The 72089-nt window shown below is 41.1% G+C and overlaps 1 protein-coding gene across 4 annotated transcripts; it reads right to left on the bottom strand.

Moving 5' to 3' along the window:
- Positions 1 to 17238: 17238 nt before the first annotated feature.
- Positions 17239 to 55866, bottom strand: LOC131248608 (uncharacterized). Of its 4 annotated transcripts, none has more exons than XR_009172309.1 (16): positions 55379 to 55866; positions 55248 to 55298; positions 54922 to 55158; positions 52967 to 53065; positions 52799 to 52854; positions 52434 to 52545; positions 45994 to 46173; positions 45491 to 45769; positions 28232 to 28447; positions 27879 to 28082; positions 27650 to 27775; positions 27184 to 27567; positions 26917 to 27015; positions 26280 to 26837; positions 26144 to 26176; positions 17239 to 17638 (listed from the first exon to the last, which is right to left on the bottom strand). XR_009172309.1 is itself a non-coding variant. In XM_058248958.1 (16 exons), coding segments are annotated over exons 1-16 (2736 nt in total). In that variant the 5' UTR covers positions 55505 to 55864; the 3' UTR covers positions 17239 to 17637. The 4 variants fall into 4 exon arrangements, 3 of the variants coding, with proteins under 3 accessions (XP_058104941.1, XP_058104944.1, XP_058104943.1); XM_058248958.1 differs by having other exon boundaries at positions 26305 to 26837; positions 55379 to 55864; XM_058248961.1 differs by having other exon boundaries at positions 26305 to 26837; positions 54922 to 55152; positions 55379 to 55864.
- Positions 55867 to 72089: the final 16223 nt, after the last annotated feature.

Below are 72089 nucleotides of genomic sequence, written 5' to 3'. Positions count from 1 at the left end.
ACTCTCGATAGCATCGATTGACCACTCAATGATACGAAGTCAAACTGTCAAACACTTTTGAAACTTTTTGCCAACTGGTCGGGAAAATCGAACACAAATCGATGTCATCGACACTGGGTTCCATTCCTCGACATGTAAAAATGTGAGAGCACTTGCCTTTGAAACATATCAAGTATATGTTATGATCGAGCATCACTCAATATCATCGGAATTTGAATGTCGATGATATCGATGACAGTGTCGATTCATCAATAATTCTAAGGAATTTTCCTATAAGCTTGCTGGACAGTTTATGTCCTCTTTTGATGACATCGACCTAGCCTTGATATGATCGATATTTGAATATCAATTTTTTCGAGTGATCCTCGATCCAAGAAAGATTTACCTGAAAACTTGCTGGATAGATTTGTGTCCCAATCTGATGTCATCGAAGGTCTACCGATATCATCGAGATTTGAATTTCAAGGATATCAAGGAGCCCTTCGATATATCGAGAATTACATGATTTACCTTAATAATATTTTGAACACACATGACCAGATGTCAATTTTATCGAGTCAACTCGATGGACTCGAGATTCAAAATTTGATGATATCGAACAGTCCATCGATTCATCGATAATTCAGTCCAGAGTTCTTTGTGGTTGTTGGACATCTGAAGTCCTCAATTCGATAATATGGAGTGATCCTCAAGGACATCGATAATAGGGTTTGATTTCATCGAGCCATGTATCGATAAATCGACAAAGGTAGAAAACTTAAAGATTTTCCAGATTTTACAAATTAGTTTTCTCACCTAAAACCCTAGGATATTTTATTCAATTTTAAGGGTTTTATATACCTGGTGTTTTGGGACATGGGATGTGAGGCTAAGGTTTACCTTTGGTGAGTTCAGGCACACATCCTGTTGAGGCAGACGCTTGAACGATCTTCCTACGGGGCTCATTTGTCTTGCTGGCTCAATGCTCACGCTAATTGACAAACCATGGCACTTTCATTTTTAGCCTGACTTTGGCATTGGAGGGTCCCCTATTTGAGTCAAGGTCTCCTTTGCTTGTTGGTTTGTGCAGGACCAGGGTTCGCTCCGAGCACTCAAGGCTCAACAGAGGGTGATCCAGATTTTACATCAGCATTTTTGGCGCCATCTGAGAGAAACAAACAAAAAGGCCAGAAAACTTTACTAGAAATGGCAAAGGGAAAGAAGAAAGCACTCCCAGTGGTGAGTACGGAACCCGAGCCGAACAGGCAACCGCGCTCGTCCTCCCTACTCCATGCTGAGTCAGATCCAATAGGGCCGTCTCAAAGTCCCAGAGCTAAGGAGGCAAGTATAAGGCCATACAGAACGAGATCCAGGTATTGAGGGATGAAATCAGTACTTCGAGACAACAACGGGGGTAGCAGCTGCCCCTGAGCCGGGAAGAGGTCATCCCAGTTACTTCAAAAGAAGCGGTGCATGTGAGCTCGCTGGCTGGAGCGTCTCAAAACTTGTTGCTAGAGCTAACCCCAAATGAAATGCGACAACTCGGGCCCCAACTTACGTGTCGGTGACCTCGGTGCTAGCTCCGACTGACCTTCGCTATGAATTAGAAAGGAGAAGAAGGGGTAAGACGCTTGAGGTCGAAGCTCCTTGAGAGACTGTTGCCGAGAACCAGGACCCATGGGAAGCCCAGCTCGAGGAACTCAGGATTCAGATTAAGACTCTATGGCGGAACCAGTAGACTCTGACTTCGACTGCAGTGCAAGCAATGATGGAAGAGACTAAACATCCATTCACTACTGATATCATGAGCGAGGTGATGCCTCTAAGGGTCAGGATGCCTCCCGTCATTCAATTCTCGAGGTCCGGGGACCCCACAGAGCACGTGGAGTCCTACCAATCGTGTATGCAGATTCAATCAGCCTCTGAAGTGATGATGTGTCGAGCCTTCTCAATAACTCTGACTGGGGCCACAAGGAATTGGTACCGACAGCTGAAGCCAAGGTCGATTAGCACCTTTGCCGAGCTCAGCAGATCATTCTTGACTCAGTTTAACGTCGACAAGAAGAGTCGGAAGCCATCGACCCATTTGCTTACCCTCAAGCACGGGAGTAGAGAATCACTGAAGGACTTCATCTATCACTTTAACAAGGAAACTCTGCAGGTGGACACTATGACAATAAGATGGCATTGTCTGCCATGATTAGCAGACTCAAGGAAGGAAAGTTCCTCTTTTCCAGAGGGAAGAATCCACCGACCACCTTGGCTGAACTCATCAGTCAAGCTCAAAAGTACACAAACGCCGAGGAATTTTTCAGTTCGTGTAAGAATATCCAATCCGTAGAGCACTCATCTAAAGGGAAGAGGCAGAGGGATGAAGAGCCACAGCCATCAAATAAAAGGTTGGATGACAGAGCCTCCCAAGACCGAAGGCTGAACAGGAAGCCCAAGAGCAAGTTCAGCTCATACACTCCTCTCAACACGTCTCCGAAGCAGATCCTAGTGGATATCAGAGACTAGAGGCTACTGCATTGGCCGAGTTGCATGAAGACAGATGCCGACCAGCGAGATAAGCACAAGTATTATCGCTTTCATCGCGATCATGGGCACAATACCAGCGACTGTGTTGATCTAAAGGAAGAAATCGAGACCCTCATTCGAAAGGGTCACTTGTGTCAATACCTGAAGGAAGAGAAGTCAGCTCGGAAGGATGATCAGCTGAGTAGAACTACAGAAGAGGCTACGGAGATTAAGATAATCTATGGTGGTCCATTCGGAGGTGGCGACTCAAATAGAGCTTGTAAAGCTTATTCCCGGAGTTCCGACCCTGTGCGCTACATCCACTTAGCCAAAAGGCCGAGGAAAGAGCTCCGAGTAAGCCCTTGCAGCCTTATGTTTATAGAGGATGACGCACGAGGCATTCAACATCCCCACAACGATGCCTTGGTGGTTGCGATGACAATAGCCAATCGTAAGGTCTACCGTATCCTGGTCGACACTGGAAGCTCGACTGATATACTTTACTCCGAAGCGTTCGATAAGATGGGGATAGACAGGTCACGGCTTCGACCCGTCAAGACTCCACTGCATGGATTTTCTAGAGATAAGGTTATCTTCGAGGGCACTATTTCCCTCACAGTTACAGCGGGAGAAGGGCAGAATCAAGTGACTCTGCTAGTGGACTTCCTGGTGGTGATTGTACCATTAGTGCATAATGTTATCTTGGGGCAACCATCCCTTAATGCAATGAGGGCAGTCATCTCTGTGTATCATCTGATCATGAAGTTCCCTACCAAGGGAGGGTTCGGATACGTCCGAGGAGACCAGCACGAGGTGCGCAAGTGCTACTCGATAGCAATGAGAAAGGGCTCAGTAAAGCAGGCTCTCACCGTAAACGTGCTTGACCCCAGGGATCCTGAAGAGGACTCCCTCACCGAAGAACTAGTGATCGTCCATCTCGAGGAAGTAGACCCGAGCAGAACAATTCAGCTCGGGTCGTCGCTGAATTTCTATCAGCAATCCCAGATGCTGACCTTTCTTCAACAACACGAGGACATCTTTGCATGGACGCACCAAGACATGCCGGGTATCTCTCCAGAGATCATGATCTATAAGTTGAACGTGGACCCAAAGCACAAGCTAGTAAAACAAAAGAGGAGAGCAATCAAGCCTGAGAGGTATGCAGCCATAGGCGACAAGGTGTCGAAGCTCCTCAGCGTCGGTTTCATTAAAGAGATCCACTACCCGGACTGGATCGCTAATGTGGTCCTTGTGAAGAAAGCTAATGGAAAGTGACGAGTTTGTGTAGACTACTCGGATCTGAACAAAGCTTGCCCCAAGGACAGCTTCCCTTTGCCTCAGATTGAACAACTGGTCGACAGCACAGCTGGGCACGAGCTGCTCACCTTCCAAACCCATACTCCGGGTACAATCAAATCGCGATGTACCCCCCCCCCCCCCCCGACAAGCAGAAGATGACCTTCGTCATGGACAAAGGACTCTACTGTAACCGGGTCATGCCCTTTGTCCTGAAGAATGCGGGGGCTACATACCAGAGACTGGTGAACCAGATGTTTGCTCGGCAGATCATCGGACCATGGAGGTCTACATGGATGACATGCTCATCAAGAGTGTCAAAGCATCAGACCACATTGGAGACCTCGAAGAAACTTTCTCGATACTGCGAGAGTACCGTATGAAGCTGAACCCATGTAAATGTTATCTTATCTAGCTCCTAGGTTTGTCAATTTTTGTAGTGCCAAAATATCTTGGAATCTGTATCTTATTTAGTGGTTATTGTAAGATCAACTTCATGTCATCCTTGCCAATCTTGTTTACGTTCAAGTACAAGATCAAGAAGTTCAAGTACAACATCAAGAAGTTCACTTTTAAGAACAAGAAGTTCAAGTACAAGATCAAGAGGTTCAAGAACAAGAAGTTCAAATACTATATCAAGTCTTCAAGCTTCAACTACTTCAAGAGAATGATATGTGATGAATCAATCTCATAAGTATGGTTTGTTTGACCCTAGATTGACCTTAGGATAGGTCATACAATTTGCACTTATATCATAAGTCATTTGATAATTTTATAGGTCATTTTTTGACCAGTCCTAGTCATGGTTCGACTAGTCGAGTACACACTCGACCAGTCCAAGAATTCCCTCGACCAGTCTAAGGTTTGTTGTAAATTTTTAGAATTTTCTATTGGACCCTCGACCAGTCCTGGAGACTGCTCGACCAGTCGAGTAGGCTCGACTCAAAGTCCAGTAGCATTTCTGGGTCTGACTCGACCAGTCGAGTAGCGATTTTATCTTATCGCGCCAAAAATTTTGAAATGTTGTTGGTCCTTCAACCAGTCGAGTTGACCACTAGGCCAGTCCAGTGAACAGTATTTTTGCCTATAAGTTGAGGATAATTTTCAAAGTTTTTTCAATTCATTCAAAGCTATTTAAGTCACAACTCTGAGAAACTTGTCTCCACATTATAGAAGATAATTGGTTAGTATTTAAGATTCTTTTAATAGTTTTTTTGCATTTGATTTTGTGATCTCTATTCAATTTTATTTCTTTTGAAAAGGGAATATTGATTTTACCCTTTTTGAGATCAAAATTAAATCAAGCTAGCCCAGGTTAATTTAATCTAAAAATCATTTAGACCTAAGAACCCTTTCATATGTTAGATTGGACATTGAACATCTACATCGAATTGGTTCTACCGGGCTTCATCAAAAGAAGAATCTTTAGATAAATACATTTCAATTTTCTGTATTTGGTTTGTAAGATTGCCAGAAAATCTTTCATTTTTGGTTTTGACTGAGATAACCAGAAAATCTTAGTGAGTGGGGTTTTTAATTGTGGTAGCCCTTTGAAAACACAATTGTGAAGGTTTTGGGTGAACCTTGGAAAACCTATTTCATAGTGAAAGTCAATACCCGTGGGTGAGGATATTATGAGTGGAGTAGTTGTGTGGCTGTTTTCTAACAATTGGTGTACACACAAGCGAACCACTATAATTACTGGAGTTGTGGTGAATGTTTATTATTGTGCATTTGTGGTGAATGATTGTAATTTATTTTCTGCACATGTGGTGAATGTTGTAATAGCAGTAGATATTTATTTATATTTTATTCTTTATTCATCTGTATTGGTTTGGGACTTTGATACACAGATCGTTCTAGAAATCAGGTTGTCCTACCATAAGCCATTGGTTTTTGGTGTAAGGTTGTCCTTAGAACAACATCTGTATCAACCTCTCAATACTTGTGCATTTGAGGTCACTATTTATTTCTGTTATTTGGGATTGATATGTGCTATCTTGTTTTAGTTCTTTCTTAATTCCGCATTTAAATTTTTATTTTGCATAGTCCTATTGACCCCACTCTAGGACTCTTAGCTCGGCCTTTTCAACCCAACCAAATGGGCCTTTGGTGTGAGCTCAAGGAAGTTCCTCGGATTCCAAGTCAACCAGAGGGGTATTGAGGCAAACCTTGACAAGATCAAGGCTCTGCTCAACATAAGCTCCCCTCAGATGATGAAAGAAATCCAGTGTCTCACCAGATGAGTTGCAGCGCTCGAACGGTTCATATCTAGGGCCACTGACAAATGCCTCCCCTTCTTCTAGCAGTTGAAGGGTCATAAGAAAGCGAAATGGACCTTAGACTGTGAGCTGAATTTTTAGTAGTTGAAGCAGTACCTAGGGTCACCACCTTTGTTGTCCAAGTCTGAGGAGGGCGAGCCTCTGTTTCTCTACTTCGCTGTTTCCGCCTCGTCTGTTAACTCGGCACTCATTCAAGAGGTGGATGGTAAGCGGTGCCCTATTTACTACACTAGTAAGGCTCTGGTCCCAGCGAGACCACGTACCCGAGCATGGAGAAACTATATCTGAGCCTAGTCGTCTCTGCTCAGAGGTTGCTCCCATACTTCTAAGCACATTCCATTATCGTTATCACGGATTAACCCCTCCGACAAGTACTCCAAAGGATAGAGGTATTCGGGCGTCTAACAAAGTGGGCGAAAGAACTCAGAGAGTTCAACATACAGTATCGACCGAGGACTGCGAACAAGGGTCAAGCCGTGGCCTACTTCATAACTGAATTTACCACTCCGAGTGGCGAGGTTGAGGACACAAGTTTGGAAACCCCCCAGTGATTCCTCCAACTCTTCCTCTTCTTAAGGGCGTGGAGTCAGAAGGGGGAGATAGTAGATGGACCCTTTTTCGTGGATGAGTCATCCACCTCGTAATGAGCCGGGGTAGGGATCGTCCTGGTCGCACCAGACTCAACCACCACCAGTACACAATTAGTCTCGGCTTCAAGACCTCCAACAACGAAGCTGAGTATGAGGCTCTGCTGGCTGGACTCAAACTAGCCGCTAGTTTGGGAGTTCAGCTCCTCAATGTATGGTGCGACTCTCAGCTCGTCGTGAACCACATATCGACAGAGTATGAGGCCAAGGAGGCTAGGATGATAACTTATTTGGCTGAGGCCCAGAAGCTGACTGGGAAGTTCAAAGATTGCATCATCAACTAGATCCCAAGGGCCGAAAACTATTGGGCTGACGCCCTCGCGAAATTGGCCTCAACTGCTAAGGGGAAAATCTCAAGGATTGTCCCCGTTGAGCTTTTGGATAACCCTAGCATCTACCGAGCCAATCAATCTGATCAAGAGATGATCAATCCAGTACAGACTACTCCGAGCTGGATGGATCCAATCATCAAGTACCTCACCACCAGCGAAGTCCCTCAAGATAAATTAAAGGCTCCGGCGTCTGAGGGTCAGAGCAGTGCAGTACGTAATTCTGGACGACACATTGTACAAGAAAGGGTACTCCCAACCATACCTTAGATGTCTCCGACCCGACGAAGCATATTATGTGATCTGAGAGATCCACGAAGGAATTTGTAGAAATCATTCCGGGAGTCGTGCCTTGGCTCGGAAGATACTTCGTTAAGGGTACTTCTGACCGATGATCCGAGAAGATTTTAAGAACTTTGTCCAGAGATGCGACAAGTGTCAAAGATTTGCTACCGTGTTGAGGCAGCCTGCTGAGGAGCTGACCCCTATGAGTGGGCCGTGGCCATTTGCTCAGTGAGGGATCGACATCATCGGACCTCTGCCTCCTAGAAAAGGGCAGACTAAGTTCGCGATTGTGGCAGTCGATTACTTCACCAAGTGGGCTGAGGCCGAGCCGGTGGCGAAGATTACCGAGCAGAAGGTGACAGATTTTGTCTAAAAGAACATCATCTGCGAGTTCGAAATCCCTCGCACCATCGTGTCCGACAATGGGCGACAGTTCATAATGATAGGTTCTGAGGCATGTAACGGGGGCTCGGCATTACCAAGCATACTCATCACCTCATCATTCGCAGTCCAATGGGCAAGTGGAAGCTGTGAACAAGGTTATTAAGCATCATCTCAAGATAAAGTTGGAGAAGGCTAAGGGCAACTGGGTTGATGAGCTCCCGTTCGTTCTCTGGGCCTATAGGACCATAGCTCAGTCATCCATAGGGGAAACCCCCTTTTCATTATCCTACGGCTCGGAAGCCATCATCCCAGTCGAGATAGGACTCCCCACTACGCAAGTAAGGAGCTATCAAGACGAGTATAACGCCGACCAGATCGTAACAAGCCTAGACCTACTTGAAGAATTGTAAACACCGTTAAGCTCCGAGTTGCAGCTCGGCACCAACAAGTGGCTCGATCCTACAACTCCAGGGTCAAGACGAGGTGATTTCAACGAGGTGATCTAGTCCTTCGTTGTTTCTTCCAGAACACTGCGAGGTCTAGAGTAGGAACCCTTGGACCGAACTAGGAGAGACCCTACCAAGTGGTCAACTTAGCAAAACCTGGGTCCTACTGTTTAGAAGTCCTGGAGGGACGTCTGTTGCCTCACCCATGGAATGCTGAGCATTTGAAAATCTACTATCCCTGAGGGGAAAAACTATGTACAGCTCGGATCTATTTGCCATTTTAGCTCTTAATAAAAGCATCAACCTCTTCTTCTACTTGGTTTACTATGTGATTACTTCGCTATCCGACTACGCTACAAAGGGTCATCTCTCATGTGTAGAGATGAACTCCTTCGACAAATCGATCCCTTAAAGAAGGGGTCGGCTTGTCATTTGACAATGGTCTACTAAACGGGCAATCATACTGTAAGGGGTCATTTCTCAAGTGCAGAAATGGAACCCTTCGATGAACCGACCCCTTTAAGAAGAGGTCGGCTCATCATTCAACTGATTCTACTACGAACAACTTAAAGAGCAAACACTTGCACATTCAAAAGATTCATTAAATTGGATGTGTTTGAGTACAAAACTTGTCATTACAAAAAGAGGGGGAATGAGAAGGATCATCTCGAAGTCAGGTCGACTAAGGGCTCGACTTCGGGAGCTTTCTAGGCCTTAGCTGTTGCTGGTGGGTCCACCTCCACCTCTAGAGAATCCTTGGTATCCTCCATCGTCAAGACATCGAAGTCCAGCTCGGGATAAACACCTCGGACTTCGCCTAAGTACGCTTTGTAGCCGGTGTTGTAGGCAAAGTTGTAAATCTTCTCCATTTTGTCATTTCGCTCCTTGGAGGATTTGAATTCCTCCACAGCCGCTGCGGCTTGGGAAGCAACTAGGGCTTCCAGCTCAGAGCGTTGTTTGGTGAGACTTTTGGCAGCCTCACGCTTGACAGCCTCAAGCTCGGTAGCCAACCGAGCATTGTCCACCCTCGAGTCATTCAGGTCGAACTCAACCAAATCAGCGCGAGCCTGTAGCTCGTTAATCTTCCCTTGGAGCCCCAGTTCCCTCAGGTGGCCCTCTCCCAGCTGAACCTTCAATCTCTTGACCTCATCGACCGAGGCCTTTAGGCTCTCCTCCAGTTCGGCCCTCTCTCTCTCCAGTCGAGTCATCGTTCTTAGCCTCTCTCGAATATAGACGAGCATCGGTAGCACCTGAAAAATCAAAAGTCCAGAAGGTTAGATCGACAATCAAAAATTGGCAAGTAAAAGACAAGTGAGCGAGGATGAGAAGTTTACCGTGTAACAGCACGATGCGAAGTCATTGACCACCGACTCAGGGAGCCGAGTCATGGTGAGAGCAATAGACGCCCCTATTGCATGCTTAGCCGCCCAATCGTTTAACAACGACATGTGGTAGCCAGGCACGAAAAGCTCTTATCCCTCGGAAGGGATCGACTTAGCAGTGTGCCTAATGCCACTAGCCACCGAGGCTTGATCATCGACCTCAGGCGCAGTGGAACCGATCAACGTGTCAACCCCATGAGCTAAAATTGCATCCACCTCCACAACGGTGAACACAAGGTTGGGGTTCTTGGCATCAACAACCAAGTCGTGAGAGAAATCTACTGTGGCTGTCTCTCACAGCCTCCCATCGAATCCCAAGAGGCGGCGACAAGTTAGCCTCGGAGGCTGGGGCCGGTGCTGGTGCTGGTGCTTGTGTTTCAGCCACCGCGGCCACGATGGGCTCGGGTGCTGGAATCTTCTTCTTCCGGGTCGTTATCTTGACCAAGGACTTCGGCGTCAATGACAGAATGACGTTGTACGAGGGGCGCACTGCTCCCCCCTCTTCCTCTTCAATCCCGCTACCTCAGCCCTCAGCCATTCCTAATCAACAAGAAGGGTTAGCCTCATCAACTAAGGAAATTCGAGCGCAGAATGTGAAGAAGAAGGCTTACCCAAGGCGATGGGGAGGGGTCTAAATCTGTAAAAACTGGACGAAATGAGGTTGTATGGACTTATGAGGAAATGTCAGGTGCAATCCTCCTTGCTAAGCAGCCGAGCCCTAACTATCTGAGCTTGGAGGGAGGAGGGCAGTTCTGGAGAGCACCTCAGATAATTTACAAGTAATAACAAATATTAGAATAAAAAAATGATCAGAGAGAAAAGAAGTAAGGTCAAATCTACACAAGTCTACCTGGGTTGGCAAACTTGGTAAGCACTCTGACCCGAAGGTGTCCAAGCTTGGACGCTGGAGCCTCCCACTCTCCTGAAGCCCAGAACCATTTTCCTTTCCAATCTTTATTAGAAGTAGGGAACTTGACGATGAGGCCCGGAGTATACTGGGCTCTGGCCGAGACGTAGTACCAACACGGCTCAGCCCTGTCGTGCTTCGCCTGGTACATGGCCAGGAACTCATCCGTTAACAGCTTCTGTCTCTTCAACTTTCGCCAGATGAGGAAGGATGACACCAGGATACGTCAGGCATTCGAGACAAGCTGACCCAGAGCTAGCTTCAACTGCGCCATCAACGCACGCACAAAGGGGTAGAGCGAAAACTGGAGTCCGCACTGGAGAGAACATATGAAGATTGTTACTTTCCCATCGGAAGGGTCTCTAGGTGCATCAAGGGCAGAGGAGGCCCTGATGTGCATAGAGTCTGGGATCTGGAACTCCGTACGGAGGCTAGCCATCTGGGCCTCAACCAGAACTAATCCTCCCGGCACTTCAACTCCAGGTCGGCCTTCCTAAGGCCCGGCCAGCGCCCTCTCAGCGGGATCTCAGGGTATCTTCCTCGATCCCTTGGCTCGGTTCTTCGACTTTACGCCAGTACTCTTCTTGGGAGGGGGATAAAGCGAGATAGCCTCGAAGGTACTCTCCGAGCCCCGGCGCCCGGGGTCTGTGCTCGTGGACTCTGACCCATTCTGGACCTCGTGGACTTCGTCCGAATTGCTCGACATTGTGAAGAAAAAAAAGTGAAATGGTGAAGGACTCACAGTGTTATGGGCAATTTACTCCAAAGAAAATTCTCCTTTCCGGCAAGCTTCTCCGGGCGGAATCCCCTTTTTCGACTAGTAAAGTCCCTTTCCCGACAAGAAAAATCTTTTTCGACAGCAAGAGGTCTCGAGCAAAAGATTACAAGAATCATGAGGGCAAGAGAGTTCGAATGCAGAGCGAAAATGAAAAGAACCTCAGGATTTTTATAGCCCGAGCCCGCCGCTTCCAATCATGACAGGCAATTGTCTCCGAAGCCGAAGCGGCTCGGATCTGCGCCTAGTTGTGCACGTGGTAAGTCATGAGACGCACAACTAAACGTCACTCCAACCCGTACGTTGCCAGCATTCAATCCCCCTTTGCATCTCTCCGACCCATGTGCTGTCAATATTCAATGCGCCAATGTCTTTTCACATTTCAAGGTCCACGTGGCATCCCCTGATTCATCCAATCGAAACGTCCCAACTTCCTTGGCCGCGCATGCGATACCCATCATGGCAACGCTTCGCTGTCCCATCATTACGAGGAGGCGGTTTGCCTCCCCAGGTTTTAGTTCTCTCTTTTAAGCCTTGGTTCGCTTCTCTACATTACTCTCTGAGTCCGAGCTCGGACTTAAAGAGTATGGGGCTTCTGTTATGGGTAAATCCAAACCGAGCTGCATTAAGGTTAACTCTAGCATCAATGAGCAAGGCCTCGGACTGATTAGCATCTGAAGTGAGGTGAACGTCCGACCCAGTAGCTCACGTAGAACTACAACGCCGACCCGAGACTCGGAATGAGTCATTGCACATCTTACGAGCCGGATCTCGGAGCAACAACAACACATCCAACCTAATTATGTCGACTCAAAATGCAGGAAAGCATCACTTACCCATCCAGTGTTCCTCCGAGCCGAGCCAATAATCCGCTTATCCATGGGCTCAAGTCGACAAGTAAGATTCAAACCATGAGTTGGCTCGAATGGGAACGTGGTCAGCAATAGCATTAACTTAAACTCCAGTAGCGCACAACTAAGTGAAGCTCATAGCACGATCACCGGGTAACTGTCGACAACTGCGTGCACGTAACCCTCGCGTAGTGGCGATGAACGTGCTGAGATTATCGAACACATTCAGTGCGACCCTCAGGTATAAATACAGATCATTTCTACTTATACAAGTACGCAATATCTCGCACCCTCACTCTACACTACTTAGACCTAGTTTTCCTAGCCTGACTTTGGTATCAGAGGGTCCCCTGTTTGAGTCAGGGTCTCCTTTGCTTGTTGCTTTGTACAGGACCAGGGTTCGCTCCGAGCACTCAAGGCTTGGCAAAGGGTGATCCAGATTTTTGCATCAACAATAATAATAATATTTTGGATTTGGAAAGGTACTTACATCGATGCGATTCAATCCACGTAAATCGAAGATCCATCTAATAATGCTCTAATACCACTGAAAGTCGACTCAGATGGGTGGGCCCATAGGATCCGATGGTCTACACGATTTTGGGACCGTTGCAAAAGCCGAAGATAATGGTTGTGTCCACATAACCCACTACGGGAGTAGAGAGGATCTTATCATCTCTCTGATTCTATGATTAAAATGGCTTCAAGATTACGATAATGACTTGAATAATCCATAAGGTGGGTTAGATGGACAAACTGGGTGTAAAACTTTCATCTTTCTTTTTCCTATAAAATCTCACGATTATTTAGGATATTTGAGATGCATTGAATGAGGAACATCCTTCCCTTTTATAAGGGATGAGTAGGGAGAGTTGAGGAGAGTTTGGATGATGGATATGCATCGAACAAGGGATGCCATTCCCTTTTATAAGGGATGGGCTGAGATTTCCTTGGAGACTAAATGAGATAGGAGTTATCCCATCTCATCTAATCTCTCCCTCTTCTCACTCTTCTTTTGAAATTAAATTTTAAAATTGAATTTCAAATACTTGAAAGAAAACAAAAGGAACGAAGAAATGAAGAACCACGTGTGGGACCCACTCACTAATGGTTGTCCACAAGTGAGTGTCACGAGCCCATATCCTATACATACCATTCCCAAAGACTAAGAAATTAAGCTGCAGCTATGTTCCTCAAAGCCAACGAGAGTACCTGAATACTGTTTGAAGAATACACCCAACACAAATAGTAACTATAATAATTGCTAATTAAAAAAATTATAGTGAGCAAATGATACTAACCAAATTAGTTACCTTTGAAATTCGAGCCATTCAAATTTTTTGCTATTTTAATCATTCTTTTTATTAGATTCAATGGAATGGTGGTTCTATCGGTGTCATCTAGAACATGTCAACACAACCATGAAAGTTCATAACTATAGTTAGCAAAATTCCATTTTAAACTCCACAGTTTTCTTAAATTACATGTACATTTGATCAACCATTTAAAACTCCCTTTGTTAGAAAAATAGGGAAAATGGGGAAATTGAATTAAACACGCCCTTTTCCAATAAAACATGTTTTTATTTACAAAAAACTTTTGGGGACAATTCAAGAAATAGAGATTGTTGGACGCCACCTATTGATAAAATTCTGTAGATGGTGAATTTTTTTAAAATCAAAATGGATTAATTTATGTGAGTATTACTTGAAAAGGAAGACTGAGAGAGGCAAGGAACACCATTATACTTTCTACATACATTTTTTTTTCTTCATATTTATATAAATTTTAATTATTATAATTAAAATTTTCTATTTTAATCTTATATACATTTGTGTTTGTGTTTGTGTTATATATAAACAAATTTAAAATATAAAACATTAGTTATAATAATTAAAATTTTTATAAATATGAAAAAATATATATATAGAAAGTAGAATGGCTTTCCTTGCCTTTCTTATGTTCTTCCCTTCCAAGCAAACCTCACACACACACACTCCCACCCACACCCACACATGCATAGCCGTTTTCTTCACTTTATGTATTTCTGAATCCACACCATACCATACCTGAAAATTTCAATCACTGAATTTTTGGCTTTTCCAAATTTTTTTACCATAATTGAACAAAAAAACGAAAGAATTAAACACGAAGATTTTCCGTACCATTTGTTTGCCGTATGCCATCTTGCTAACTAATGTTCTAACAATATAAAAAACAGTGGTCACTCTTCCACCATAAACATGCCATAGACCACCGAAGCCAACGGCCCAATTGTGCGAGCATAACCCAAAAATTGCACCCATCAAATGATGTCCATCATCAACTTAAGCCCTGGGAATATGAAGGGCTCAACTATTTTATTTCTAACCCCCAATTTCATAACCATCAATTGAATGGTCAGGATTGGTTGAGGAATAATAATCAAGAAAAGCTCCAACCACAACATGCCGAGAATTTTGATGGACTGAACAGGAGTACAAGAGCCACATATGACGAGCCTGAGACCCCATTTTCAGATGCTGGTAAACCAGAATAGGGTGTCTGGAAGAAAAACATACGCCACCTGCGCCATTAAAGGAGAAAGCTTAAGTTGCATAAAATTAACTTGATTTGTGGGCATTTAGCAGCAGTTAAGAGTAGAACAGGCGCTCATTAAGTTTGCACGTGTCAACATTACGAATTGGATGGTTTACTTTAATTTATGCCATTTGTAAAGTCTTGAGCCGCACATCAAATATCAGCGCTGCCACGCTACCCAGCAACTCCAGTCCAAAACCCCCGTATCTGAGAGTGCGAAAGGTGTGATTCTGGTCCATTTCCGCACAATCAGGGGTTCAAGCCAACAAATTAATTTCCATACATTATAAACTAACTTTCAAAATGTGTATCAACCAAACAAAGCCCGAAACATGCCTCTCCAGCAAACGAAGTAGAGGTGTACACGAGTCCAACCAAGCGAGCCAGCTCATCCACTAGCTGACCTCAACTCGAACTCGGTTCGGTCCGGTCCTCGAGCCTGACTGGCCAGCTCAGCTCGGTTTGGTTAACAATTCAAGCGAGTTCGCCAGCGCAGCATTTTCACAAACACATGAACTGCACCTTCAAATTCTCACTATATGTAAAACACCACCAACAGCTTTACCGGTATTTCATCAAACACTTTGTAGGCAATATCAAAATCAAGAAAAAATGGTAATTGTTTGATGAAATATACATTTACACATTTATTGCCACCTGCCGACAGTTCCTTGAGTCATTTCATCAAACGCTTGGTGAGCAACATCAATATCAAAGTAACCAAGTCACTGAACTGGTTCAATTCAAATCGAGTTAAGCTCGGGCAAGCCCAAACTCGGATCAAATTTTTTTTTAAGCTCAAAAAATCAGCTCAACTCAGCACGAACTCAATTTCGAATTGAGTCGAATCAAGCTTTTTCGACTTGAGTCAAGCAAGCTAACCGAGCTAACTCGGTTCTCGTACAGCCCTAAAAAGCAGTGTTGAGCGCAGATTCAGGCATCATCCAAACAGGCTATATACATGGTTCCTATCCCCCAACACAGGGAATTTGGGTTAGGCCGACCTAGGGGAATGCAAAACAAAGCAAGATTGCAACATGAGCCGGTGGTAATTTAACATCATAAGTAAAGAAGGCAAGCCGTTTGCACTTTCATTTATTATTATTTTTATTATTTAAAGGATCTATCTGGATCCATTGAAATATAAATTAAAGACATCATTTCCATGAAAATTGTATTCGTGGTTTGCTTACGTAAATTTCTTGGAATTATGATTTTCATTTCCATTCTATTACCTAAAAAAAAAATTTGCCCCCTTTTTTTGTTTCCTTGCCCAAACTTGTAAAACCTAATTTTTAAGAACTTGAGGGGGAAAAAAGGAAGGAAATGGCCCAAAAAAAAGTTCCTCACATAACAGTCACATGTGGCACCGCCCATCTTCTAAGTTCCCCACATGTGTAACCATATGCAACCCATGCGCGGCATATGCAACCATCCATTGCAACACTCAAGTCTTCAAACACGCTACATATGCCACAATACAATCGTCTTACAGATGTGCCACAAATGCAATGTGTGCCACCTACCACCTTCAACTGTCCCACATACAAACATCTGTTCACATGCCCCAATCTTAAAGCACCATCGATGTGCGATTGTGCCACATGCACACCCACCCATTTTCATGTGACATTATGCCACCTCATCTTCAAGCACCCCATGCAAACATATGACGTGCTACATGTGCTGCTACCCCATCTTCACGCTCTCAACATGAGCCACAACTGTCAACATGCCACCATCCATCTTCAAGCAGCCCACAAGTACATGTTCTAACATGTCAATTGTGATAATGTCACAAGTGCCACAAATCCACTTTCAACACACATGCGTCACCTTCCATCTTCAAGTAAAATTTTCACACACACACACACACACACACACACACACACACACATATATATATATATAACTTGATTTTTCAAACAACAAATTTGAAAATCAAGAAAAAAAGAATTCAAGAAAATCTTGTTGAAAAGCAATAAAAGGAAATGGCTAATGATTTCTCACTATTTTCTAGAAATGGTGTTTGCCCAAAAACACCATTTCCTTCAAATTTATTTCCAAGCATCCAAATAGGCCCCAAGTGTCCAGGAAAATATTTTGCCTTTGCATTTCTAAGTGTTTGGGAAGCAATCCTACAAAGGGAAAATTCCCTCCAAAATATTACAACAGGGGCAAACCTTTTTCCCCCCATATTTGACTTTCCAAAGGCCATACTCCCTTGTTGGGTTGACAAGGGAACAAGTGCAAACACCTAGTCAACATAAACTGAATGCTTCCCCAATTTACCCACAATCCAAAAAAGATGTCCAGCAAGACGCATTAGCTGAGACTCCCGAGGGCTTGTTTGGGTGCCACTTAAAAATGAGTTCATCTCATTTTAATTAATCATAATTATGTATTAGAGATGATGATTGTGATAATCAAGTTCATTTTAATTCTTACCAAAAGGAAGCAACCTCTAATAAAAATGAGATGAACCCAATTTTTGGGCGTCCACCGAAAATAGAAAACAGGTTGCATAGAGGGCTGTTCTACTTCAGTGTGTGCGCGCGTGTGTATCATACATCAAATCATAGAAGCCTAGCCTGAATATTTGACTTAATCTTGCAGTTACTGGAATTCCGTCAATTCCAGATGAAGATTTAAGGTTACGAGTGGGCCTTGGGTCTTCTGACCCATCAACGGAGGAGGCTACACACATGAATGAATGCAAATATTGCATGGTTTTCACCCTTTTCTTCCAGCCGTCCAAACTGCAGTATTGAGTTCACAGAAAAGCAAACAAAGACTAGTCTCTTCCAAACAAAATGGGAAGCACAAGCTTAAGATTCAATCAAAATAAAATTAAAAAAATTCAATGACGGCGTCATGGGAGATGCCAACCTTTGAACACCTAACAGCACCTTGTATTCTCCCAAAGCGACAACCAATTCATTGCCAATCAAAAACAGGCTTCGTCTCCAATGCAATTTCTGACCTTCAAAAACCAATTTAGAATCAATATTTTCTTCTGCACAGGTCACTCTTGTAAAAAATAGAACAAACTGTATACCAAATGAAAAGAAAACTCTGACAGAACACTTGATAATCTATCTGGAATACATCCTAAGCAAAGTAAGGTGAGGAGTGTTGAAGTAAGAATGGATGCCATGTCAGTTGTACCTATTGCAGAAACATCACTGAATCTTTCTTAGAAAGTAATAGGAGAGAATAATGGGTACTTAAACAATAATTCTCACACTGAAAGAAGCCAGGCCAGCAGTAATAGTATATTTCAGGGAACTTTTTGGCGTATGCTGGGTGTTTGGCACTCATACCAGCTGACTTCAGTTCTCCTAAGGGGTGTACACGAACCGAGTTAGCTCGGTTAGCTTGCTCAACTCGACTTGAAAAAGCTTGATTCGACTCGGTTCAAAGCTGTGTTCGGGCCGATTTTTTGCGCTCGAAAAAAATTTCAAACTGAGTTTGAGCTTGCCCAAGCTCGACTCGACTCGGATCGAACTAGTTCGGTGACTCGGTTACTCTGTTATTGATGTTGCTCACCAAGTGTTCGATGAAATGGCTCAACGAAGTGTCGGCTAGTAGCAAGGGAGGCATGTATATGAAACAAATACTATTTTTCCTTAATTTTGATGTTGCCTGTAAGGTGTTTGATGAAATACTTGTAAACAGCTACTGCTGTTTTACATGCACTGAGAAATTGAAAGTGCACTGCACGTGTTTGTGAAAATGCCGCAGAAGCACAATTTTGGCTCGAACTAGCCCGAGCTGCTGATCGAACCAAGCCAAGCTGGCCAGTCAGGCTCGAGGACCGAGCTGAGCCGAGTTCGAGCTGGGGTCAGCTAGTGGCCAAGCTGAGGCCATCTCGACTCAGTTCGACTCAGTGTACAACCCTAGTTCTCCTTGATATCAAACCGTAATGTCATGCATTCAACAAGAAAGAAGTATGCTAGAACTCCCCACAATACATGCACTGTGAAATTGTACAACTGATCATGCAATGAGGTGCACGATAGAGACGCAAAGAGTTAAATTTAAAAAATGAGTAGAAATACTGAGGGGGTGTTTGTGTGCTAGAATTGTTCCCCCACCCCCATAAAGCAAACGAGATCCTTGCCTGCCGAAAGTCTTTTATCTGACGAGCATTTTTTACCCTACCAGCAAACAGGCACCTCAGTGACCTAAAGGTTATCTACCATCTGTCAGGTGGGTCCTACCACTGGGATTTCCTGATCTGACAATCATGCTACTCAAATCTTTAGTGCTCCACAACTTGTGTTGTATCTGGACAGTGGGCTATTCTTTTCAGGGAAAAAACAGTAAATGTCAGCATTGTGAACTTTTAGTTTAGTGAAATAATTTTTTTGCTATTCTTTTCAGGGAAAAAACAGTAAATGTTAGCATTGTGAACTTTTAGTTTAGTGAAATTTTATTTTATTTTTTTAAAGAGTTTTGTTGTGCACTTTTAGTTTCAAGGGGAAAAAAAAGTTTGTCGAAAGAAACAAAACTTCTATTCAAGGTCTTTTTACTATCACCATAAGAGAGGTATTTACGGACGCCTTGATGAGCTTTATACTATCACCGTAAGAGAGGTAACTTCTACTCGAAAATGTTAAGTCTTTCCTCAAATCTTTAAATCATAGGATCTCATAAGTCATAACAACATGGAAGTCCCAATCCAAGGAAAGAGGATACTAGTAAAAGATCACACAAAGATCTGCTTCTCTTGTCTTGTTCTAGGGAGGGAAGGAATGAATAGATTTTTTTTTCCTTCCTATTTTACCCCATCGAAGAAAGAACAAAATCAATAAATGAAATAGTGAATTTATCGGAATATTAGATCTTTAAAAAAAAAAATACCAGGACCAATCTTTATCACAATTTTCTATCTCCCAAGAAGATTAGATCATCACTCCTTGGGTTGTCTCCAATGTGAAAAAGACAAATAGGTTGAAGGGAGCTTTTCAACCCTACACCCTAATTACATGTCAAACCTTCTGTTAGACAACTGCAATTGCCTTCTAAACAGGTATAGCTCCTGCTTTATGCTCCCCATCCCTAGGCCTCCATCCCTCACATTCATTTTCTCATTTCTTTGCTACAGATGCAGGAATCTTGAACAAATACTACACAGCTGGATTTAGGGATGCACTAATGAGTTTTACATGATTCCTGACAAGGTATTCAATAATGGTAATGGACAGCTGCTCAACTGGTAACTGTAAAATAAAGATAAAAATAATAAATTCAGGAAAAAGAAATTCTAACAAAATATTGAAAATTTTGCAAAAAATGAGAGAATTCCAAATATTCTTTTCTAAATTTGAAAATGTTTATGATGGTGTATTGAGCCATTTTTTTATAAGAATGTTATCTTGGGGTACCTAACGATTTTATTAACCTAAGAAGCTTAGACTAACTTCAAATTCCTATATTTAATTTTCTAAATATCTAATATCAAAATTTCTTGTTATCAATGATACTGGTCGATCGATATCGACAGATATCATTGATACATTCCAGGAACCACAGGGGAACTTCCAACATTTCCTCATGTTTCTCCAATATTTCCCTTAGTCAGTGATACTTTTCCAGGTATCAACGATAATATAGGCGATATCAATACATGTTTCCACATCCCCAGCCAGTGAGACATGTAATGATATTGATATTACAAACACTGGCCCATTTTTTAACTAGGGTCGATATGGCCCGGTATCACATATCATATTGAGCTGATATGGACACAATATGCATTTATAGGCAGGTACCATACAAATATTTCAATTCTTGTGTCAAATCTTGTACTAGATAATTGCACAGGCCTTTTACATAGTTATTGCTCTCGCATTGAATCCCACTTCAGACTCATGCTCCTGCTTATTGGTTGTTTATTCTTGCTGATATTCGAAACATGCTTCCCGACTCCCTCACCCACATCTATTGCAGCTCTGCTTCATGCTTCGTGAAACTATATGCTAGACTACCTCCACGACTACTATTGGGAAGGCCCAAATAGACTAAAAGTAGCCTTCTAAATCCAACGCTCCAATTTTCATTCCAAACCTTCAGCTGAAATCACTTCCATTTTTATGCCCCCAAACAACTCTTATCCAGTCTCCATTAATTACAACTCTAGTCCTAGGCTGCTTTAGATGACTTCATTATTAACTACATCCTTCCTCATCTTCCCACATCACTCTAACATCCTCATCTCTGCAACATCCAATGTCTGCCCATCTTGCATTGTAATCACCCAACTCTCAACCCCTTACGGCATAGTTGGTGAGATAATTATCCTGATTTCCCATAAGTTTCATAGGCACATGGCAATGGAACAACTATAAAGGCAAGTCTCCAACCCCATCCACCCAACTCCAATTCTTTTCTGCATTAATCTCCCATCCTTTCTAAAGGATTGAGAGAATGTAACAAAATGGAACACCTTGAGGGCTCTATCGATTCAACTAAAGCCTCACCCATTCAAACCTTCAATTTAGTATTTACCACCTATCTAGTCCAATTCATAGACACCATGTAATCCTCAAACAACAAACACCTCATTATCCTCAAACTGCATAAACAAGGGAGACATCATCCTGTATAACAATCCTTTATTCATCTACAACAAGTACAAGATGGCAAGGTAGACTTTGGCTGAAACCACTGCTGCTAAAAGATGTTATCAAAATTCTTGATGTATCACAAATATTAATAGGGGTTGAATCGCATCGAATTGCATATCATAAGATTTTTTTATGATTTTCTTAAAATTTTGAAAAAAAATTACAAAATATAGATAAATCGGAAAAAAATATCATCAATCATCCATTTCCCATCAATATGCTCCAAGTAATATAACCATTTCATGATAGTGTTAGAGGATCCTCATCTTCCATTTATTTTTTGTTCTTTAAGAAATTCATCTTAAAAAACATACAAGAATCCTTTAATCTTCAATATTTATGTTCTTTTTACCTTTCTTGAGCACAGAATCACGTTGGAAAAGTGGCATTTGATTCTATAGATTGGCAAAAAAATATATTTTGATTTCTAACCATCATTACCACATTATGTATAGGTCAACATGATCCAAGGTATTCCATATCAGTAACGGTGGCCGTAACAGTCACCACCATTACCAATACAGGAGCATAACGATCGTTACGACCCCCGTAATGGTTGAAAATTTTCTTTTGCCTGAAAAATTCTGAAAAAAATATCTAGAAAATCAAGAATAATGTAAATATTTCAAATATGTATTATTATTATTTATTTTTTTGAACATGTTCATGGTAGTGTAACGGTCCACTCTTTGGTGAGAGTGTTGTATCGGGCTGTCTAGTGAATTTTTTAATATGATTGTCTCTAATGTTTACACATCACAATCAAGCATTAGAACTAAAAATCAGAAAAAGGCATAAATACTCTTTTTTCAATTTTTTGAAAAAGGCCCTCAAAGATTCTATTCGCTCAAATCACTTCAATCCACAATTTTAATCTTAAAAGCTATAGTAAGAGTGGTCAAAATCTATTGTAAAAGGATATAGGAGAGTTTTTGGAATGAGATGAGTGAAAAAGATGAGAAAAATGAATTTAAATAGAAAAAAAAAAAAAAAAAAAAGTGATCATTTTTCAACCGTTATGAGAGTAACAGTCGTTATGCCCTGTAACAGCCATTACGGCCACCTGAACAGCTAATACGGTCTCAAAAAACTAAGTGTCCCTTTTCACCCCCGTATCGCGTGACGGTCCTGGCCGTTACCTATATATATCAGCCTTTACGGGCGTATCGTAATGGATACGGAACACCTTGATACAAGGTGTTCTCAACTAGGAAGGACATTTGGTAACCTTTTTTAGTGAAGAACTCAACGAGGCATGACAAAAGTATTATACATACGACGTGGAGTATGCTATTGTACAAGCTTTGAAACATTGGCTTCATTACCTCATTCATCAAGAGTTTGTGCTCTATTCTAATCATGAGGCGATACGTTATTTGAATTCTCATAAGAAATTGAGTGCAAGGAATGCTAAGTGGAATGCCTATATTCAAGCATTCACACCCTACCTAAAACAAGTGATACGTTGAGTGCAAGGAATGCTAAGTGAAGTGCCTATATTCAAGCGTTCACACCCAACCTAAAACAAGTGATACATTGAGTGCAAAGAATGCTAAGTGGAGTGCTTATATTCAAGCGTTCCCACTTCCCACCTAACCTAAAACATCGCGTTAGCATAAAAACTAAGGTAGCAAACACCCTCAGCCGAAAACAACATCTATCGTTTACCTTAACAGTTTTTGTTGTTGGGTTTGAAGAACTTAAAAGAGATTGTAGCAAATGATGCTTTTGGGAAGGTATTTTCAACACTCATTGCCAGCTCAGGCACCGAGTATTCCACAATTCAGCATGCACAATGGATACTCATTATGATATGAGGTTGTGTCTTCCTAAAAGTTCCTTGTGAAAGCTTGTTATACGAGAGCTTCATTAACGTGGCCTCGGTGGTCACTTTGGTATTGATAGAATAACAACTCTAGTTGAGGATCGTTTACATTGGTTGAGTTTGAAAAAAGATGTCAGAATTATTGTTTGTAAATGTTGAGTGTGCCAATTGGGTAAAAGTAGCAAATAGAATACTGGTCTTTATACCTCACTACTTGTGCCAAATGCTCCATGGGAAGACATCAATATGGATCAATGTTCGAAATATCAGTATGGCGTTACGTATCGCATTCTTGGGATATGGATACATATCGGTTATCGCATGGGATATATCGGTTGTATCGTCTAACGTATCGTTGTTTTTGGAAACGTAGGGAAATTGGTCGAATTTTTTAATGAAACTTCAATGATTGTTAAAAAAGACATCAACACACTTATAAATCAAAACATTACAAAAAAAAATAAGTGCACATAATAGGTTTTCTTTACATGGGGTCCTAATCTATATATTGTTTAACTAAATTGATGCAAGTATATTCAAAGTCTATTCATATAATTTATATATGTATCAAGACATGTGGAAACACAAGCAATACTTTTAAAAGCAAAAGAAGAATCACTAGATCAGGTTACATACATGATTGCTTTTATGTTTGGATACAAAGATTGCAACCAATTTACAAGAAATTGGGAAATTTAGATTTTTTTTTTTTTCAATTTTTCACAACTTATCCCACCTCCTCTAAATCTTCAAATCGAAGCTCCCAATCCATGATTTTTTTATGCAAAACATGAAAAATCACGGATTTGTAACAATTTGACATCGATTTAACATGATTTACAAAAAAAAAAAAAAAAAAAGGATTGAAAAAAAAAAAATGCTCACCGGATTGAACATGTGGGATGTATCGCACTACTTGTGCGTTTCGCATCGCATTGGTGGGATACAAGATATATCGAGGGATATATCGGACGATATCGTCGATATTTAAAACACTAATATGGATTTTATCTTGGAATTGCCTAAGACTCAATGTGGCTATGACTCAATTCATGGTGTGCTTGATGGGTTCTCAAAGGTGGCTCATTTCATTCCTTGTAAGAAGACTTCAGACGCTATGCACATCACCAATGTTTTCTACAAAGAGGTGGTCCGTCCACATGGTGTTCCCAAAACAATTGTATCTAATCATGATGTTAAGTTTATGAGCTACTTCTGGCGCACCGTATGGTTTCAAGTGGAAGAAGTTCTCAAGTGCTTATCATCTGCAAACAAATGGGCAGACTGCAAGTTTTCAACCAGAGTATTGGGAATCTACATCAATGTCTAGTTGGTGATCATATCAACTCATTGGAATCATGTTACCACAAGCTGAGTTTGCTTATAACAGTTATGTGAACCGCACTATGGGACTTTTTATGAAATTACGACGGGTATGTGACCTCAACAACCTACCGATTTAGTCCCACTTCCTATTGCAACTTGATCGAGCTAGGATGCCAAAGCTTTTACACAGCATGTTAAGGATATACATGGGGAATTCGGACAAAAGATCACCTTTAGTAATGAAAATTTATAAGGGACATGCAAATATACAACAACGTTTTTCATTTCAAGAAAGAGATAAGAGTCGTGGTGTGGCTCAAGCTTGAGAGGTTTCCACCAAGCTCTTATACAAAGCTCCACTCTAAAAAGGCAGGTCCTTATCGTATTTTGAAAAACCTCGGTGGTAATGCAAACCTAATTGAGCTTCCCAGAAATGAAGATCAACCCCATTTTTAATGTGGAAGACCTTACAGTTTATCTTGGACATCATGAAAACAAGAGCGCAGAAGAATATGCTATCTAGATACCTGAGGTACCATGCTAGCTCGAAGAAATCATTGAAGATGTGTTGGATGATCAAATAATTTCTACACGCCAACATGGGTATCAAAAGTTTCATGTCAAGTGGAAAGGTTGATCGAGATCCGATAGCACATTGATTTTAGCAAGATGATTTCCAGCAAATCAACCCATAACTTTATGAGTACATTGCCATTGACTCGACGGAGCCGAGCTTTTCCAAGCCGAAGGAAATTGATGCAATCGCCCACATCCCACACATGCACGCTCCACAAGTGTGCACAAGAAAAGGCCCACTTTCCCTTTTCAGCCCACCCCTATTTTCTTTCTCCTTCAAATCTCTACATTAGGAAATATCCCTACTTTTCTTTCAAATCTCCACATTAGGAAATATCTCTACTTTCCTTCTTTTTTTTCAAAGCTCTATATTAGGAAGTTTCCTTTTTCTTTAATATCTTTATATTAAGTAGATTTTTCTTATTCAAGTGCTTTCTTATTTAGGTAGTTTCCTATTTTTAGATCTTGACTAGCTAGGAATTCTATTTTTAGATTCCATAGATTCTATTTAAGATTGTAAGAACTCATTATAAATAAAGCTTACAACCCAGTAAAGTAGCTTGTATACTAACATTTTTTTTGTTGATTGATTTCACAATAATGTACCCAATTTGATGTAAATCCCAATCCTAATATTGAACTAGGAGGATTCTCTAGAAACTGACGAGTCCTGCAACACAACTTGTCAAACACCCAAATCTGCTTTCATGATAATCATAAGCATACCTAATGTCTGTGAACATCATAATCAAATGAAAAATGATTTGGTGATAATCACAAGCGTACATAATGTCTATGACAAATGAAAAATATACACCATGTGCATGCCCTTTCCTTATGCTTATTCTAGAGCAAATGGTTAAAGGCTTGATCCTTGCCTTATGTATGTATCTTCATGACATTTTTTAATGTCATGTATCAAGTAAATCTGACATAAACAGGAATGAGAATATCATTCAAGCATTTAAGGAGAGAATATCAAAAGGGAATATGCGCTCACAGCAATGGCATGTTGATATGTCAACCAAACAAATAAAAGAACAAAGCAAGTGTGACATAAAGCAGAATTCGGTATAAATACTAAAAATTTCAACTATACAATAACTTCAGAGATATATACATACTATCTTCTGGAGGTTAATCCAGCCCCTGTGTCCCTGGCAAAGGAAGAAAACACGGCTCAATAAACTAACATTCAAATTAAGCAAAATGCAAAATGCAAACTTGAAGCATGTGATAGATAAGCTACGGACATCTTACAGTGTTAAGGACAAAGATGGACTACCTTCCTTGCTGTTTTCCTACAAAATTTGCACCAGTTCTACCATTACTTGATCCATCGTTCTGAAAACTGGCCGAGCCTGCTCTATCAAGATTTCCTCCATTACCAACCATCATATGTACAGATGTGTGTCCTGGTCTCGTTTCAGATGAAAAACCATTTAGTTCCCGAGTATCTTTTGACTTTCTTAGAAGTTTTACATGTGAGAGACCATGAACAATGTCATAACAGACACCATTTGAATGTGGACCCTGCATTGCAGAAAGCTGTAGAGCTTTGTCACGTGCATCTGAAGGATTGCCTGAAGTCGCAGTTTCAGCACATAAAATAGTCTTCTCAGACTTGGGATCGATGCTTGGAACCTTTTTCAGGCGGTGATTTTGTGCTACCGGAGTAACAGCAACAGTGGGCAACAATGACGAATAAGGAGCAGAAACTGCAGCTGCAGCAGCAACTTTGGCGACCGCTGTGGTTGCAGATATACGTTTTTGCGCTCCTTCACGAAGATGAATAAAGTCCCCTTCAATTACAAATAGCTGGAATTGCAAAGTGAAATCCTCAGACAACAGTTCACATTATCAAACATTATAAATATGACAGCACACAAAAACCTACTTCAGGGTGACGAGCCACAAAATCATCAAGCTTTCCATATTGCTTCTTGTAATCATGCCAATGAAGAGGAGCAAGCATTTTCCCAAGTCTATTAGGTAGCTGCATGCAAAAGAAATAATAAAGGAATTATGATTTGAACAAACTAGCTATGGATGTATAAAAAAAATAAATAAATAAATAAAAAGTAGAGTCCTTTATTTCCAAAGACGAGACAGTTATCAATCAGAATAGCTTTGGTATGCATAAACATTTACAGATTCCACTTACAGTCGTAGTAATTCTGATTCCACCACTGGACCCAGCTGGAATTGCACGAACGATGCAAGCCAACAATGATCTTTCATCAAGAAGAGTAGGCTGTGGAATTTTTCCAGGTGTCAATGAACTTGATGTTCTTCCAGAAGAGGGAGGCACTTCTGGCACAACAGCACCACTGGCAATGCGATCCGTAGCATCACTGGAGCTTACTTGTTGAGTTGGAGGAGGAGCAGATAATGGCATACCAGCAGCTGACCATGGTTGCTCCATTGTCAAACCCTGGTCCTGCAGTTGGTTAACCATACCCATTGTGCTCTCATCATCTCTCTGCTGAAATGAAAGATTAGCAGAATCATTTCCCGCAGGCTTATCCACCGGAATTTCCAAGTTGACCTGATATCAAAAGAGCAAATGAGATAACATGTCTCAAATTCAGGTATAGATAAAATGAGATTCTCAACCACTTGTGACAAACCTTAGGCTCACTCTTCTGTTCAGGTGGGTCCAATCTTAAGGAATCATGAAACTGCGGGGAACTTTCTCCTAAGTTCTGCTGTGGCTCTTGGGATACCAAGTACCGCTTATCATTAGATTCAAGTACCTGGGAGCAGAGTTAGGAAAAGTTATCGCACTGCCAAAAATAAGTATAAATAAGGATGATAACAGAAGTGTGAAAACTGAAAACAATAACAATCTCTTCTAACCTGTGGTTCCTCGCTGGATGGAGGGACTGCTGGGCCCGGCCTCTGCTGGGGGCTAATATGGGCCTCTAGATAATCTGAATGGACCACTTGTCCTTCTGCAGAAAGCTCATAGTCATAGTGTGCATCTGGCCTCAAAAGACTCTGCTCGTCTTCAGAAGGGTGATATGGGGTCTGATTTGGTATTTGAGAACTCTCTGATACTGCCTAGAGGAAAGAAAGAAGATATTGAACGAAAAATAAAAATAGAAAGGCTATTGTCATTGTTCAAAAAAAGAAATGAAAACCAAAAAAAAAAAAAAAAAAGGAGAAGCTAGAGACAGAGGTCTCTAGAGGAGTCTTACTGCTATTATTACCTGTTGGCTCTGCCAATGTTGTTGGGATGAAATTGCAGGGATTGTTTGAAACTGGGTCATATGAGATTGAGCAATATGCGGATTGACTTGTGGGGGTGGAACACTTTGTTGGTGCATAACAAACGGATGAAGGGCAGGAACCTGTGCAGGTGGAAGGAATGGACCCATCCCAAGGATGGAAGGTGGTACAATAGGCACTCCGGGGACATGATCGGTCTGGTAAAATAAAAAGGCAGCTTGAAATTTCTGAAGACCACGATCTGATCTTTTGTAATTGCAACTTAAAACTATCAGGTAGATACAGTAAATTTAACAGAGAATACACCGCACAACATATCACAGACCCACACACGTGTGTGCACACACAACTATAAGGTACAATACAACACAATTCCGAGGACCAAATTGCAATTTAAAACTATCAGCTACAAGACAGTAAGTTTGTCAGAATGAACACAATTCAGAAGATCCTCTTTTGAAATTATGACTTATAACTATCAGGTATGAGATACTGTAAACTCAGCACATGCACACCCACACGCACATGCAGGCACATGAACGTGATCCAATTCCTTTTATTTATTTGTTTCTTTTTTCTTTTCTTTTTTTTTTCCGAGAGAGAGAGAGCACAAATATATATATATATATATATATATAAAAACAAAAACAAAAGAAAAACAACTACAGCAATGCAGAGCCGCCAAGATGGCGACCCAGCTAGATCCCATGAAAATCAAGATTACATCCCTTACGAACGAGCTTCAATTCTATCATCTTCAAAGACCGAAACTATAACAAGTTAAATAAGAAGAATAGAGCAAACAAAAGTATGCACCAAATCTATGGCTAACCATCAAGCAGTAGTATATACACACATTCATACATATATACACAAGAGAAATAGACGTAAACTCAGCACACCCACACATGAACACGTGCTTCAATCCTATCATCTTCAAAGGCCAAAACTATAACAAATTCAATAACATGAATAGAGCAAACAAAAGAATGCACCAAATCTATGGCCGACCATCATGTAGTAATATCAGCAGCTAGTATAAACACACATGCATACATATGAATGCAGATAAGAGAAACAGAATTAGAAGCTCAACTGTGCTTTTATTAAGAGATCACCAAGGCAATAGCTATGGCGCAAAGAATACAACGCTAATAATTACAACCCAAACAAAGCCTTAAGATAACAAATGTCCACTATCGGCTATCCAGATACCCATTCCACCACTTCCCTCTTGACCTTCCATAGATACCCATTCCACCACTTCCCTCCTGACCTTCCATAAAATTTTCCCCATTGATCCTCTTCTATTCTGAAAACATCATCTATTCTGCTCCCCCCATATGTTCCATAGCATAGCCATCAACACACGGCACCATATCACTCTCCCTTCCTTCCCTATGCCTCGCCCCATGCCAAGCCCACAGAAGGTCTTTGACAGAATTCGACATTGCCCACTTGATAATGAAAATCACTAAGAGATCCTCCCACACGTTGCATACAAATGAACAATGAATGAATAAATGGTCTATTGTCTCAGCATCATTCATACACATAACACATGTTGGGGAGGATCATGGACCTGCTTTGAAGGTTGCTTATAATAAGAATTCTCTTACTTCCCACCAGCCATATGAAAGCCACCACCTTGGGGGGGGGGGGGGGGCGGTGTAAGGGGTTCACATAGTGCCAAAAGAAGTGAGCATGTTCCAATCCCATCACGTCTAGCGACCACCGCATTAGTAAGTAGAAAGATCAAACCGAGAAACGTCTAGATGTGTGCCCTTTTCAAACCATTGAGTCATCTACCGAGGAAGGATGGTAATGCTGCAACCATTCTCATCCACTTCTTCATCCAATAGATCCCTATTGCAAGGACACCACACCCCAACCTCTCTGACCTAGGAATAACAACGAGCTACTATTACGTTCTTATCCAAAGCTGACCAAATGAGCCTACGAAACTATCTACAGTGGCCTATCGCCACAACATACATCCCCCCTCCCCCCCCCCCCAAAAAAAAAAAAAACTGTGGCACGAAAGAGGGCACCAAGGTGTTCTTTATTGATGGGCAAGTAGAAGTAGTGCCCCTAAAAAGTGACAGTGAGGAAGAAGAATACGAGCCAATGGAGAGCCCTGGTGATGAGAAAGAGGGAGCGCAAGAGACTGTGACACTTGCAGTTGTTCGTTGCGCCTTGGCACAAGCAAAGGATATAGACGATTGACGTCGCAACACGATCTTCTATACCTACGCAAAATGTGGTGATAAGAGTTGCAATATGATCGTGGATAGTGGTAGTTGTGTCAATATGGCCTCAACTGGCACTGTGAGCCATTTCGGCTTGAAAGTTAAAGCTCATCCACAACCCTATAGAGTATCTTGGGTTGATAAGACTTCCATTTCTTGCACTGTTGTCTTGTTCCTATTCAGTTTGGATCATATAAAGACACTCTGGTGTGATGTTGTTCCCATGGATGTTAGTCATATCATTTTGGGTGGGCCCTAGCTCTATGGCAAGGATGTCACCATATTTGGTCATTCGAATGTGTATACATTCTGGTTTGAGGGCAAGAAAGTCAAGCTAAATCCTCTCCCACCCAAGAACACGACTGGAAAGAAATCCACCACAAAGTGGTGTGAACGGCTCGAAAGAATTGAAGGAATCAAAGTTCAAGTCTAAGCCTCTCCATATTCTAAATGCCAAAGACTTTAAGCGAGAGACTGAGTCAGACTCGATGGTGTACGCCCTTGTGGCTGGGGAGAGTGGACTAGAGGCTAGTAGAGAGTTATCCACTAAGGTCATTCCGGTAGTGGATGAGTTTCGTGATGATCTACCAGATGAGCTTCCCCCTATGAGGGATATACAGCACGCCATTGATTTAGTCCCTTGGGCGACTCTACCAAACCTCCCTCATTACAGAAAGAACCCAAAGGAGCATACAGAGTTGAAGAGGTAGGTTGATGAGCTCGTAGAAAAGGGTTTTATTCGAGAGAACATGAACCCGTGTGCCCCACCCGCCCTTCTTACACCTAAGAAGGACGACACATGGAGGAAGTGTGTTGATAGTAGGGTCATCAACAAAATCACAATCAAGTATCGGTTTCTCATACCGCGTCTTGATGACATATTGGATATGATGGCCAATGCTACTATCTTCTCAAAAATTGACCTCAAAAGTGATTATCACCAAATCCGTATACGCCTCGGCGACGAGTGGAAGACGGCCTTCAAGACGAATGATGGGTTATACGAGTGGCTAGTCATGCCTTTTAGGATGACTAATGCCCCGAGCACCTTCATGCATGTGATGACCCAGGTGTTGAGGCCCTTCAATAGGAAGTTTCTGGTCATCTACTTTAATGATATCCTGATTTATAGCATGACCAAGGAACAACACCTCAACCATTAGAGGCAGGTTTATGGGATCCTTAGAGCCGAAAAATTGTACGCCAACCTAAAAAAGTGTGCGTTTATGTCTAGCAGTGTTATCTTCTTAGGTTTTGTTATGTCATCTGAGGGTGTGTTGGCGGATCACGAGAAGGTCAAAACCACTATCGATTGGCCTGAACCGCGCAATATTCACGAGGTGCGCAACTTTCACGGCTTGGCCACCTTCTATAGGTGGTTCATTCGAGGCTTTAGTTCCATTATGGCTCCCGTCAAGGATTGCATAAAAAAAGGAGAGTTTCAATGGACGAAGGCAACCTTAAAGGCCTTCAAGGAGATAAAGGCCAAGATGACCAAGACTCCAGTCACGCGACTTCCGAATTTTTCGAAAGTTTTTGAGGTCGCATGCGACGCGTCAGGAGTTGACATAGGAGTACTTAGTCAAGAAGGGCACTCTATCGCCTTTTTCAGTGAGAAATTGAATGAAGCAAAGCAAAAATACTCCACCTATGACAAAGAATTCTATGCAGTAATGCAGTCGTTGCATCACTGGCGTCATTATCTATTGCCGCAAGAATTCGTCTTGTTCTCAGATCACGAGGCTTTGAAATATCTGAACTCTCAAAAGAAATTAAACCCTAGGCACGCGAAGTGGGTCCAGTTCCTTCAAAAGTACACTTTTGTACTTAAGCACAAGGCCGGTGTAGAGAATAAGCCTGCCGACGCGTTGAGTCGTCGAGTCGCGTTACTCAATTCCATGGGTGTCGAAGTCACGGGGCTCGAGCGTGTCAGAGAGGATTATTCTGAGTGCCCAGATTTTAGAGTTGTGTACGCATCGTCGTTAGAAAGTCCGTCAAGAGCTAGCAGTGAGTATTTAATATTGGACGGATATTTGTTTAGGAGTGACCGTTTGTGCATACCTCGCACCTCCCTTCGCGATTTTCTTGTCTGGGAGTTACATTCAGGAGGGGTCGCGGGTCATTTTGGTCGAGAAAGACCATTGCCTTAGTGGAGGATAGATTCTATTGGCCACACCTCAAGCAAGACGTGGCCAAAATTATAGGGCAATGTCGTACTTGTCAACTTGCAAAGCATAAAAAGCTTAATACAGGGCTCTACACACCTTTGCCAGTTCCATTTGCCCCTTGGCAGGACATCAGTATGGACTTCGTGCTTGGGCTTCCCAAGACTATTCGAAAACACGATTCCGTATTTGTTGTTGTGGACCATTATTCTAAAATGACCCACTTTATCCCTTGTTCGAAGACCTCTAATGCATCCCATGTTACCAAATTGTTCTTTAGTGAGGTCGTTAAGCTTCATGGGTTACCCAAAACTATAGTGTCTGACCGTGACGTGTGGTTCATGAGTTATTTTTGGAAGATACAATATCATATGATGAGTACTAGGCTCCAATTTTCTTTTGCCTACCACCCTCAGACCGATGGTCAAATTGAGGTGGTCAATATGAGCCTACGAAATTTGCCCAGGTGTCTAGTGGAGCACACCAAGATGTGGGACACTGCATTACCTATTGCCAAATTTGCATATTATAGTTTTGTCAACAGATCCACTAGTTTAAGTCCTTTTTAAGTCGTTACTGGTTATAAACCTAAAAAGCCTATTGATCTTGTCCCCATGTCCCTATCCCATAGGCCATCAGAGTCTGCAGTCCTTTGTACATCATATTCATTCCTTGCATCAAGAAATCAGGCGAAGGATCAATGCTAGTAATGAACAATACAAATTTTCTAGAGACCAACATAGATAATTCAAGGAATTCAATGTAGGGGACTTTGTGATGGCCCGCATTGGGCCAGAGCGGTATCCTCAAGGAACCGTTCGGAAATTACATGCGCGTAGCGTGACCATTCTAAATTATAAAATGAAACGGTCCCAATGCGTATGTGGTAGATCTTCCACCTTTCATGGGAATTAGTTCCACATTCAATGTGGAGGATCTAGTTGCATTTCAGGAGACCACTGACATATTGTCTAGCCTTTCACCTAACCATCCCAGTTCCTCAAGCATTTCCCTTGACCCATGGCCTCTTCCCGACCCATCTTCCCAACATCACCTCCTATACCTACCCTTCCCACATCCAGAGAGGAGATAGAGGATATTCTAGACCATCAGATTGTATCAACGCTGGACAGCGGTTTTCAAAAGTTCCTTGTTAAGTGGAAGTCACGACCAGCTTCAGACAATACATGGCTCACCGAGGATGAGCTTCAGAGACTTGATCCAGACATCTTGGAGCAGTTTGGAAGCTTTGTTTTGCCAGTGGCGAAACTTTCGCAGTCGAGAAGAGTCGATGGGGACAGCATGCACATGCCCCCTCTACGCACGTATTCGAGGCAAGCCCCACTTTCGATTTGGATCGACGACGACATCTTTAGAGAACCCCATAATTAGAGGGTTGTGTTATGGAGTATTGGAGTGGACCCGATCATCACATAGATCCTACCATCGGATCTCATGATTGTGGCCCACCACTTTAGATGATTTAGGATTTTGAGTTTTGACTATTTTTATTATTCAAAACATCATGAACGGCTTTGATTGCTTAGATTAGTTATTTTATTTATTTTAGTTTTGGTATTAATGCGCGCACTGCGCAAGGGTCATTTTGTCTTTTTTTATTTAGGGTTTTCTTATAAATAAAGCAATCACATGTATGGACTCTCATGATATTATAAATTTAAAAAAAAAAAAAAAAAAAAAAAAAAAAAAAAATCCTGCATTTCCTCTCTCACATTGAGTTGAAGGATTAAATTGGGTGCGAAGCCCTCCCTTCCTTGAAGGGTTAACTACCGTGATGCGAAGCCACACCCGCTCCAGATCATCACCATCTTCTTCCACATCTCAACCCATCATCCTCAACACCCCATCCACCATCAGATTCACCAATTGTCGCATCAAAATCCTCTCCTACAGCGGTGCATAAGAAGGTTTTCAGATTCTGGCGCATCTATGGGGCTGAAACTTTGGTGGAGTACTATACACAAACCATGTGCCGGATCGAAGTGATTTTTGGTATGGAAACAACCCTCCCCTGGCCAATCCTAGCCTAGGAGTCCTTTTCTGATTTTGTGGGCCCCATACACGTACGGACGTCCAGTCACACACGTGCATCCAGGCCAACCTATTGTCCAACGTGCGTGGCCCACCCCAGGTCCTCTTTTCCCCTCTGTGTCTTTCCTTTTTTTGGCTTAAAACCTCCCCATGGGATCCCCCATTAATCCTCTACCTAAACCCCCTTAGATCTACCCCTAATATTCACTCCTAAACATGATCAACATATGGTACAACAGAATTGTTAAATCTGGAAATTGCTAAATCAATCCCTGTACCCTCGAATACCTTGACTGATCCCTAACCGTCATCTAGAAAACCTCATAATCCGAAATCCATAAAACCCAAAAGGGTCCGAAATCTCAATTTTCCCCAATTTTCAAACCTTAGATTTTCCCCCAAATTGAAACTTAGTGAATCTCTTGAGTCGGGAAAAATCCTATGCAATAATGGGTGATTCTTATAATCCTTTGGGCTTGTTTGGCTTATAATTTTATTTGATTCAGCCCTAATGGTTGTGTAGGCTTGGACCCCCATAGATTCCCCTTCTTGAATGTTTAATAGTACGTAGGATATGGAATTTTGTGACTGTTTAATATTAGCATAATCACAAACTTGATTTCTTGCACTCCGTGGTTAATTTCATGTCCTGCATCAACTTCTTACCGTTTATTTAACATTCTACTTAATGCCTCTGCTACCACTACGAATAGGAATGGTGAGAGTGGATCCCCTTGCCTTGTTCCCCTTTATGCCTTGAATACTCCTTTTGGTGACCCATAACCAACACACACACACAAGAAATAACCCGTCAAACACTCTCGAATCTAGTCTCTCCAATTTTGACCACATCCCATTATTTCAAGCATGAAGTCAAGAAACTCCTAGTCAAAGTGGTCATATGCCTTCTCTATGTCTAACTTACTAGTCCTATACTACCTTATTTCTTGAGTCAATACATGCAAGAACAACGAGTGCACTATTTAAAATCTGCTTGTCTAGGATGAACACTCCTTGATTCTCGTATATAAAAGATAGTCAACCTCTCTTGAAGAATTCTTTTACAAAGTCCATGTCATATTTTACAACTTTCCAAATAACCTAAAAGAAGGCCATAGGATGACTATCTGGACCTGACACCTCATCTCCGCCCAAGGACTCAACTACTTAGTCTCTTCCTTGGATATTGGTTTTTCAAGGAAGTACGCCTTTGCAACCGAAAGCTACTTAAAAAGGAGGTTATCCAACTCGAGCCTTTTCCATTTTTCACATGTCAACAACTTGGAATAATAAAACTGCACTATTGTTGTACAATCTAGTCCTCTTCAACCCTTTTCCCTTCCATCAACAAATTGCCTATCCTATTATGTTCATATAAAATTGAGAGTCAAGATAGACAAACCTTCAAGAGGCCTTCATCGAAAGAGGTTTCTCTTGTCAATGATGCTCATGGTGTGCCATAATGGCTGTTATGTAACAATGGCAACCGTTGCATAACCATTGTAGGGAAAAAAAAAAAAAGAAAGATAGAAAAAGAACAAAAAAGCAATGTTGTCAAAATCAAATCGTAATAGGGGTTGAATTGTATCGAATCGCAAATTGTAAAACATACTAATTACTATTTAGTTCTTTGATTACTATAGACTCAACATCCAGTCTCATTCATCATGTCTTCTTCACAATTTTCTTCTTTGAAACTCAAGTCAAATGACCTAGGTTAAAAGTACAAACACAATTGTAGTTAGTATATGATCTATGCAGGTTTGTAAGTTCTAGTGGCATTGGCCGGCACAAGCAACACCTTGCACATACCCCTGAGATCAAATGAAAGAGCGTGTCCCAATGTTACTCCAAATATCTAAAAGGAAATCATGGAGTACATGGACAAGCATGATCGAAAGAAGCATATGACACTGGTTATCCAAGAAGAGTTTATGGAACGAGAAGCATATGAAGACATTGATGTTGTTGATTTCAATGCTACTACACCTACATCCATAGGGAAATCTAGACCATTGACACCCAAAAGAGCCGTTATAAGCAACAAGATGGAAAAACCGTTATAAGGAACAGGGGCAAATGATCTGCACAAATCACTTTGGAAAACCGTTATAAGCAACAAGATGGAAAAACCAAGCCAATGTTACTTTCAACACCGTAAAATTAAAGAGCTTCAAGGTTATAGTAGAAGCGATTGGTCAGACCTAGATTGAAACCCCTTTGTATCATGAAGTACAGGAAAGTGACCTTAAAAATGAGGTTGAGTTTACTAAAAACTTTATCGTCGAATAGAAAGAAAGCTAGAACCAAAATCATTAATTACTTCAACTATAAAAAGTGTTATTACACGCCCATCTTAGATTCCAAAAATAAGAGATGGGGCAGCCAAATGTCATCCTCATTGTATTCAGTTGCCTACATCCTTAATCCAACCATATCCTTTGCATCCACCGATTAGTCTGCAGGGCTTTCCTTGACATTTTGGAGACAACGATTCCAGATTTAAAAATAAAAAAGAAGTAAGATCAGATTTCTCAAGAGTTGGACTTCCACATGAAGAGTGCAAGGGTTTTCTCGAGAGATATAATCATCAAGTATAGAAGTTCAAAATTGCCAAATAGTATGAATGTTAGCAAGTTTGTCTAACTTAGAAATAATTTCTTACAATGCAACAAGTCTAACTTAAATGGTTATTTGCACAACTAATTAGGGGTCAATGTATGGAATTGACTCGAACAGGAAGGATCAAACATTACAGAAGCTGACCATGAAAATTCTTTGTCGTACATGTTCTGCTAGCGGTTGCGAGCGCAACTAGAGTACATCCAAGTCAATAAGTTTTGCAATTCACTTTCAAAGCACTAACTGTAAAAGTAAACGACCATCGGTAATGCACTTTCAATTGAAAATTAGGTATGTTATGCAATTTTTTTTAAAGATTACAATATCATTGGGAGAACAAAGGCAAGAGAACAAACAACAACAAAGCAAAAAGCCAAAAGGAAAACAAAAAGACCAAAACAAAACAAAAGAAAGAAAACGAAAAGAAAAACAAAGACCTAAAAAACCTAACAAAAATTAAATAACTCAACACGAGGGAAGCACCCCCAACTAAACAGACAAGAACACCCAAAGAAGGGAAAGGAGAACCCCACACCACCACCTAATCGAAGTGGGGAGAGAGAGGCTAGCCCATCAAAGACATCCCTAGAGATTAGATCAAATACCTAAGCAGGACTAGAATCCAAATCCTAAAACGATCTGCAATTCCTCTCCTTTCAGATTGCCCAAAATGTTATGAGGATCAACAACTAGCAACAAGAAAATTGGGAGTCAAGGTCAAACAAGCCATTCTAGGCAAAGAGAAGCTCGGAGACATAAGATGGCATCACCCACACAATGTTGAAAGAAGGAGAACTAATGCCCAAATGATCAATGAGAATGAGCAGTGAATAAAGGGATGGGAGATGGATTTAGTATTTTAATTGCAGAGCATACAAATGTTGGAAAGAACCGTCCTACATTTTTGTAGGTTGTCAATGGTCAGTGTTCTTCCTCTCACCAGGGGGGTATAGGGGGCGGTGTCTGTTGAGGGTCAAATATTGCATATTATCGCCCAATTATATCTTGGTTTTATGAACATGATAATGCTTAATGTTCTATTTTACTCATGTTTGTGTTGCACGGCGAATTTAAGAGCTTGAATTAAAAAGGGTGTTAAAAGTATGGATTTGATGCTCAAAAATCACCAAGGAAAGGGATGGATCTTAGGAGACCAAGATTGAAGAATTCACATGCCAAAGATTCAAGAAAATCAAGTGAGGAATGAATAAAATCAAAGATTTGAAGTGAAGAAAAGGAATCCTAAAATCGTCCTAAAAAAGCATATTCTGAAACTCTGGGTCATTTTGTGAAATTGCGCAGAGTGAAGTCTATTTTGAAAAACTGCGCAGAGTGAAGTCTATTTTAGCAAACTACGTAAATTTGAGACGGTTTATAGAGCTTTTCAACTACGTGCGAAAGTTGGAGTTCCAAAACTATAAATAGGACTCCCTAGGATGTTCTTAGGCATCTTCTAGGGTTTAAGGAGTGGAGCAAATGGGTGGAGAAGCCGTCGCCAAGAGTTTTTCTTCTTCTTCCTTAGTTATTTTCATGTTTTTCTTAAGAGACTTTGGTCTAATCATGTCTATGGTTGGCTAAACCTCTTAGCTAGGGCTAAAAGGTGAAGCTTGTAGCATGATGGGATGTTTCTATTGCTTTTATTCATGTTTATGTTGAACTCCATGGATTCTAATTTGATACTTAAGGAATACTTTCAATTTTTAATGCTTTATTGTGACTCAAATTACAATAGATCTGCAATAGCTTTGAGTATCTTCTTTTCCTGATTTAAGATTGTGAAATTAGTAAGTCTTGTTGTTCAGCATCGTCCCTTGGGCATGGTAGGGTGATGAAATCTTTCCTAATCTTTACAATTCTCCTGCTTTGAGATTATGGGATTGGTAAATCCTGTTGTTTGCCATTGTCTCCTGAGCATGGTTCGATGATGGAATCCCTGCCAGTTATCATAGTTCTCCTTCATTGAGAATTAGGTCAATGGAAGTTCAGATTTGATTTTATTGATATATTTTCCAATTGGATAGGATAGGACTCCAATTCTAATTGTGTTACTTGAATCAAGTAAGAGAGCTCCCTGATCACTACAAGTGGATCCTTGGCACCCTAGTTCCCACCTTTAAATTCTTAGTTTTAATTATTTAATTCACAATTACTCTCTCAATCACTTCGGAATTAGTTTTACATCTTCTTCTAGTTCTACTTCTAGTTAATTTCAGAAACGCACAAAATCAGTCCCTATGGATTCGACCTCGGTCTTATCGAGATTATTACTACATCGCGACCCTACACTTGGTGTTGTGAACAGTGCCCATGCTTCCAGTTGAAGGAGGGGAAGGTTGGAGATTCATCTAGCTAGGAGGGCCTAAGAAGCATATCTATAGAGTGAGCAGTGCACCTCCAAGACAAGTCTTTGGACCAAACAACGGAGTCCTAGAAGCAAGGGTTCGAGTGAAAGCATCTCTATAAGTTGTAAAAATTCTTCTAATTCTCCATCCGTCAAAGATATGTTGTGAGGGGGGCACCAAGTCCCCAAACCTTGACCAAAAAAACATTCTACCACTAAAATGGATTTGGAAGAAGAGATACTGGATTCAGACAGCCAAGGATCCAACCAAAATTTGATTTTCGAGCCACTGCCAAGAGCGAATGCGGAGTGATTGGCCAACATGGACCCCTAAAATGACAAATGGACTTCCAATTGTAGGAGGATTTGTATGAGGTGGAAGATTTGGGGAACCAGCCCCTTCATCAGTGTTATATTTAATAGACAGAAGATCATGCCACCAAAAACCTTCACCAGTACAGAAGCGACCAAGCCATTTGGCAAGAAGGGCCAAATTGACCATGGAAAGCTCAGGGATGCCTGCATCTCCTTGAGTTATAGGTTTACAGACTTCAAACCATGTTAACAAGTGGATTTTGTGGTCAACCAACATTCCTTGACAAAGGCAATCTCTGCAAATCTTATCAAGCTTAGAGATTACGAATCTTGGACAATGGTAGAGAGAGAGAGAGAGAGTAAGAAGGAAGTTAAAAAGAATGTTATGCAGATTCACGCAAAAAAAAAAAAAAAAAGTGATTTTCTTGAACAAAAGAAGCTCAATGACTTGGTCTTCATCCAATACAACCAAAAGTTGCAAGAACAATTCTAGACTAACCGAGAAAAGCCTGATTTCAATATCCTATCTATCTAAATGATTTGGAGGCAAATAGTGATTGGTTTGTGAGATTGAGGATTTGTTCATGACAAGTCAAAGATGCTACTTTTGGATCAACAACTAAAAAATGTGCTTCAACTCAAAAGGCGAAGAAGAGGAGGGGCGAGCAGTAGCACAAGGCCTAGCAGCAGTCAAGGCCAAGAAGTAGATGATCAACCATTGGATGCAGATGAGCAACTTGTGTTTCTTACCGATGATGAAGAAACAAAAGAAGATGAAGTATACGTATACCTTGAAGAAGGAGATGATGACGACGACGATGGTGGTGGTGATGTGCCACAATTACAGGGGAATCAACATATATAGTAGTATAAGTTTTTTAGTTATGTAAATTCTATTTGTAATTGTATTTGTAAGTTTTTAAGTTATAACTTGGATTTTTTTCCTTAGTTTGTTGTTTACTTGTTTGTACTTTGTTTTGTACCATTTATTAACTCATCAAGTTATCACTTATCAATTATTATTCATCAATACATTTTTTTATATTTTTAATAAGTTGTTATTATTTGTTACTTGTTAATGAAGCATACATTGAAGACGGAGATGACTCCAACAATGATGATGGTGGTGATGTGCCACAATGAGAGATGGATCAATGTATATATTAGTATAAGCTGTTGGTTATGTAAATTGTAATTATATTTGTAAGTTTAACTTGGAGTTTTTTTTCTTCCTTTGTTGTTTACTTGTTTGTATGTTACTTTGTGCCATTTAGTATATCAAGTGAAGTAACTCATCTAGTTATCACTAATCATTTATCAATAAAAATTTTATACTTCTCACAAGTTATTATTTATTACTTGCACTTGTTACTGGTTAATGAATTAGAACTTGGAAGATAACTTTGTGTAGGTAACTTGCTGATTATTATATTTTATAGCTTTATTAATATAACTTAGGTACTAATTATATAAATTATAATGAAATAGATTTATTTTTATTTTTAAAAAAACAAATTGGAAACACTTGTACTAATTACAAACTTTTTCTTAATTTTGTATCCCCCCCTTTGATTTTTTAAATTTTTCAATAAAACCTTCAATAAAAAAAAAAAAAAATTGGTGCATGATCACTTGCAATCAGACACAAGCGACTGTTCAGAATCGCTTATGCCATTTGACAACATTGGGTATGGCCCAGCCTCAAAGCCTGGGCTCTGACAGTCTATTGGAACCTCAAGTACTGCTCGGGCTCCACAATAGCAACTTGCCCTGTTTTTTGGAGAATGAGCTGCAAGCCAATGGTGGGAAGGAGAGAGAAGAATGGCAAGGGAGAATGCTAGTAATACTCCTGGGAGGAGAAATGTTAAGGCAGAATTGTGTGGGGATATCGATTAAAGAGGCGATTCAGAGCATGTGTCGGTGAGCCTGCCATGAACATGTCCTCGCCTCAAAGGGAAGCTGGCCATTCATCAAGTTGGCTACTCTTGAGAAATTTGGGCAGGTTAAAAGAAATGACAAAAAAAAAAAAAAAAAGTCTCATACCCAATGTACTTAGGGGCCCACCTAATGAATGAATCAGACTATTTTCGAGCCTGGGCATGTGTCGTGGTGGGCCCACCTAATGAATCTCCAGGACCTTGCATGGGTTCTATTTTGGCAAGTATGTTATGCATTGCTTCTTCAGTCCATCCTTGTATGAATCACCATATCATTCCTCCTTGAAAACGACCTTCTCCATTTCCGATAAGAAAAATGTAAAAAGAAAACAAAAAATCACGTAACAGGTTTGTTGTCCAAATCTCTTCCCACCTTTCCTTTTGGATTGAAGATGGTTGTGGAACTCTCTTTTTGCTATTTAAAAAAAAAAAAAAGTGCTGAGAAAGAGATATAGTGTGAGTAGAGGAGAGCGGGGGGGTATTTTTTGGGAAAGAGGGAGTTTCATTTTTGGAAAAGTTTAAGGGTTGGGCTGGGCTAATGAGCTTTTGGACAACTAAGTCCAAGCCCAGCCTGCTTGAGCAACAAGATAGAATTTTAAGCCCAAACCCAGCCCTTGGGATTTGATAATCTAGCCCAAGCTCAGTCTGAGGTGGGCCAGCCCTAACGGCAAGGCAACCAGGTAGAAAACAAGGCCGGCAAGCTGGAGCTACCAAGAAGTCCATATATCATAAAAGACAACAATTGGTAGAAGATTTGACTACATTTCAAATTTTTTGTAGCTGTAATGGTTAAGCATTTCAGTTTTAAAGCATTGTCTGAGACTGAGCATACAATGTGGTCAGCTCAGCCTCAAATTGTGATGGAAAACCGAGACACCAAGCAGCTTGGGAGATCCAATATATGATTGTTACAATGACTTATGCGGACAATGAGGTTGTGTAAAGTGACAATGACAAGATTTAGGTGCTTCACAAGAGCTTCCTAATGTTGGAGCAATCCAAACCAGAAGAGCTCCCCAAACTGGTGAGCACCTTCAATGAAGAGCTGGAGGAAGCTCGCAATTAGCATGGTCAATAAAGGCTACGAACAGTTGGATGTAGTTGTGCTAACACTTGACCATGTAGTCAAGCGCATGCAGATTATTTTTATAGATGTCGGCAAGATGTCAATTGAGCCTCATCCTAGCCATGATGATGGAGGTATCTTAGTTGGTTCATGCACCAATGATATGTGCAGTGTTGTCATGTGCAACTGCATATGCGATCCTGGCATATGTGATAAAAAATGTGGCATATACGAAAATATTCGATTGCATATTGGCCATGGCATTTTTTTTTTTGCAAAAAAAATAAAATAAAATAAAATAAAAATCCTATTAAAAGGATTCCAAATCTCCTCCATTTGCAATATTCTCACTCTCTTCTTCTCTTACATTTCTTAATTACAAGTGGTCTCTCTCTCTCTCTCTCTCTCTCTCTCTCTCTCTCTCTCTCTCTCTCTCTCTCTGTAGTATTTCCTACTTCCAAGTGATCTTAATCTCTCTCTCCCCTACATTCCCTCTCTTGGAAGTTGGAAGATCAAGATTCAAGCACTTTCAAGTTTCAAGGAAGATAGCTTGTTGATTTTCTACGATAATAAATAAATAGCTTGTTGATTTTGTTGTTACTTCTTGTTAACTATATTGTTGAATGTAAATGACTTGATGTTTAATTGATTTTATCTCTCTCTCAAATGTATTTTAAATACGTAAAATTAGTTATCCATTAACTTAGAAAAGTTCCCCTTAGTTTCTTATTTTTTTTACGTTTTTTTTTTTTTATTCTTCCCTATTTTATATATGTGTGTGTGTGTGTTTTTTCAAATTTTTTATATTTAAATATGCGGTCGCATATGCGATTGTGCAATCGCATATGCAATTCGACAACATTGGATATGTGGGAAGATACCATTCAGAAATTTCTAGTTTCTATGATCACTTGCTTGGGCCGAGGGGTCAACTTGAGCAGGTTGGGTCGGGTCAAGGCCAGGGTCAAGATGAGCCCAGCCGACCTCAAAAGTACCAAACCTGCAACCCAACCCGAAGTACTCTAAGCTTGCCCCAACCCAAATACATGTGATTATTCCCAACCCAACCTAACCCGACCTGAATTTTCTCAACCCGAATTCAAATCAGGTTGCCATTGTTCAACCTGAACCCAACACGAAGACCTCAACAATCTGACCCAACCCGACTGAAACCTACGTTGGGTCAACTTGCAGCCCTACTTGGGTTGTGACCCATACAATTTTGGTTGTGAGGTGTTTAACGTTGTGAGATTCCTCAACCAGTCAATGCACTAAAGTAGGAGCACCTGAACCAAATGTTATATATCTTTTTTCACAAGGGCAATCTGCTCCAACGTTATATATCACTGTTCATTCCTATAGATGTCCTTTTTTTCTGAAAGATTTCATTCCTATAGATGTCTTGCTCACAGTCCATTAGACAACAAGCTTCTGACAATTTGACAAAGGAATGTTGTGCTTCACTTTCATCCAAGAGGGTAGCAAAGTCCTTTGCTTTTGCCCCATGGGCCACATCCACACACCCAAAAACCAAAGCATGAAGGCCAGTGAGGATGCAACGTCAACTCAAGGATGAGTTTTCCCCAAAGTCCAATGATAACAAAAACAAAAAACAAAAAACAAAACAAAACAAAACAAAACAAAACAAAAGAATTGGGTTTCCATGCCAGCATTCCAACAGCTAAACTCTGTTTTGGTTCAATTTGAAGCTACATGTTGAATGGTTTATGGGGGTGGGGGGCCTGGTCTTCCCATTGTACGGGTAGTTGTTTTGCTGTTAGAGATAGTTTTGATTAGTTGAAGGTTAGTTGCTAACCTCATGATTAAAGGTTAGTTAGGATTGTTCTATAAAAACTCACTTGAGAGATTGTAATGGGACATTCGGCATTTTGTAATGAAATTTATCACTCCAAGTTTAAAAAGATCACAGATTGCCCAATCATGGAGGATTCCATCAGGCTGTACTAAGACAACACTTTTGCATCAACATATCAGAGAATTGCAAAATTTTGAAGGTCTTGGAAGTCAGCAGAATCTCAAATAAGCAACCACTACCAAGCATTATTCATTCAATTCTCCAAGGAAACAAAGAACTACAGCGCTTACCTTATTTTACCCATCTAGCTTACAGGTTGAAGTTTGTCAGACTTATGCATCCATAAATCCTAGAAATCTCGCATGGGCTACTCTGTAAGCTCTAAGCTAATGTGGCTGAACTCTAAAGCTATAAGCCTATAATATCAAGCTTGTGAGCATTTTGAAATCCTACTACTCTAAAGTAACAAACGTCCAGTTGAAAACAGTCGGACACAAACAAATGTATGGTCATTGCTAGCACAACATGCTTTGCATCTCCAACATGAATTAGAAAGGATGGAAGCTCTGATTTATCATCATGTATATATGCTAAATGCTATCAGAAATTTAGTTAGGGAACTATATGAATAAGAGAATGGAAAAGTAATTTTTAAAAGCTTTGACCCATGATCTTGCCTTCGTTGATGCGTTGTCAGCTGAAACAAATGGCACTGCCCTGTCTATGTTCCCGTTCGGCAGGATACCAGAATTACCACTTAATGGGCCACCCTCATTTACGCTGAACTGGTTCCCCTTGTTTTGAACATATGGAGATGATTCCTTTGAATTTGCATGGGAATTTGCATGGGCTGTTCGTGAATCATCAGTGTAAATCCCATTTCGGTCTCTGGCCTCGGCCAACTCCATTTGCAGTTGTTGAATGGTTTGCATATGATGTCTCTCCATTTCTGCAAACTAACATTAAGAACATAAACAAATCAAGTTTTTTGGAAGAAATGACATGTCTACTAAAACAACATGCAAGCTACTGAAATCCAGTGTGACTGTATATAACAACAAAATAGATAAATACTAGTGACGGTACAAAAACCCTGGGACTTACCATCCATGCACAGTAACAGCACGAAGAGGGAAACAAGAAGAGATTTTGGAAGTGTGAAGAGAGAGAAAAAAGACACCTGTCTTTGACAACCAATCCAGAATTGGTTAAATTGTTCAGTGCGTTCTCGTAACTCAGCCTGTAACGAGTGGTTTGTTGTAGACTGAATGGCATCCATTTCTTGAACTCGTGCAACCCATGCTTGCGCCTCCCTTAATTGCTCATCCTTGTAAAGTATAGATTCCTGAGCAACTCTATGCTGACACACAAGTCATTGACAAACATGTTAAAATAATTTCAACAATTAAAGAGTCAGTGACTCATTATGCAGCCAATGGAACACTGAAATGTGAAAGAAAGTTTGACAGAACAAGCAATATGCATACAAAGCAGTAAACTTATGGACTGATGGATAAGAAACAGCAGTGTATCATATAGATGCTCTTGTCAAGGATATTCGATTAAAAGAAGCATGCAAAAATATCAGTTAGAGAAGCGCTTGCCTATATGTTTACTGTTTACTAAGGTAGATTAGTCATTTTCTGTTTTTCCAATATAATTATTTGTCATGAACATAAAGGCATTGTGATTGTGGCCTTTAAATGAATTACAACTATGCTTGTATCTGGAAGAAAAACTTTTTTATTGACTAATAGAATGGGGAAAACTACAATAACGATTTTGCCAGAAAAATGCAATTTTTCCCAAAAGAGACAAAATACAAAACCACAGAAATCCTAATAGCAGAAGGAAATGATGAGAATATATTGATGGTGAACCTTTAGCATCTTCGTATATGCAAAGAGAACTAAATAAAATTAAAATTATAAAAAAATTTTAAAAATTTAAAAAATTTAAAAAAACGAAAAGGAAAAGGAAAAAAGAAGAAGTCCAGTTTCACGTGGTCTAACAAGCAGGAGAAGGTCGTGATGTGGCTGGACCATCCTGATGTGGCGTCATCTGTTAGATGGTAGACCTCCTTTCAGGTTTCAGGGGGAGCAGAGGTTGCTGAAAGCTGAACTGTTGGCCTGGAACAGTGAGGTTTTTGGCAATTTTAAGAATGAGAAGAAGAGAATGCAAGTTGAGCGAGCTTCAAGCCTTGATCAGTTTGGAGGAAGCAAATGAGTCACTCTCAGGAGGATTCTGTCAGAAAGAACATCCTGACCGACCAACTAGGTGACATAATCAGAAGGAAGAAGGATGCATACTGGAAACAAAGATCCACAGATAAATGGCTGATGGAGACGGCAACTCAGCCTACTTCCACAGATGGCAAGTGACAGAGGGAAAGCTAATTGTATCTCAATCATTAAAGATGGAGACAGGGTTCTATCAGATCTCTTATAAATCTCATCCTTCTTCCGGTAGGCTTTTGCAGAAGATTTCCAGCGAAGACCAATCCTGGGTGAATTTACTTCTGATGTTCTATCAGCGGACCTAGCAGTTAGTCTGGAAGTCCCTTTCTTGGTGAAGGAAGTGAAGGATATATTTTTTTAGTTCAACGATGACAGCGCCAGGCCCTGAGGGATTTTCCTGGTCTTTTGTCAAAGATTTTGGAAGACCCTAAAAGAGGAAGTTATGGCGTTGTTCAAAGATTCTTTGATCGTCAATGTGTACCGGTGGGTGCTTCTTTCATTGCCTTGATACCCCAAGAACGGGCTAAAAATGTTAAACATTTCAGGTCAATTAAACTTACTAGTATTCTACAAGATCATAGCTAAGGTTCTTACTGCCCGTCTTAGGAAAGTGAGAAACAAGGTTCTCTCTCCTGCTCAGAGTGCTTTCGTTCCTGGTCACTCAGTTTCGGACGGCCTTTATAGGATCTCACCTAATGGAAGATGGGTGTAGGTGGCCCCAATGTTATCGATCACATATGTGACGCACAATCACATATGCGACTGCATAATTTTTTATTTAAAAAAAAAATTAATTAATTAATTAATTAAAATATATATAATAGGGAAGAAATTTTTAAAATGTAAAAAAATATATATAAGAAACTAAGGGAAACTTTTCTAAGCTAATAGATAACTAATGTTACATATTTAAAATACATTTGAGAGAGATAAAATCGATTAAACAATGAATTAAACATCAAATCATCAACATTCAACAATATAGTTAACAAGAAGTAACAACAAAATCAACAAGCTATTTATTTATTCTTGTAGAAAATCAACAAGCTATCTTCCTTGAAACTTGAAAGTGCTTGAATCTTGATCTTCCAACTTCCCAAAGAGAGGGAATGTAGGGGGGAGAGAGAGAGAGAGAGTAAGATCAATTAGAAGTAGGAAATACAAAAGAGAGAGAGAGAGAGAGAGAGAGAGATTAAGACCACTTCGAATTAGGAAATGTAAGAGAAGAAGAGAGTACGAGAGTTTTGGAGCAAGAATATTGCAAATATAGGAGATTTGGAAGTCTTTTTATAGGCAGAATGTTGTTTTTTGCAAAAAAATAAAAAATTCAATGTGCCATGGCCAATATGCGATCGCATATTTTCGCATATGTGCCATGATCGCATATGCGATTTGCATATGGATATGCACATATGCGGTCACACATGACAACACTGGGTGGCCCGTAGGATCAAGTAAAATCAGATCCAAGTGAAAATAATGAAAAGATCTTACCTTAGGATTGAAGATTCAAAGAAACCTACCACCTACAATTCATCAAGCATGAAGTGGAAGACGAAGGATCTTAAAGACAAAGGATAGAGTGGCTTCGCACCCTCTAGGCTTCTGTCCAAAGATCTGGCCTTCACAACAATGAAGGAAGAAGAAAAGGACTATCATAAAGCCTCCTCAAGATTTTCTCCAAACTCACATTAGGGTTAGATGTCCCCACCCCACTTGTTTTGTATTATTCCAAAAAACGGTTGAAATGACAATTCTACCCCTTTAGTAACAAAAACAAAATACCCATTATATCCTAAAAGCTAAAAAGTCTAATCTACTCCCGCAAAGGGGTAAAAAATATATATATATAACAAATAGATATCCATTGTTCGATCACAAACTAAAATGTCCAAATCATCGAATAATATAAAAGAAATAACTAACAAAAGGATCTAACATAATCCAACTATCGAATGGCCCCATGATGGGACACAAGATGATCCAATGGATGGATGATCATGTAGACCATGATCAACGGTGGGATGGCCTCCAAATATGATCCATTTCATCCATGCTTTTCTAATGCTCACTGATGACCACTAGTGATCACCATCAGTCGCCTAGCCAAAGTGAAAGTGTCGATGTAGCCTATCGACGCTTACGTCTCTGATATGTATGGAGTGGTGGTGTGATGTTTGCATCAGTGTCCCCGCCCCATTTTAAGGTAGGACTAATCCCAACAAATGCACGCAATCACCCACAAACCAAGGTGTCCCGTATCGGTATCGGTTGGCGTAACGGTGACCTCCAAAACCGATACGGATACGGCGGCGTAACGGTGATACGGGGGCGTAACGGCCCGTAACGGCGCAAATTTTTTTTTTGCCAAAAAAATATGAAAAAATATGGATTAAATCCGGAATATTCTAAGCATTCCAAATATGCATTCATTTATAAATTGGAACATGTTTATGGTAGTGTAACGGTCCACTCTTTAGTGAGAAGTTGTATCGGACTGTCTGATGAATTTATGAACCAGATAACCTGAATTTGACTACAAAATTCATATATTTAATTTTCTAACTATCTACTATCAATGATAGATGTATTATAATGAATGTAATATGAAAATATCTTACATTTAGGTGTTTGCAATTATTTTTGAGGGCCAAAATTCATGCGTAAATAGAAAAAAATATAAAATGGCACCCCAAATATGTAAAATGCACATTAACATGTTCTACTATGATTAACACATCATATGGCATCATTAAAACAGCAAAAGAATCATTAAAAAATGATTTTTCGAATTTTCAAAAAAAGGGCCGAAAAAAATGCGTAAATAGAAAAAAATAAAAAATATATATAAAATGGCACCCCAAATATGTAAAATACACATTAACATGTTCTACTATGATTAACACATCATATGGCATCATTAAAACAGCAAAAGAATCGTTAAAAAATGATTTTTCGAATTTTCAAAAAAAGGGCCGAAAAAAATGCGTAAATAGAAAAAAATAAAAAATATATATAAAATGGCACCCCAAATATGTAAAATGCACATTAACATGTTCTACTATGATTAACACATCATATGGCATCATTAAAACAGCAAAAGAATCGTTAAAAAATGATTTTTTGAATTTTCAAAAAAAGGGCCGAAATAAATGCGTAAATAGAAAAAAATATAAAAAAAATATAAAATGGCACCCCAAATCTGTAAAATGCATATTAACATGTTCTACTATGATTAACACATCATATGGCATCATTAAAACAGCAAAAGAATCATTAAAAATGATTTTTCGAATTTTCAAAAAAAGGGCCAAAATAAATGCGTAAATAGAAAAAAATATAAAAATATATAAAATGGCACCCCAAATCTGTAAAATGCACATTAACATGTTCTACTATGATTAACACATCATATGACATCATTAAAACAGCAAAAGAATCATTTAAAAATGGTTTTTCGAATTTTCAAAAAAAGGGCCAAAATAAATGCGTAAATAGAAAAAAATATTAAAAAAATATAAAATGGCACCCCAAATCTGTAAAATGCACATTAACATGTTCTACTATGATTAATACATCAAATGGCATGATTAAAACAGCAAAACAACCATTAAAAACTGATTTTTCGAATTTTAAAAAAAGGGGCCAAAATTCATGCGTAAATAGAAAAAAATATTAAAAAATTATTAAATGGCACCCCAAATCTGTAAAATGCACATTAACATGTTCTACTATGATTAACACATCATATGACATGATTAAAACAGCAAAATATATTTAAAAAAGTATAAATACATATTTTTGACGAATTTCTGAAAAATGGCCCACCGAGCTTTGATTCAAAAAAATCTATAATATAATGTGTTTTTCTATCAAATAACTAGCTAAGGTTGGTCGAAATTAGTAGTAGAAGGACTTAGAAACAGTTTGGAAGCAAGAAGTTTCAAAAAAACGGCAAAAACAGAGCTAAAAAAAAAGTTACCGTTTCGGGCCCATTACGGGCCCGTAACGGCCCGTTACGCCCGTATCGGTCCCGTATCGGCCGATACGGGTACAAAAAATCGAATCGGCCGTTTCGGCCCCGAAACGGGTAACGGTTCGCACCGTTACCGTTACGTATCGGCCGATACGGCCGATCCGTAACCGATTTGGCATTCCATGCCACAAACCCTTTCGCACCTTCTTATCCGTCAGTCTCCCCTAATCCCTCGCCTTCAAGCCTGTCTCGAACAATTAGTAGCCATAATTCACAACAATTTGCTTCTATTACAAGGAATGATTAAGAATCTACCCATTGTTCATGGCTTATTGCTTCGCATTTCTCTTCTACATATCTTTGGCATCTCAGAGGTAAACTACCAATACAAGCCATGCCCATACATCACTGGCTACAAATCAAAACTATTAGCAACATACTGCGACCATGTTTCCTCTCTCAAACCCTTCATTCATAAGCTAGATTTAACCATGATTTGCACAACACTATCCCTCGGTCTATAACTCATCAGGCCAAGTTGAGAATTGCTTGGATAGCCCAATGTGCATTTAAGTCATACTCCAGTTCAGGCTGTCTTCGCGTTTCAAAGACCCAAACGCTTAGACTGGACCTAAGTTTACAAGTCAACTGGTTGTGCTTTGGCATCAAATAAACTGCCAAGCGAGACCACCAATACAAATTTCCACTAATCATTGAGATGATTATCTCCAATATTTGAAGAAAACAATTTTTTCAATCATAACGGAATTAGCAATCTCAAAAGGAATAAAAACACATTGCAAGGGAGAGATAATGAAAGATCACTCCTCGCTCTATTGGTCCAAAGAACCATCCCCAAATAAGCAAACAAATTGCCCACCGACGTACGTCAAACACTAGTGAAGGTGGCACTTGCAATGCATGTAAGGGAGAAAATGGTCTGCAAATCATGAGAGAGGAGAGGAGAGGACAAGCCACTGTAAAAGGTAGGTTCTTTTGGTGCACTACTCCTATGATAGATAATCACCATTTTAACATCAGTGTCTCTTCGACCAGACGCACAGAATTGTTGTATGGCATACCAAACCATCCAAATCACTGAATCTAATTGTAGATTTCTAACCAAATATAACTTTGAATTTCCTATATTTCCTTTCTTCACTTCAAGCACACAAGTTTCAATTAGGTGCCCCCATTAAATTTCATTGTTTCCGTAGATAGATTCATAAATTAGAATTACATTCATATGACAGGATTAAGCAAACTTAAATGGGTACCAACAAGATAGTAATGCAATCTACAACTGTCACCTAAATTCAGTTCATCAAAGTCTACGGCATTTTCTTTAACCCTTCACAAGGAGGGAACATCAATTTTACATAGAAATGAAGAATGCACAGAGCATACCTGCTCCTCCAATTCAAGAATCTGGCTCTCTTTTTCCTGAATATGTTCTTTGAGGTCATGTATTTGTTTAAGATGTTGGGATCTTTCAGCTTCGAAGTTATCATGCTCCCTTCTGCAAACACACAAGCAAATGGCAATTAGAACCCAATTCAGTGTTTCTAACATCCAAAAAAAATGCAGGTTCATCAGAACTTTCTGCTGGAAATAAATATAACCAACAATAGGCTCCTTTTTATTTTAAACAATTACAAATGGAAGCATCTCATTAAAATGGCCAGGTAGATGTAAAATACATACAAATATACATGGTGTGCAATGATATACATTTTGTCATACAACTTAAGCTTCATAAAACAAATACATACCGGTAGGTGGCCAACTCTTGATTTTGTTCCCTGAGAAGGTCCTCTTTAGCCCAAGCCTGCAAAAAAAAAAAAAAAGGATGGGAACAAGAAAGGAACAAATTAATTATTTAAAAACAGAAATAAGCATATTCAGACCAAAGAAATACAGTGAGGGAAAACCAAACAAACCGCTTCATTGTCAATTTTAATAGCACGTAGCTCTCTATCCTTCTCTTCCATCTTTATCTCCAATTCATGTATGCATTGTTCTCTTTCTTGCAATTGCTCCTGGGCAACCAAAAATAAAACATTGAATAAATGGAACCATGTAAGGATCTGAATTATCACCAACTACATAGATAACAGACAATAGGATGAAGTAACAGAATGCCATCCCAAATACTTTCAACTAAAGAAACAAAACCCCAAGCAGAATCTGCAAAGCTCCTACAGGCAAGGATAATGAAACAAGACCAAGAAACCGTGAAATCCTATAGGAAATTTCTGGGAATGGAAGGTTCAGGCAAGCAATACTTCCTACACGAGGTAATAATGAGCAAACTACCAATATTTTTTGAAACAAGGCAAGTACAGCTCAACTCCAATGCAGAAGCAAAAAAATCAATATGGATACATCAGACAAACTGAATTAATATCAGAAATGTATTCCAAACTGAATGTATAAACCAAGGTATCCAATAACAGTAACAGTGGCTATAGCAGCCACCGCCATTACTCTTACGACACAGGCTGTAACTTTTTCTTTAAAAAAGGTGTTTCAACCCCATAACGGGCTGTTACAAGCCAATTTTTCCATAATGCATAACAGTTACTACTGTTATACATAACGGCCATTCTGTAGCCAGTTTTTAATACCTTGCTTACGGCCCCCGTGACAGCCATTGTGGCCTTCTTTTTATTCTTAAAACCAAAAAAAAAAAAAAAAAAAAAACTGTTTCAGCCCCATAATGGGCCGTTATGGGCCATTTTTTCCGTAGCAGCCATTATGGCCATTAAGACCCCATAACGCATAATGATTCCCACTGCCACCGTTACATAACCGTTTTTTAATACCTTGGTATAAACAAAATTGAAGAAATCTTCCAAAACCCAATGGCCAATGCAGCCAACCAAGAGTGACACTAACAGTATAGTTTCTCTATTTGGAATTTGGATTGATGTCAGATAGAATGTGAATAACTTCATCAATACTGTGATCCTAACAAAACTAGAGCCACATTCAGATGAAGTTGGTGCATTACTAGAAAAATAAACTCTCAATGCTAACCTTAATTTAAAAACATTTAAAAAATGGAGAAGAATGGGACATGGTGATCTTCCAAAAATTCAATTGGCCATGTTCAATAAAAACTAAAGCAGAACAGAAAGAACCTCAAAGCCTTGATCCCACTTCATGAGTCATACTGGAGTTGTATTGGCTCCTTGATGAACATGGAACACTAGAAAAAAGATCAACTGTAAAATGGCTTGAAAACTTTCTGTCACCTTTGCCAATGCAACTCACAAAATTGATTTGAAGGCATTGCTCCTGATCCAAGATCCCATTTTCAATTTTATACAAGCATTGATGACAACTTATGCACGCCGAATACAGGCTGAGATTAAATTATGGAGATGGTACCAAATGTCAAAACTTATAAACATAATCTCGCACCACTAGACATATCTCACCATCCTGATTAAATACAAAAACGCCTAAACAAGATTCTCTAACTATTTTAAACAAGGTGTAACTTGAAATCATGAGTGCCATGAGAATAAATTGAAGTATTAGCCTTTAGAAAAGCATCAGACGAATGATTTTAAGGTTTGCAAACACTCACTGGACTGTACAGGAAAGGTGCTTAACAATTTACATCTTTCAATATAGCCCTAGTGCATTAATTGCACTTCATTTGAGCTACTTCAAACTGATAACCTAGTACAATGAAAGTTACGAAATAAAATTTTTAACACCATTAGGTGTTCATGACACATTCAATAAAAACTAGCAACGTACTAATGCAAATTGAAAAAGCCATTCACATTGTAAAATAGACAAAAAGTGTTACCCAAATCAACAATCATCATAGTGCATGTGATCATCAAGAAAGAAAACCTATAAAAGCAAAATATAAAAGAACCTTTAGTTTAGCAGCTGTGTTGGCATGCTCTTTGATCTGTGCATCAAAGCCCTTCTGCATTTCCAAAATCTCCGATCTGGCGATGACCTGAGCTCTAAGCTCAATCTCCATCTGCTGCAGTTCCTCCCTCTGTCTAGAGACACCATGAAGGCGCTGCTGCAACACGTCACTGTTCAGGCTACTATCAATCGTGACAGAACAGAAATCAACATCGACCGGGCCCGTTCCATGCTGCACCTTGCATTAACATATCAGGCCCCTAACGTCATTAATCTATAATTAACAAGATTTCTAGACAGACTCAGTTCTTAGACAATACTCATTACCTCGTATATTGTCCTTTCTTCAGACTGCCCCAGCTTCATCCGGTCCATTTCCTGATACCAAAACCATCATTACCGATTCAACAAACACAAGAGCAAGAACGAAAAGAAACAAAAGCCCTAACACTGCTCACCTCATTCCCAGCGTTCCGGACGGAATGTTCGGAAACAGCACGCCATTCCTTCCTCGAAGGCTGAGAAGAGGGTATAGGCAGGGGTCCGCCGCGCCCGGCAGCGGCTCCTCCGGCCGCAGCCTCCATCGAATCTAGAAGTCAATGAACCCTCCACCTCTCTCCGAAGCAATCTCTACCAGGATTCAAGGGAAATGATACGCTTGCTTGCTTGCTGCGAATTAGAAACCCTATGAACGATCGGTTTAAAAGAAAGGGGGAAAAGACAAACCCTAGTTTCAGATGTTCGGAGAGAAAACCCCTAATTTAGAGGGGAATTTGAGGAAAGGGGGGAGAGGGGTTTTGAAAGAGAGGGAATGAGAAAGGAATGCGGTATATAGGGAGGAAGGGATGGAGGGAATACGAGTCTTGGATGGGGATTGGGAAATCTGACCCTGGTTAAGCGGGTCTGATTAACTTCGGGACGCGATTGCTATTTGCTCAAGTCAGTCAACTCCACGTCTTTGGAAAAGAGAGACGCCGGTTTGTTGTGGTGCGACTCGACGGACTCTTTCACTTTTAACGCGACTCTCGTTTTGGGACCTATCCGTGGAGCTCTGGATGTGATCGGGACCGTTGATCTCCTTAAACAACTCCTGGATTTGTTGTGACCCGAAATTGGCCTTGACTGGAAGATCCTAGCCGTCAAAATGTGGATAGGATTTGGGCTTTTTATTTGACGTGGCTGCTAGCTGCCTCCTTTTACCGTAGCTTCTGTTAGTGAAGTTGTGTCCCACCGCGATGTGATTGGACGACTGGGATAGCTTCTATTGAAACCTTTGAGAGTTGAGCCCCGATGCGTCGGACCATTGATCTGCAAGGCGATTTACAGTGCAGACGGTTAAGATGGGTAGGTCAAGATCAGTAGCAAGATTTACATGTTCGCCCCGCCCAGCATCCAGGCCCTGAGACCCCCATGAGTCGATAACCGGCCTGCCTGAGTCTGGACTGGCCTTTTGGGGAGAGGCAAAAGTTTAGTGCTGATCTCGTGTGCTCCAAGAATGCTGCTGTAGACTAGTTGCTGTCGTGATGTTTTTCCAGCACTTAAAGTGTGAAAGGACAAGTAGTCGCGCATGGATCTATGCCATGCTTGAAAACATAGAATAATTTGTGTGGAGCATGAGGGTACTTGATTATGTGCTACTGTACACCTTCTTTAACATGTAGGTATTTGACCATGTGTAGTGGCATGTGTGGCACATGTACCTTAGCAAATGGAAATTGTGGCACACCAAGGGCATAAAAGGTTTGAGTGTGGGATTAGTTTTGGTGGCACAAAAATAAACAAGCTGTTTCTGAGTTTTTTTCAAAAATAAGAGAGCGTACCATTTCAGACCGGCAAAAGAAGATAAGAATGGAGACCCTGGCTACTACAGGGACCCTTCGATGCCAAAGTCAGATAGGCAAGTTAAGTATAGTAGAAAGTGGGGTTTTGGAAGGTTTTGAGTAAGATTGTGCATACCTTTCACCATTAGGAGTGCTCCTATCTATAGGTGAGGAGAGGCGGTGGCGTAAAGGGATATTCCATGTTTGGTAAGAGCATATTGTAGTGGGATTCGGATTCCCGGTGTATCGCACTGATCTTTTGAAATCTTCGGCGAAAATCTCAGACAGATCTGTGTCGCAGTCATCTCCCTAGATCTTCGATTAGGATCTCAGATGGGTAAGTTTGGTAAGAACTGGACAGTTGGTTCCAAGTCAGAACTAGTAGAAGCGCGTAGTGGGAGGCAGAGGTGGGGAGTCATTCCAAGGAGGGGTTCGGCTGACCTGGGTTCTTCTGTCGAGTCATTGCCGAGCTCCTTTTGGCGTCGGATAGATTAGTGGTTAGTTGACCTGCCTTCGGAGACTGTCAAAAGATTGAAGTCGATCTCATTTCTCGCTCGGCTTGAGGTTGAGCTCTTTGTCGTATCAGTTATTAACCGACCTCATAGCGTGCACGAATGTCCGACCTAACCTTATCTTATTGGTTGGTCCTTTTTTACCCATAATAATAAGCCCCCTACTTCCGGGCTCGCGCAGCGGGCTCGTGAAATAGGTCGATATTGGTGAGGTTGGACTATTCTATGTATAGGGTGTCGAGTTTGCTTGTCATTAAAGCTAGATAGGACGCTTAACACAAGGATCAAGGTGGATTTGCAATCATGGTACAACACGCTCGAGATAATGCACGCCGCTCGAGATCATATGCGTTGGCGGCACGCCTGCTCGGCTTCTGACCTATGGGGTGCTAACGCGTGTCGTTTTCTGGAGAGTTAGGTCAGCCAGGGAGTGGGAGAGTTCCACGTGTCCGAGCATGGCCATCAGGCATCGTTTTAGCTGCCATAATGAGTGTGTTCATTAAATGCCATACAGCTAAGTCCCCTATAAAAAGTGGACGCCCTAGCATTGTCGGGGCTATTTGCCATGTCATCTCTCTACCTCTCTCTTTGCTTTCCCCAGACTTAGGCAATTTCTGGAGACCTCCAAGCTCCTCCCCATCTCTGGTGAGCTTTGTTCCTTGTCTTCCCTCCCCCTTTTATTTTCTTTTTCTTCTAGGTTTTTGACTTCCGGCGACCATTCTAATTGAAAAAAATATGTCGAGATCATTGGACCAGTGAAGGGAGTCGTCCCAGCGTGATGGTGGGCCAGATGATTTTAACCTTTTAGAGAACCCGCCTTCTCTGCCGATGATGATGAGTGACAGAGACTTCCAAGTGTCCCATGGGTTGAAGACGGCAGCCAAGTCCTCCAAGCAGCCAACGAACGTTGAGGGGGTTTCCTCGGCTAGGGAGGAGGCCGGTGAATCTTCGTCGCAGTCAGAATAGATCAGGTCAATCAGGTCGATGCTGACAAAATCTGATCTGGTAAGAATCAAGTCGGAGTACCACATTCCAGACTCCGTGGTACTCCGAGTTCCCGTACTTAGTGAAATTCCAAGCGAGCTAACCCTAGGACAGCGAGGTGGCCATATTTTTAGTCACCCTGTAGTGTGGCTTGAGGCTCCCTCTTCACTGTATAGTCAGGGACGTTCTCTTACGTCTGGAGTTAGCTCTTGGGCAGATAATCACATATGCTTAGAGGGCGTTGGTGGGTTCATTCATTCTTTGGGCCAAGCTCGAGCAATCCGAGCTGACTGTGAATGAATTCATTCACATGTACCAGGTGAAGTCCAAACCTTATCATGAGGGTCGATATTATTTTTCTGCCTGGTCGAAGACTGGTAATGCCATAATCACAAATGCCCCAACCTCGAACAATAATTGGAAGAGTAAGTGGTTCTGGGCGTCAAGAGATTGGGAGGTCTCTGCAGCTTTTGAGTAACGCCATCGGGTTCCGACCCGCTTCATTAAACCAAGTCGACATGTTCGAACTGAATTTTCCTTAACTTATTTCGTTTTCCTTGCCTCTGAATGTGATTGTCTTCGGTAGCTCTGCCCAAGCACCCTGTTGGGGTAAGCGAGTCGAAGCATATCCGAAGAGTCGAGGCGGGATCGGTGGACGCCACATCAAGGTCTTGGAGGCAGCTAATTACGCCCGAGCTACTTTTTAAATCAGGTATTGCCTTATCCATATTAGGTATACCCTAGTAGATAGTCGAGAATTATTCCATCCTTATTTGTTTATTGACCATTTTCTTCTACCTAGTAGGGATGCCTGAGTAGAGTCGCTCAAAGCAGCTGAGGTCGCCCAAAAGAAGCAAAAGAGGGCTTTAAAGAAGAAGGGAATTGCTACCCCTTTGTTTGTTGTTAGTTGATTGAGCGTGGTTGTCGACCCTGCCACTATTCTTATTGCTACTCTTCTAGACCTGCCATTGGTCTCTAAGGTGGTTGGGGTTGCTGTGGAGGCGATGCCCATTGCTGAGGCGAAACCTTCCAAGGTTCGGGCCCCGGCGGACAGTTCGGCTTGTGGCTGAGGGGGCGAAGCTCAGGAATCCCTCCGATCTGGCTCGGCCACAACAACGGGCCTTCTGCCCTGGATATCTCGGCACATTCCCGATGTTGAGTTCACTAGGGTGAAGGAGGTGCCTCCATCAGCTATTGTAGGTCAGATGGTGGCACTCTGCTATAAATAGGGCGTTTTCTTTTCGAGAATTATTTTTCATTACTTAGAAATTTTTTCTTGTCTTCTGACATGGATTTGTTTTCAGGTCGGCCCCGCCCCTTTTGAATGCTCGTCGTGAGATAATGCGTGCTGAGGCGGAGTGTAAAGAGGTGGAGGCAGGTCTTATGAGGAAGACCGCCGAGTCCGAGCAACTCAGCTCTGAGGTCGCTGCTTTGAAGGCCCGCGTGGAGGAGGCGAGGACCGAGCTGGAAGTGTTGAAGTCGCTTCTTAAGAAGGCCCAAGAGAAGAGTGTCAGATGGAAGGCCGAGCTAGGTGAGGCAAAGTACAGTTTTGGAGTGAAATTGAAGGAGCCCATGTGACTAATCCAAAGGCTCGAGAGGTGGTTGTAGAGGAGTTCAAGGCCTCCAAGGAGTGGGAGGAAGAGAGGGATGCACTCTTTAGCCTCAGGTACGACAAGTGCCTCGAGGATGTCAAGGAGTTATATCCCGAGCTCGACCTGACTTCCCTTGAGGACAACCTTGCTGAAGGGCCGACTCCGCTAGAAGCCAAGCAGCCGACCTTGACAGAACTCTGATTTGTTTTCCTCCTTTTGGCTTCTTTTTGTATGCTTCCATATGTGCTCATTTTTCATATTAATGAAAAGAATGCACTTTTTTATAGCAATTGTTGCGAGCGAATTTCTAAGTAGGCTTATCATATTAGTTTGTCGCTTGTTAGTAGGTAGAGCCTTTAGGTCGAGTAGGTGCTCGGGGGCTAGGTTTTGAGCCCTTCCCTTTATTAGGGGTTTTTTTTTGTCTTTATAGAGTAGGTGAACAAACTGCAATGACTCCTCCGTAGAGGGCCAAGCAGTTTTGTTTTAAGAGGATTGTTCTCCCTTGTATTAGGGGATCCTCGTCATAGATTAGGCAATTCGAGTAGCATTATTAGTTAGTGGTCCAACCTCTTCTTTAAGGCTCAAGCGATTGGTCAGGGACTATTCCTCCCTCGCACTAAGGGAAGTCTCCAGTAGACCACATAGTATATTTGATTAATGGTCCGACCTCTTCTCTAAGGGTCGGACGGTTGGTAAGGGCAGTTTTTCCCTTGCACTAAGGGAAGCCCTTAGTAGATTCATATAGACTTAGCATTGTAGACAACGAGTGGAAAGTGAAATTTCCCAAGCTTGGGATTTTTATTATAGACTCTGAAGCAAACGTGTAGATTCCAACTTGTTCGGTGGTTTAGTGTAGACATTAGACAGCAGATATGTAGATTTTAACCCTAGACCTGGTCGGTCTTCATGAGTAGTAAATCTTCAAGTGTTCGTCCTTCCATGTTTTCAAGCCAGTAGGTTCCTGGTCATGTTGTGCCCATTATTAAAAAGGGTGAACTTATCAGTCCTAGAGGAGGGGTCTGTTAAAGCATAAAAAATCATCATCATCATCTTTATCATCAAGAAAGGATGAAGATCAGAAATCAAACATTGAGTGAAGGAAAAAGAAAGGATTAAGTCCTTTGTTTGGCGGTTACGCGGGTCGCAGAATAAGAAGTGGTTGCACGGATCGCGTAATAAATTGAAGTAGTTACACAAGTCATGCAAACAGTTTAAAGTGAAAGCAACAGGTGTTATCTTTGCACAGAATGCGCAATTGAGGGTACCATTGCATGGACTGCGCAACCAGCTTTTCTGTTGCGTGGGTAGCGTAATCAAGAACAGAGAATGATCAAGATGAACGAACAGATCTGATGCAAAGTGGGACCCATGGCACAACGATCGAGGGTTGGCACATTTGGGGGTCTATAAATACCCCATTCCCCCTCTCATTTGGGAGAGAGAAATTTTGGAAGAAGAGCGGAGCTCTGAAAGAAGACTGAATGTGAGGAGCAGAAGAAGGGATCAGTTGCACGAGTTGCGCAACCCAATCATCAAGTTGCGCTGACCGCGCAACCCAAACCAAATCATCAAGTTGCGCTAACCGCGCAACCCAAACATCAAGTTGCACTAATTGCGTAACCCACTCATCAAGTTGCGCTAACCGCGTAACTGACAAACCGGTTGCGCAGGTCGCGTAACTAGTTCACTATGTGGCTAAGGCTAAAAGAGGCCGAGATGCTGCCGGAATTGCTGAAGGCTCTCTCCTTTGCACGAAGGACAAGCTCAAAAGAGAGATTGGTTGATCAATTCAACATTCCTCCTAAGTCCTAAGAGATGACCTAAGCAGCTGTCGAAATGCTGCCGAATTTAAGATTTGATATATAAGCTTCGTTAATTATAATTTGTTAATTCAAATAATCTACTTTGGAATCAAGGGATATTAAAGGGATGTAGATGAACTCGGTACTAATAAAAATATGATGATCGTTCTAAATACTTTTTCTCTGTTATACTTAAATAAGATAATCTCCCAAATCGAAATACATCTGTTTCTTGTTCGAAACAAAATGGTGACTCTGCTGGAGAGGTATCTTATTTAACATTAACATTGAGATAATTAAGAACTTTCATCATAGTTTGGCGTCTTCCTGGCGCCAAAATGGCGACTCTTAGTGGGAACATTCCTCCCCTTTCATCTCTAAGATGGATCATTTGATTCTTCAAATACTAATTATAATCGCATTTCATGGCTGAAGGTTTCCAAATTCAACTGCAAGTTACAACCAGTGGCAATTTCTGCAAGAAAAGTAAGCTTCTATTTCACCCCGACCAAATTTATGATAGAGTACACACCGAACCAAGCTCCCGTATGCATGACATGACTTCTTGCAAGCAAAAACAACACGACTCAAGCGACAGCTGGGGTTGTATCTGCTTCACCTCAACAGCCGGAAGGCGATAAGAGCTGGACTATTATAATGTCTCGCAAGATAAGGGTACGGAATGCAAGAAGCTCTCGAATGAATCTGCCTTCACCAAGGGTTAGAGGGCCAATAACGCGTAATGCAGCTAGAAAGCATCCTGAACTCGCTCCTCGTGAGATATTTCCTGAGCGAACCATTCCACAGTTGGTATCACGCGACTTTCCGGCTTTGGTCGCCCTAAGGGTCAGATGGACGAAAGAGCAAAAAGGTAAAGCATTAATGGCAAGTTCACCCTTGTCCGTATTGCCTCAGACCAATTCACCAACATCTGTATCACCCCAATCGATTAATGGCACCGGAAGTGTAGGGAAGTCAAGCGAGACTCCATCCTCTCCCCTCTTCGTAAGCCCTATTACGTCAACGTACTCTCGCCCCACTCCAACTATAGCTTCATCGAAGAGTGGAGAAGTTGCGGTACATATGGCCAGAACAAATCAGGACAATATGCCAACTACAGAAGATCGCATGAATGAGATGACAGAAGCACAAATGGAAGAGTGCAGACACCTCAGAGAGGCCTTAGCGACCCTTGCACATAACGTAGCTCAGATAGGGCTCCATCGATAATGGGCACAATGAATGGATAAGAAAACCAGCCTGAAGGCTCTCAACCATAAGGGATAGGATCACGGGGGTCTGTTCCAGCCACAAGAACCGTAACGCAAGATGACGTGAGACAAGTTGTTGAAGGAGCCGTGAGAATAGAGAGGGAGCGTGAAAATATAGGCCGCTTCAGGTATCGAACGCCGTATCCAAGGGAGGTAGAAGATGTTCTGTTTCCAGCCAACTTCAAGCATCCAGATTTTCAAAAGTTTAATGGGGAAGGATTGCCAGAAGAACACTTAATGCACTTCATTACCAGCATGGGGAATTTTTCTACGATACCGCAGTATTGCTTACGATTGTTCGAGTCGTCACTAACACGCAAGGCATTTCGATGGTACTCCAGTTTGGCCCCAGGGTCCATATGTACTTGGGAGTAAATGCAGGACGCCTTTATGTCAAACTTCTTCTCCTCGGAACATGATGTTAGTATTACGGAATTGGCCTCCGTCCGGCAGAGAGAAGGAGAACCAATAGAAAAGTTTATAGACAGATGGAAGACATTGGGAGCCTCATGTAAACAGCTGCCAGAAGAAAAAGAATAAGTGAAAATGTGTTTGAATTCTATGGAAACAGGAATCACGTTTGGACTCACCAACTCTGACATTAGAACTTTCCATGACTCGGCTACCAAGGTTCATGCTTTGGAATTAATTACCTGTAAGATGTCAGCATTCCACCACGAGATAGCTAGGAGAGCGCCCAGTAGAATGGTCGTAAATACTATCGATCGTGACAAAAGGAGCAAAGATACAAGGGACTCAAGGGAAAAGAGGCCGGAATGAAACGAAGAATGAGACCAATCAAGGAATACATATAGTGAGAAGAGGTCCAGGATGCTTAATTCTCACGAGGGTTCGCATTCGACAAGGAAGATGTCATTCCTATAATGAACCAATTGCTAAAAGCTGGTACAATCGAATTGCCAGAACCTAAGCGCCTGGAAGATGTAACAAGAATCAGAGAGAGATTTTTGCCACTATCATCACCTACTGGGACATCCAACGGAGAATTGTTATACACTGAAATGTATAATACAACGAATGATAGACAGAGGTGAAATAATAATTGGAAAAGAGAAGAAAAGGGGTATAATGGCAATGGTGAATATGTTCACGATCCGAGAAAAGATTCGGGATACGAAAGAGAAAGAGGACAGTAAGACAACAAAGAAGGTAGCAATAATTACGCTAAGATCGGGAAATAAGATAGCAAGTCTGGCGAAAGAAAAGTCAGGGATTATAAGAAAAGAAATTGCTGAAAGGCAGAGCGATGTTGATAAGGAAGAAAAGAAAAGCAAGACGGTAAAGACGACTTATGACGTAGTGAGTCACTTGAAGGGCATACCGGCTCGATTAAGTGTCTATGATGCACTTAAATTGTCAGAGGAATTTCGGCAGAGTTTGGTCAAAGCATTGTCTAATCACGATGTCAAAGCAACTTTATTGGCAGAATTAGAACGCGAAGAGCACGATGAGTGAGAAAATTGCCTCCCGGTCATTTTCTTTTCAGATGATGATTTGATCGGTGAGATAGAGCACAACAAGCCACTGATGATAGAAGGCCACATCCGCTGGAAGAAGGTCAAGCGGGTTATGATAGATAATGGGTCCGTAGTGAATCTCTTGCCACTCTCGATGTTGGGTAAATTAGGTTATCGTCGTTCGGATCTACGCCCTAGTGGAATGATGATACAGGGCTTCGATCAAGATGGGCAACATGCACTCAGTAAGATTACAGTGATGCTGGAAATAGGAGAACTAGCTACTGATGTCACGTGACATGTTATAAATGCCGTAACAACGTACAATCTTCTCCTAGGAAGGCCATGGATACATCAGTATAATATTGTACCTTCTACCCTGCACCAATGTTTCAAATACTGTAAAGATGGGATACCGTATAAAGTGATGGCCGATGCGAAACCATATACAGAAGCCGAGTCTTTTTTTTAATGGATGTTAGCTACTATAAAGGGCTCACTGAAGAAGAGGAAAGAATGATGAAAGCAGAGTCCTAAAAGACATTCAAGTAAATGAGATTAAAGAAGAAAGGGTAGAATCATCCAGGGTTGCAGAAACAAAGAAGAAATTCTATTTTGTTCCGAAATGTTTAAAACAACCAGGACAACCTCCACTAACCCTGTTATCACACGAGCAGTTGAGAGTTTTACAGTCCAATTATACAATGCCATTGCCATATGTTGAAAGGAATAAGCCATTTTTTACTGCTCCAGGAAGATTTCAAGTCAAGGCTAGCATAAAGCATCAGGAATCAATAGAATTTTACGCCACAATAGAAGCAATGGCTGAAGAAGAAATCAAGAATAATGTGTACCACGGTAGGCTGACATCGTAAGATCTCAAAAAATATAGTTCGACAAATAAGAAAATCATGAAAAATATGGGTTTCGATTATGAAGAACCCACCGGCCTGAATCATGGAGAGGAATTCAAATTCCTATTGGGGTTGGTCAGGAAAAGCGAAGGAAATTTCAAGGATTGGGGGCAGAATCATTAGTGAACACGGTTACAAGCACGCAGTCATCAGAAGAGGATCCGAAGACAATTGAATTTCCTAAAATGGCCCCAAAATAGATAGAAGACAGGGGGCAGCCGACGATAGACAGTTTGCAAGAAGTAAACTTGGGAATGGAAGAAGAGCTAAGAAACACATTTATCAGTGTTGGTCTTTCTAAACAGGAGTCTGAGAAATACGTTCGACTTCTCAAAGAAAATAAAGACATCTTCACTTAGACGTATGCAAAGATGCCAGGTTTGGAACCTTCCGTGGTAATGCACCAATTAAATATATCTAAGGAGAAAAGACCGGTTAAGCAAGCACAGAGGCGATTCCATCCGGACTTAGTTCCCCTGATAGAAGAAGAAGTGAATAAGTTGATAAAAGTTGGGTTTATCAGGGAGGTTAGATATCCCAAGTGGATATCGAACATCGTCCTTATGAAAAAGAAAAATGGACAAGTCAGGGTGTGCGTTGACTTCAGAGATCTAAACGAAGTCTGTTCGAAAGATGATTTTTCTCTCCTGATAACTGAATTACTGATTGATAGTACGACTCAATAAGTTATCATGTCTTTCATGGATGGATACACGGGGTATAATCAAATTAGAATGACACTTGAAGATGAGGAAGTGAAAGCATTCAGGACGTCGTTGGAAATTTATTGCTGTAAAGTTATGCCATTCGGTCTCAAAAATGCCGGGGCGACATATCAGAGAGCTCCACTCTTCTTCCAAGACATGATGCACAAGCATGTTGAATGCTATGTTGATAACTTGGTGGTTAGGTCAGGAAATCATCAGGAGCATCACGAACATTTGGCATCAGTTTTTCGTCGGCTTAGAAAGAAACAACTAAAAATGAATCCAGCTAAATATGCGTTTGGAGTATCCTCAGGTAAATTTCTCAGTTTTGTTGTCCAACATAGAGGCATTGAGATTGATCCAGGGAAAGTCCGAGCTATTCAAAATATGTCACCGCCGAAAATACTAAAGGAATTGAAAAGTTTGTAAGGAAAGTTGGCATACATTCGCCGTTTCATTTCAAATCTAGCAAGGAAATGTCAGCCGTTCTCCCATCTGATGAAGAAAGATACAGAATTTGTGTGGGACCAAGCTTGCCAGAATGTATTTGACTCAATTAAAGAATTGTTGAAACAATCGTCGGTACTGACAGCTCCAATAAAAGGGAAGCCGCTGATTTTGTATATATCTGCGGTTGAGAATTCTTTAGGAGCTTTGTTGGCTCAGGTAAATGAAATAGGGAAAGAAACTGCTTTTTATTATTTAAGCCGAACTCTGATGGGTGCCGAATGTAACTACTCCCCGATCGAGAAAGAGTGTTTGGCGTTGATATTTGCGGTGCAGAAATTGAGACATTATTGTCTCTCCCATGATATAACTTTGATCTCTAAGGCAGATCCGATAAAGTTTTTGATGACAAGACCGATGTTGTCTGGAAGATTGGCCAAGTGGATACTGTTACTTTCGGAATATACTATTACATATGAGGCTGTAAAAGCAGTAAAAGGACAAGCAGTGGCGGACTTTCTTGCAGCATACCCTGTAACAGGATGCGAAACCATCAGTGATAACTTTCCAGATGAACAAGTTATGCTGGCTGAGTCGCAACGCCCCTGGCATATGTATTTTGATGACACTGCTCAAGCATCAAGAGCGGGGGTAGGAGTGATATTCATTACTCCTCAAGGTAACTTGCTACCTTACTCCTTCACGTTGGGTGCTACATGCACAAATAATGAGGCTGAGTATGGAGCCCTCATTATTGGAATGGAAATGGCTCAAGAAATAGAAATAAGAATTTTGCACATCTTTGGGGATTCAAAATTGATTATAAATCAATTGACGACCGAATTCAAAGTGAGAAAGTAAGAACTTTTACCGTACAGTTGCTAGAACAATTCTGTCATGTAGAAATCAAGCATATACCGCGATCTGAAAATGCAAGAGCGGACGCTTTGGCCAACCTGGCAGCGGCCCTGTCAGAGATGTCTATCATTCTCGCAGCGACGATGATCACGCCTATTATTGTCTTTTAAGGCATTTAAGGCAGTCTAGCCAAGCCTTAAAAGGGCCAAGTCCTAAAAAGGGCCAGCTACACATAAGACCTATCATTTTCACCATTCGGGTAGCAATGAAAAGCCAGTGACCCTAAAAATCCTGTGAAGGCCATTGTACGCATACCTATGCGGGCAGCTGATGAAACCAGTGACTAAAAGCCTAAAAGGCCAAAAAAAGTCCTCAATGGCCAGTTACACATGAGACCAATGTTGTCTGTATACTTTTCAACAGCGTTATAGGGAACGGAGGAAAATGCCCTCCCGTGAATGGACTCGACCTTACAGACAAAGGAAAAGAGAGTTGTAGTGTGAGTTCTTTGACAATGTCCATAGATAGGCCAACCATGCATAAGACCCCTCAGATCTTTGGCTTGATTTCAGTACTAACTCATGAGGAAGGGCTTAAACCTACTCATTGACGGACTGACAACCCTAGATTTGGTACCCCAAAGGTCACCTTGCGAGCTTTGTGAACTCTAAAGAGTTACCACGACCAACCCTGTGCGTAATTCCAACCTAGTTCATGGCCCCGGTAGCTTCACTGGGCCCCTCTGATGGATCGCAGTTTGTGAACTCCCCAGGCTGTGAGAAGTCTAGTGAACTCCTAAGAGTAACAGAGACCATCACGTGAGACCCGACTCCACTACTTAAGAGTCTAAAAAACTGCATGTGCTCCACTACTCAAGAGCTTAAACTGTGTGACTAATTAAATTAAAACTTAGTAGCGCCAACTAAGACAAAGATCATCTAGGAAATCCCTTACTGACAAATCATAGGATGATAAAACAAAAAGCATAATGAAAAAAGCATAATACATTAATCATAAAGCATTAATTAGAACATTGTAAATAAAACAAAGAGCATCATTATCAAAATATCATGAGATACTTGTATAACATGAAATTCTGAAAATATTTACAATAGCAAAGCAAAAGGAAGATATCAAAGTTATACATCTCATAGTTCCCCTATAATGCCTAGTGCTGCTAAAGATTGTTGCAAAATTTCTTGAAGATTAACTTGAGCAGCTGCATGTTCCTGTTTGACATTTGAAATCATTCTTGCAGGATCAGGGATGCCAGCTAACTTTTCTTCCAAAGAAGCAATTATTTCTTCATTTTTAATCAGTTCAGATCTTTCAGAGTCCGCAGAATGCAGGCTACGCTCTATCTGTTCTTGCACTCTTTCAATGTTCAGATCCTCCTCCGAACTTTGCTTCTCTAGCTGTGCGATTTCTTGCCTCAGAAGAGAAATGCAATCTTGGATAGTTGTCTTATTATCAACAAACGTCTTCAGTTGCTCTCGCAGAGATAATTGTTCTTGATCATGGCGAGAGACAATGGGAGCAATATGAGAAACTTTCTCCTTAGAATACGCAAGCCGCTTCTTATATTCCTAAATTTCAGGCAGAATGGTCACTGTTTCAACTGATGACAGAGCAGATATTGAATTATGGAATCTTAGAAGAGCATCACGTACGGAAGAAACATCAACTTTGGCCATCCGAGAAGCACCATCCAAAACATCTAGAGCGATAGCTAAATTGGACCACTGATATCTTTCAACATTTCAACAATAGCCCATATAGAATTCTTGATCAAGGCCCACAGAAACCTTCTCAAAAGATAGTATATTTAGTGAAGTACCAATAGAGCTAGAACTTGCTGCACCGCTCTGAGGTAAATTCCCTATTAAGATGCAAGAAATATAAAGTTATAGTAAGCAAGAAATATAAAGTTATAGTAAAAGTTTATGTGCAGGCAATATAAAAAGTGTAAACGAGGAAAAGAATATACCTTCCGTTGGTACCGAAACAACGAGCAGTTGCATCTCCCTAGCAAAGGAAGGATTAGGTTCTACCATCTCAGCGAAAGATGGAGCCTTATCCTCAGTACTCGAAGCAACAATGGTGGGAGTGGATAAAACAGTTGGCTCCACCAGAAATGCCATTTCACATTTAGTACTTGAAGCAACAGTGGTGGGAGTGGGCAAATCAATTGACTCCACCGGAAAGGCAATCCCGCATACTACTGCTCGCGGAGGTATTGAGAATCTCGGTGAGGTTGTTGGTGCAGTGGGGGGGCAAATCTAGAGGGGAAGCACTATCTGCCTCTATATTTGCAGCATGATCGCCTAAAATAAAATGTATAAGACAAGAAAGTAGAAAAGAACAAAAGTGAAAAATAAATAAATAAATAAATAAAAATGATGACAGTAAGATTTTCTTATGTGGTGAATATCCGTATTCCCCATAGTCTACGGGTTCTTCTTCTTCCCCTGCCGCATGAGAAGTTTTTGTAGGAACAGCCTCAGAAGTTGGAGGGATATGTCCCTCATCAGCGGGAACATCTTCCACAATTATATCATCTTTACCGCTGACATCCACTTCCCCCTCCTCATAATCATCTTCTTGATTCTCTCCTTCTATCTCGCTTTCATCAGAAGTAGTATGCCCAGATGAAGAAGTTGAACTTTCACCAACCGAATCTTCTGTGCTCAACTCTTCGACAACAACTTGCTTTCCTTTAGAAGAGAGAGACTGGTGACTCTCCGGTTGAGTATCTGCAGTAGCCAAAATCGGAGAAGCAGTAGCAGTGGTTTCTTCCTGTGGAGAAGCTTGAACGCGTGTTCGGGACCTTGTCATCGGAGAAGAAGTTGGCTGCTGTTGAGGGTGAATAGCTCTAGAAATAGGAGAAGAAGTTGGCTACTGTTGAGGGAGTGTTAGTCCTAGATATAGGAGAAGAAACCAGCTGTTGCTGAGGACAAGTAGAAGAAGAGGGCTGATCTTGGGGATTGGCAATATTTTTAGGCTGAGGGAAAGCCTCTTCTGCAATTTCTTCTCTTTGTAGACGATGGAGAGGAATCTGTACAAATTTACGAGTATCACCATATGCTGTCCATCCTTCAAGAGTATTATCAGGTTTTACCTCAGGAATAGGTTCGTCCACAAAGATCATGACGTGGTGATGACCAGCAGAGGGGGCATGACTGGTCTCTACGCTGAAACCGACTCCTGTTTCAATGATGTGACCCTTAAGCCTGGGAGGTGGAAGCCATACAGGCCTAGTCACTGGCAGACTTTTTCTAACCAAGTACGACTGGTGCACTGATACGCCCTGAAAATCGGGGGTCAAGCAGGAGCCCAACTCCCGAGTTCCAACACATCACTTATGCAATATAGATAATGATGATTAAATGTTGACCATATTAGTGTATTAAATATGAATGAGATTATACCAAAACAACATATCATACTCCAGAGACAATTGAATTACGCAAGTGGAAGACTGTGATAAGTATATAAAGCATATAAGTGACTGTAAGACTCCTGAGTATGATCATGTTACCAGGTCAATTAATTACATATAAAATTTCTAAAATATACAAAATGTGTTATGTCATCTAGTTAGCATCCTAGTAATCCTTGTCGATCAGAACAGGGCCTACATAGACCCTCCTGATAATTACATGCAAGAGAACTCCTCCTTGTCATCATAAAAGTCCGGCTCCGCTACGTAAGCATTGCCATCATCTGCAACTATAACAAGGTCTGGTTGGTGTTTAAAGCACTATCCCAGAACATGGGAGTGAGTGATCAACTCAGTGGAGCTATAAAACAAAGGTTAATATGTTATCAATTTAGTCAAGCAATAATGATAAAGCAATACAACACGCATGTCCTAAGTACTCTTGTTAATGCAAGAATGATATGTGATAATGATGTATGCCCTCGCCTACACTCCCTCTGCAACATCGTCTCACGATCGCGGCATGCAACACTCCCATTGTGCTCAATTCCAACGCCAAAAGCACATGCAATGCGGTGTATGTGCGTGATTAGCCAAGTTCTTAGATAAACATATTCATACAGAAGGATTGGGAAGCTAAGGCACCTCCCTTTATATCATTGACCTAAACAATGATCCATCTAGGGTCGTCAATCCTAGACAGTTTTAGGTTGCTACGGAGAGGCTTGTCACCATCAGCGCAGGCCTAGTTTATACTCGAGGTTACTACGGAAAAGCTAGTCACCTTAGTATAGTCCTAGTGTATACTCGAGGTCACTATGGGCTCGTCACCTGATCGTAGGCCGACAGCTCGAATACAGTGTCCCATACCACCGTGTTCGGTTCACAAGTTTGGGTTGGTCACTGGTCACTACGGGGAGGCTCGTCACCCCAGCGTAGGCCGACAACTCGATCATGGTGTCCCATACCACTATGCCCAGCTCACGAGTCTTAGCGGATCATGGTACTAAGGTTAAATGGGCTTTTCATTAGTAAGTTGGTACCTTTGATTTGAGCAGTAGCGTCCATACATGGTGAACATACATTAGGCCAATCGGGTTGCTTGACAAGCTCGACTAGTACGAGCGTATATCGAGTTGATCGACATGGAGTGTGTAAGCACTCCGCGTGGCCTAACCACTGTCGACAAGCAGCGTACGACTCGAATTCATCGGCCGTATCCGTTGTGGCTAAACAGTTCGGCTATCGATCGTAAACCATTACCGATTGCCTGGACTATATCGTAGCCCCAATCACACTCCAAAACAATAGCATTCACATGTGATAGTCACAGAAAGCATGTGAC

The sequence above is a fragment of the Magnolia sinica genome, chromosome 6 (assembly GCF_029962835.1).
Source record: "Magnolia sinica isolate HGM2019 chromosome 6, MsV1, whole genome shotgun sequence".
In the NCBI taxonomy this organism is placed as follows: Eukaryota; Viridiplantae; Streptophyta; class Magnoliopsida; order Magnoliales; family Magnoliaceae; genus Magnolia; species Magnolia sinica.
This window is presented reverse-complemented; position numbering and strand designations above follow the sequence as displayed.

Excerpts from the sequence above, each read along its gene's own strand:
- LOC131248608 (XM_058248958.1), bottom strand. The coding sequence starts at position 55,504 with ATGGAGGCTGCGGCCGGAGGAGCCGCTGCCGGGCGCGGCGGACCCCTG. Across the intron at positions 28,448-45,490 it reads CTGACAACGCATCAACGAAG|ACCGATCATGTCCCCGGAGT; the intron begins GCAAGATCATGG and ends TTATTTTACCAG. Across the intron at positions 27,568-27,649 it reads AACAGAAGAGTGAGCCTAAG|GTCAACTTGGAAATTCCGGT; the intron begins GTTTGTCACAAG and ends TTTTGATATCAG.